This window comes from Chrysemys picta, chromosome 2, assembly GCF_011386835.1.
Source record: "Chrysemys picta bellii isolate R12L10 chromosome 2, ASM1138683v2, whole genome shotgun sequence".
Lineage (NCBI taxonomy): Eukaryota > Metazoa > Chordata > Testudines > Emydidae > Chrysemys > Chrysemys picta.
This window is the reverse complement of record NC_088792.1, coordinates 139,608,169-139,680,257: the sequence shown is the minus strand read 5'-3', so window position 1 is coordinate 139,680,257 and position 72,089 is coordinate 139,608,169. Positions and strand designations below refer to the sequence as shown.

Genomic DNA, 72,089 nt, shown 5'->3' with positions numbered 1-72,089 from the left:
CACCTCCTGGTAGGGTGACCAGATGTCCCGATTTTATAGGGACAGTCCTGATTTTTGGGTCTTTTTCAAATATAGGCTCCTATTACCCCCCACCCCCTGTCCTGATTTTTCACACTTGCTGTCTGGTCATCCTACCTCCTGGACATCCAAAGGAGAATGCATTATGTGATCTGAAGTCATGGTGAAGGTGCAGCTGTTAGTTGTGTTGACAGATATTCTAATCAGTGAGGAAATCACAGGAAATACTGACCCAAGTCACTTACTGATAGCAGAACCAACAGTGCCTAGTGAACTCTGTGAATACCACAGGTGGAGCGTGGGATTAGAATGGAAGTTAGATGATTCAGTACCAGTGTGAAACCATACTAATCTCTCAATATTGTGGTATTATTGCTCTCTCTCAGACCATAAAGATGCCCCATAGCAGCCATGGCAAAGTGAATGACAAGAGATGCTGATGTTAGCTTGTGGTGAAGTTTTGGATTACAAGTGTTCGAGAAGAGGTACCAAGTCAAGGAAAGTGTGTCGTCAGCATTGCCCACAAGGGTCTGGAGCTTTCAGCATAGGAAGGAATAAAGTCAAGGTAATAGTTTTCTAATCCTATGAAAGAAGTGAATTTGTTCAAATATTTGCAAGTAAGAGTTTGGATGTTGGAATATAGGGACTGATTGCTTAAACTAATCAAGTTAGTTTTGGCAGCCCAAAATGGCATTTTTGTCAGAGGCACTGAAACATCTGGGTAATGTGTTTGTTCTAGTCACTTACTATGTCAGTTCATTTCAATATTGTGACAAGCAGGGTCCACACACCCCAAGGGGAAAACAGGGGGTCCAAACCCCAAAGAATAAGCAATTGAATCAACTGATTGTATACAATGTATATTAAGTAAAGTCTTCTATGAAGGTTTGTAATGTTCTGAATTCAAGAGCCATTAGGAGATATGTATACAGATTATAGTTATGAATGTTTGCATGTATATATGTGCAGAAAATTGTAACTGAAGTAATCAGGCAGGGAGCATCACCTCCCAGGCTAGTTGTATACATAAAACCAGCTAAAAGCACCTAGCATTGTACAACCCAAGGTAAGACAATGGTGGACCATTAAAGTTAATGGAAAGACACTGAAACTGAAAGGAAAGCCCCCGTCTTGGAAAACTAAGGAAAGAGGGAGTTTTGCCTGCTCTGTACCAAGAATTACCATAGTCTGAGGCCTGGTCTACACTAAAAAGTTAGGCCAACCTATCTATGTTGCTCAGGGGTGTGAAAAATCCATATCCCTGAGTGATATGTAATTCTGTGGTAGAGATCATCCTCGAATTGAGGGATTGCCAGTCAACCAACCAACCCACGGTGCAGACAGTTTTAGGTTGACAGAAGAATTCTTCCATTGATGTAGTTACCGCCTCTCAAAGAGATGGATTACTAGAGTAGGTAGTGTCTACACTGAAAAGCCACAGAGACAAAGCTGCATGACTACAGCTAGGCCCCAGAAGCATTTCAAGTGTAGACAAGCCCTGTGAGAAAGGAAAAAAAACACCCCAAAACTGCAAACCCGGTTAAAAGGGAAGAGGGTTTAAAGTGATGCCTATCCAGTATCTAACTGGTTACTATTCATGAAAGACTGGATCCCCTCTAGGACAGAAGGCATGCTGGGAAACTCTTCAGAGATAATAGGTAAGACTGTGACTCTATCACTGAAGTAACATTGTGTCAAGTATCAGGGGGTAGCCGTGTTAGTGTGTATCTACAAAAACAACAAGGAGTCTGGTGGCACCTTAAATGTGGTGTCTCGGAGTGTTGGGAGTGCTGGTAGCGTAGGGTCGACACCACCGACTTCCTGAGGAAACTACATTGCATTGGTGTTCTTCCTGAAAACACCATCCTGGCCACCATGGATGTAGAAGCACTTTACACCAATATTCCACATGAGGATGGACTACAAGCTGTCAGGAACAGTATCCCTGATGAGGCCACAGCACGCCTGGTGGCTGAGCTTTGTGACTTTGTCCTCACCCACAACCACTTCAGATTTGGGGACAACTTATACCTTCAAGTCAGTGGCACTGCTATGGGTACCCGCATGGCCCCACAGTATGCCATCATTTTTATGGCTGACTTAGAACAACACTTCTTCAGCTCTCGTCCCCTAGTACCCCTCCTCTACTTGCGCTACATTGATGACATCTTCATCATATGGACCCACGGAAAGGAGGCCCTTGAAGCATTCCACCTGGACTTTAACAATTTCCACCCCACCATCAACCTCAGCCTGGACCAGTCCACACAAGAGATCCACTTCCTGGACACTACAGTGCAAATAAGTGATGGTCACATAAACACCACCCTATACCGGAAACCTACTGACCGCTATACGTACCTACATGCCTCCAGCATCCATCCAAGACACATCACACGATCCATTGTCTACAGCCAAGCCCTAAGATACAACCGAATTTGCTCCAACCCCTCAGACAGAGACAAACACCTACAAGATCTTTATCAAGCATTCGTAAAACTACAATACCCACCTGGGGAAGTGAGGAAACAGATTGACAGAGCAAGACGGGTACCCAGAAATCACCTACTACAGGACAGGCCCAACAAGGACAATAACAGAACATCACTGGCCATCACATACAGCCCCCAGCTAAAACCTCTCCAGCGCATTATCCACGATCTACAACCTATCCTGGAAAATGATCCTTCACTCTCACAGACCTTGGGAGGTAGGCCAGTCCTCGCCACCGGAGTAAGGGCCAGCTGTCAGCCCCTGGTGCCCTCCAGAGCAGCAGCATCCCGGAGTCCCCAAAACAGCGGCTCCTGGGGGCTCCCCAGAGCTGCAGTGCCCTAGGAACAGCTAAGATTTAGTCAGGGGTCTTTATAGTAAAAGTAATGGACGGGCCAGGGGCCATGAATTTTTGTCGGTGACCTGTCCATGACTCTTACTAATAATACCCGTGACTTAATCTTAGCCTTAACAATAGGTCATTTGTATTAGAAAAGGAAATTTAGCTAACATAGAAGTGTAAAGCTAGAGATTGCATCTTTGTTTATTTTCTGTGTAACTTACATGTTTGCATTTCCTTCCTATTTCATCTGTGAATCTGTGATTTTTTCTATTAAATAATTTTCTTGTTTATTTTTACCACAGGCAGGTCTCTGTTCTTCAAACTGTGTGTGTCAAAGTGACCTGATAATTGGGGGCAGGGAAAAGGTCAGAGTGTCTGGTCGTTAAGAATATTGGGAGAGGGATTTGAGGGGACATGGGAAAGAAGGGAATTGTTGAGCTCATACTGCAAGGAATAACTAGACTGGTGAAAACCACCATTGAGACCTTTAATGCTTATCGGTTGGCCAGAGTTACAAGGCAGATGGTGACAGAACCCCATACTGGTCTAGTTGATCCGCAAAACATCATAAATGTCATTAACAAAAGCTAAAGCAAATAATGCACCAACATTTCCTGAATATTCATATGAATTTTTAATTATTTGGCTTTGGACAAGTTCCTCAACCTTTTGTAGTCACTTACCATAAACATTTGTGTGATTGAGTTTTTACTCACATGATTTTTTTCTTCTGGAATTTAATTTTAAACTTGTGCACAGAGGTATTGGCACTTGCAAACTCATCCAGTCAGGCAATAAAAGCAATGCCATGTGATTTGTCTGATCAATCCAAACTTGGCAACGTAGACTGATTTGAAAATATTTATGATTGAGCCAGATGATTAAAAATTGAAAAAAAAATTGATAAATGCATTTCAATGATTAACTTTCAAAGACCTGATGGTGAATAGTCAATGAGCAGAAAATGGGACTAAATAAACTGAGTAACTTATTTATGTGAGTCTTTTTTCTCCTCTCTAATCATCAAGGGATGCCAATCCCAAAATGTCAGTGAGTAAGGAAGTAACAATTTTCTGAAAACAACTATGGGCCAGACTCGCTCTAAAGCCTTTGTGGGAGTTAAAACCAGTCAGGTTACAGCTGTGTTCAGTAGGAGGAATCTATAGATATCCTTGTGTCAGATCCAATTTAGAAAAGTGCAGAGAGTTAGCCAGCTGAGAAGTCAGTTTCTGTGCTATAGGTAAGAAGTAAATTTTATCTGGGATAAAGACCTTATTAACTACTCAGAGGTCAACACAAACCTGAATTCCTCTGGACTCTTTTTTTGTCACCATAAAATTTGAAAACGAAGGTGAAGTTTGAATTGGTTCAAAAATAATGAGTTCTCAAGGGCATCAGAGCTCAGCATAGACTAGGTCACAGCAAGTCAGAGGAAACCTATGCCATCCAGATCTTGACAGCTTTAAATGTATTGATCCTGAAAACATTAGACCCGGGTGAGGGAGCTGTACATATGAATGTAGGCAGTAATTGCTTTATGTTTGCCTGGGAGCTAAAGTTTTCTAACTCAAATCAACCATTGCTCAGTAGTTGAACTATAGTTGTGCTCAGTGGCAATTTCTCAATATGTTGCTCACAGGAATTTAGTAGTAGTAAGGAGAGAGACTTTAGCACTGTTAAAAGAAGAACAGGAGTACTTGTGGCACCTTAGAGACTAACAAATTTATTAGAGCATAAGCTTTCGTGGACTACAGCCCACTTCTTCGGATGCAAATTTAGCACTGTTGTGTCCATGGAAAGTAGGACAAGGAAGCGTGAAAATTGGCAGTGTCAGAGGATAGAAGCAGATGTTGTCTTAAGGGTATTAACAAAGATATGAAGTCTATTTGGCTCACCCACGCTATTAGCCACCAGAGTGACCTTAGCACCTACTTATTAGGTTATGGGGGATGCTGCAAGAGCACAAATGTTGCTCCATTCGGGGCAGTCCTTGGTGAATAAATACTGATCAGAAACATCTGTGACAAACGTGGGCTGAGAAAGCCCACTGTTCTGCAGGTCAGGTATAGGTGGTATAGATGGAGAGACAAGAAATTGTTAGGCAGCAATGGAAATGAGTCTAGACATAGATGAAGGTGTGGGCACGTCTGGATCTGTACCCAGAGTCTGAGCCACAGTAACACATCTGCTACCCTGAAATATGGCCTGTAACATCGGAACAGCACACACTGTCCAATTTAATATATAATCATCTGATTAAGACAGAGGAGGATTAGGGGTTTGTGGGGCCCTTGACCAGAGCAAGTCGGGGCCATGCCCCACCCCTTCTGCCTGCAGTCCGTCCCCCCCCCTGCTCCCTCCCTGGTGCTCCTGTCGGGGAGTGGGGGAAGCCCCCATGCCCTGACACCACTCCATGGCAGGAGCACCGGGGTGGGGAAGCCCTTACACCCCAACCCCATTTCCCTAGCAGGAGTGCCGGGGAAGGCAGGGGGACTGCAGGAGCACTGGGCAGGCGGAGCAGGGCAAGGCCCTGCATCCTGACCCTGCTCCCCAGCAGGAGCACCGGGCAGATGGAGTGGGTCACAGCACGGGGGCACCCATTTTTCCAGGGGCCCCCGAATTGGCTGGGGCCCCTGGGCACAGGCCATGTTGGCCCAGTGGTTAATCTGCCACTGGATTAGGATAAAACTCATTCCCACGGTTGAGGCTTTGAGATGGACAATCTATTCATTGTGAATTTAGCCCCCTTCTCTGTTCGTGAATCATTCCTGAATCACTCCTGATTTCTGCAAATGTGTTCATTATTCACAAGCATTTGGATAATTTGGATAAACAATTTTCAGCCTTTGGGCTGTACATGAACAATTCATCTTCGGTATTTGCTCTTTGTTGTTTGTGATATATGATTGGTCACCTAAATTCCATGGCATCATTTTCATTCCCTGAGTGAATAATAAACTTTTTAAGGAGGAGGATAAAAGCAGACAAAAGACAAATGGAAATAAAACACTTCCAGCCTGAATTTTCAAACAAATAATCCTTTGTGCAAAGCATGTGAATATTTGGGGATTCATGAAGATTTTGCAGGGAATTTTTCAAAAGCACCTACAAGATTTAGGAGCATAAGTCCCATTGACCTTTGACAGGAATTGTGCTCCTAACTCACTTAGGAGCTTTTGAAAATCCCCCCGCTTAAGTATACCTGATACTCATCCAGATACTTACACAAGCAACAAACAGCAGCAGAGCTGCTGTAAATATTTGTAAATATATTTGTATATCATTTTTTCATCATTTGATCAGCACCACTCAAATTAAAGCCAAACTCCCTGCAGTTTTCACCAAGTCTCTTGGTATAATTTCCAGTAGCTGAGATAATGATGCAGGCTTACTTCCAAATTCTCACTGTATATTTATCAAAACATTGTTGTGGCTAATAAAACCGGTGTATCCCTGCAGATTCTTATTTTTTCCATGCAGTTTATTATAGGATATCTTTGGTCAATGATCACTTTGATACCTATTAAAATCATCATCATCCTTTGCACTTTAGCTGATTGTCTCATAGCATATTATTTTTGATTCATTTAAATTTGAGTTGTACCATTGGGCAAAAATATTTTTCTGATCATGTTTCTTGCACACTACGTAGGACCCATTAAGAATATGAAAGGTTTTTTTAATTTACACTATACGTCTGACCCTAATCCAGAGGAGTTTAGATCAGGACCAGTGGTGTGCTGGAGCTGGTTCGCAGGAACTGGTTGTTAAATTTAGAAGCCGGTTTAGAACCGGTTGTTAAAGGGGTGGGCAAACTCCGGCCTGCAGGCCACATCTGGCCCATCAGACCGTCCTGTCTGGCCCGTCTGAGCTCCCGGCTGGAGAGGCTCCCTTGGCCCCTCCCCTGCCTTCCCCCCTCTCGCAGAGCCTCAGCATGCCGTGCCGTGCCGCCGGCGCCAGTGCTCTGGACCACTCCTGGGCAGCTCGGCAGTTCCTGCCGCTTTGAGCGACATGGTAAGGGGGTGGGGCTGCGAGCTCCAGCGGGCCGCGCGGCACCCATACACGCTGCCCTGAGCAGCATGATAAGGGGGCCGGCCCGGGGCTGGGAGGGGGGGTTGGATAAGGAGCAGGGAGCAGTGGGAGGGGTGGAGGTTCTGGGGGGGTGGTCAGGGGATGGGGGGTTGGGTAGGCATGGGAGTTCTGGGGGGTCTGTCGGGGTGGTGGTGGATGGGATTGGGGCAGTCAGGGGACAGGGAGCGGGGCGAGTTGGGTAGGGTGTGGAGCCCTGGGGGGGCAGTTAGGGTGGGGGGGTCTCGGGCTTGTACTCACCGGGTGGCACATAATAACCTACCAGGTCGGCGGCGAGTCGTTCACTCGCTCCAGGACTTCGGTGGCACTGAAGGACCCGCCACTGAAGTGCCACCGAAAACCCGGAGCGAGTGAAGGACCTGCCGCCGAAGTGCCACTGAAGACCCAGAAGGGAACCAGTTATTAACATTCTGGCAGCTCATCACTGATCAGGACCTACATTCTTTAAGGAGTAGAGCAGTGGTTCTCAACCAGGGGTATGCAGAGGTCTTCCAGGAGGTAAATCAGCTCATCTAGATACTGGCCTACATAAAAAGCACTAGCAAAGTCAGTACAAACTAAAATTTCATACAGACAATGACTTGTTCTATATACTATATACTGAAATGTAAGTACAATATTTATATTCCAATTGATTTATTTTATAATTATATGGTAAAAATGAGAAAGTAAGCAATTGTTCAGTAGTAGAGTACTGTGACACTTTGGAATTTTTATGTGTGATTTTGTAAGCAAGTAGTTTTTAAGTGAGGTGAAAGTTGGGGGGTACGCAAGACAAATCAAACTCCTGAAAAGGGTACAGTAGAGCACTCTTCCATTCTGAATCATGTTTAGCAATATTATGTCTCTAGGAGCAGTGGTGGAGTAAGTACACAATGAAAGTAAAACTAAGAGATATAATAATTAGTTCCCTATTCAGCAGTCATGTCTGGTATTGTTTGAAAGAGATCACTGAGCAAAGAACATGCCAATGTTGCATACCGTTGAAAATGTCAAGTTATTGCATCTCTAGCAGATGGAGGAATTGTAAGCCAGTTTGTAAAAATGGTGGATATGTTGCCTGCAGCCAAGTGCGCTGTTCTGATTTACTTGGTGCCAATAGAACAGGGGTTCTTAAACTGGGGGTCGAGATCCCTCGGGGGTTGTGAAGTTATTATATGGGGGGTTGCGAGCAGTTAGCCTGCACCCTAGCCCCGCTTTGCATCCAGCATTTATAATGGTGATAAATATATAAAAAAGTGTTTTTAATTTATAAGGGGGGGTTGCACTCAGAGGCTTCCTATGTGAAAGGGGTAACCAGTACAAAAGTTTGAGAACCACTGCAATAGAACAACAATAATCACTCTGCATTTTCCTCTGAAAATCTCAAAGCACTTTAAAAACAATTAATTCTCACATCTCTAGTGGGAGAGAAATGTAAAAATAATATAATATTCAATTGAGTCAACTGAGGAACATGAACATTAAGGGACTTGACCTCAGCCACACAGTGAATCAGTGGCAGAGATGAAAATACAACTCATGAATGTTCATTCCTAAGCTCTTGCTCTGACCACCAGACTATAGACCAAGTTCTCTTATGGTGTAAAAGGACAAAACTCCCCTGAATTCAATGAAGTTGCACACATTTACACCAGCAGAGAATTTGGTTCTGCATTGCCAAAATCCATTTGTTCAAGCTTTGAAATCCAGGCAATTTATAAAGTCAGGGCCAGATCATCAGCTAGCGTTGATCAGCATAGCTTCAGTGATGTCGACTGAGCTGAGGATCTGGCCTCCAATTTTAACATTTCAGTAGGACTGAATTATAAAAGATTGAGAGATTTGTGTTCCTCATTTGTTGGATCATCACATCAGATTTTACACTTAGACGTCTGAGAGTCAGTAACCATTAATATAATGTCAGATTATGGAACCAGAAAAATTTAACTGCCTGACTTCAGATGCAGCTCCAGCACCTTTGTACCTGGACAATAAAAGAAATTCAACAAAGATTATGGTAGGGCTAACAACAACAAATTAAATGCTGACACTGTTTTTTTTTAAAATGCAAATCAATTTGCAGAACATCAATATAGATGTTTAGTCTCTGATCTTTCAATTTAGTCGCTGATCCCAATTCCCAGTCTTCAATAGCAGCTCTTGAAATTCTTGATGTAAACAACCAAAAATGCACTGCAGAACCAAATATATGTTGGAATACCCTGGAAATATGAAGTCGGGAGACCAATGTCAGGCAGATAAAGGTATCCAAAGGCATAAAGGCATTTTGTAATTGGACTGGTTAAAGCACTGGGCAATATACCAAAGGGAACAATCTTGCACTGGCACCCGGGGGACTGGACTCAAAGCCCTATAAGATCCTTCTCTTTCACTGGAATTTCTCTCTTGCTCTCTCAGCTAATTCCTAATGCCTTTTTTGTAATTTTTCATTCAGCCTGTTGTCTCTTCTATTTGCCATGCACGCACACATTTTTCAATGGATTTTTCCCCTCCATGCCTTGCTCCAATTTGCACAGACCTAAGCAGACTCTGAACCCAATACTGTTTGAGTTGAATTTTCAAACCCATGAGGTTCAAGTGGGTTAGAAATTACACAAAATGAGTTCATCACCCACTAAGGTAGTGCCTTTGTCTCTTATTAATATGACCCTACATATATGACAAAAGCATTTCAGTAATCTCTAGAAGAAAGAGAGAGAGAGAGAGAGAGAGTGAGAGTGTATATACACATTCACACAGAGAGAGTGTTAACATAAATAGAAGTGATATAAATAACTTCTGTGACTTATGGGCCAGATCCTCAGCTGGTGTAAATCAGCATAGATCCATTGAAGTCAATAGAGATACAGTCATTTACACCAAGTGAAGAACTGGCTCTTGATGTGAAAAATATTCTGTTAAAAGTCCACAAGAGCAATCTGTATTTCCGATTAACAATAAATGTGGGAGTTCATTTCAGAGAGGAAATGAGGATAGTAGCTGCTGTGTTCCTATCAGATTACTCACTATGGTCCTGATCCCACATGCCCTTGGGGCATACTCAGGCACTCACATGGAATCCCCCTGACTTCAATAGGGCGCCCCTACACAGGCAGTGCTCTGCCCACATACCCCACATTGCAGGGCAATCATTACTTGGAATTATTCATTAAACATCTGCTTCCTAAAGGCAACTCACCTACTTCTAAACAAGGAAAAGCAGAGACTCTTTCACATCTCACTTTGCATCAAGTTATAGCCAGTTCAGTCACAGTGCACCATAAAACCCAGTGACCTTTCTGATACACTGCATCAATTTACATTGATCGTGGCTCTCCTGTTCAGCAACTACTTAGCTTCTCTTCTTCCCTGGTTGGCAGTCTCCACAAAATCACAGGTGTCTTAATCCTACATATCATAGGATTTATTCACCTTAAAAAACAAAACATCATCCCAGATCCCTACAATTTTCTACATCTCCAGGGAAAGAGGAGGGAAAATAAATATTTCTCTTTTGTGCACAATTGCTTTCTCATTTTCAACAGTGATGCCTAAGGGCTGGTCCACACTAATCCCCCACTTCGAACTAAGATACGCAACTTCAGCTACGTGAATAACGTAGCTGAAGTCGAAGTATCTTAGTTTGAACTTACTGCGGGTCCAGACGCGGCAGGCAGGCTCCCCCGTCGACTCCGTGTACTCCTCTTGCGGAGCAGGTGTACCGGCGTCGACGGCGAGCACTTCCGGGATCGATTGCTTACCGCCGGACCCGGAGGTAAGTATAGACCTACCCATAGTATCAATCCTCACTTTGCTGCAGTAACACCAGTAGATGCTTGCATATGTACTTCAATACAGAAACTCATGAGGCCAAATCCTGAAGTCCTTACTGAAATTTTGTGTAGTCATCATTCAAAATTTCCACTAATGCTAAGGTGAGGGAGTCAAAATTGAGTAAAATTTCAGGATTAGCCAGTAATCTCCGATGAATTTAGATGGCTCCATTTTTCCATTCTCAATCCTTCTGTCCTTATCCTCCATGCGCCTTCTAATACCTTCTCCTATGTCTTTACTTGGCCTCTTTCTACCCTTGACTGCTTGCACCCTAAACTTGGAAAAAACCTCCCTATACCAGTGCATGCCCTTTGAGATCCTACTTCTTTCACATAGCCTTCCAATGCTAATTTCCCCTCCCATACTGTCTGCACCAAGTTTTGTACCTGAGCCTTTACTGTTTGCATTGTATTCATTTGAATAATTTTTCAAAGCAGGAATTGTTTTTTACAGTGTCTATATACAGGGGCACATACATTTATGACACTATATAATTCTGTGTTTAAAAAGAGTAAATATTTTTAGAATTCATGACAAAAAATTCTCTCTGGCTTTTCAATGTCTTACCTCCTAGCATCTATTGAATCTGACATCAGTTTCCCCACTCCCACCCAAATGCTGATATGAACTATTCATTTCCAATGGAACTGAAGAAAAGGGGGACTACTGAAATGAATACAATTCTGAATTATGTTTTTGCCTTTTGGGTGATGTGAGCACAATGTTCAAAAGTGCCTAAGGGTACGTGTACACAGTGAGCAGCAGCCCATGGCAGCGAGTCTCAGAGCCCCAGTCAACAAACTCGGGCTTGTGGGCACTAAAGATAACTGTGTAGACATTTGGGCTCAGGCTCTGAAGCCTGAGGGGGGGAAGCGGGAGGGGGATCTTTGCTCCTCTCTGCAGAGGCTAGTGGATCATACTTTGCTGTATTTTCCTTGACAAACCAAGGGACGCACTCCACCCATGTACTTATTCGCTACACTGATACTGACTTGGAAACTTGGAGTCTTAATACATTCCATGGGTGGCGTACCCGAGCCCACTTATCCACTGACGCTTTAAAAACTCCCGCATCCCAATCTGGGTCTATGCTGGTTATGTGATATGTATGTATCTCGTGATCCTTGTAAGCGATACCTGTAATCCCTCATAACTCAAGCCTGACCCCAGATGTACAGTACCTTCCCTCTTAACTTGTGTATATTTAATTTTAAACATTAACTTTAATAAAATTTCTGCTTCTCCAAAGATGGGACTAGTACGTTTCTTTCCTCTTCCACATGAGGGCAAGAAGCACAGTAGATAAGTATCAGTAATGTATTCATTAAGGACCCTTCTGTAAAACTCAAAATTGCACAGACCCCAAATACCTGTAACATACCTCCATGTGCCCATCCTGTCTGTGGTATTCTGAAATATTCAATTTGGCTCCCACTTCTGGTTCCTGCCCCATATTTGGTTTGGCTCTTATTCCATATTCAATTTGGTTTCCATTCTATAGTTTGATTCTGAATATCTAGAGAGGAGACAACACCCTGGTTACCCTGTTGCCATGATAACACCAGTCTCTATCGCAAACACTTCAGTTGAGTCATACTGAGATACACATTCACTTACTCCTCTGCCAAGCTGCCTTCCTGTTCTTTGGAATCTGAACTTTTCTTTAAAAATAAGTAAAAGATTAACTGAGAGGAAGGTAAAGGAAACCTTGAACATGTGGAACAGGTGTAACTGATGCAAAAAGGTCTACCTGAGTGTGTAGAGAGCCTGAAACACTAGCTCTGAGGGTATTAATTGACTTATAGAATCATAGATTTTAAGGTCAGAAGGGACCATTATGATCATCTAGTCTGAACGCCTCCACAACGCAGGCTACAGAATCTCACCTACCCATTCCTGTATCAAACCTGTGTCTGAGCCACTGAAGTCCTCAAATCATGGTTTAAAGACTTCAAGATGCAGAGAATCTTCCGGCAAGTGACCCATGCCCCACGCTGCAGAGGAAGGTGAAAAACCCCCAGGGCCTCTGTCAATCTGCCCTGCAGGAAAATTCCTTCCCAACCCCAAATATGGCAATCAGCTAAACCCTGAGCATGTGGGCAAGACTCACCAGCCAGACACCAGGAAAGAATTCTCTGTAGTAACTCAGATCCCACCTCATCTAACATCCCATCACAAGCCATTGGGCATATTTACCACTAATAATCAAAGACCAATTAATTGCCAAAATTAGGCTATCTCATTATACCATCCCTCCATAAACTTATCAAGCTTAGTCTTGAAGCCAGATATGTCTTTTGCCCCCACTACTCCCCTTGGAAGGCTGTTCCAGAACTTCACTCCTCTGATGGTTAGAAACCTTCATCTAATTTCAAGCCTAAACTTCCTGATGGACAGTTTATATCCATGAATTATGAATTTCAATGAGTGTAAACTCGTATGCCAATGACGATATTTTAGATGTCAGTGTTAACTGTTTCACTGCTGATCAAAGCATGGCAAAAAGGAATGGAAGTATCATATTATGAAGATCTACAGTCTACTCTGCATAACAGTTTATTTTGACACTATGACAGGGTTGGCCTAGATGATCATACCAATTATATTTTTCTCCAATCTAAAAGGATCCAAGCCCAAGGAACCAGCAGGTATCTGAGCCCCACCAAGATGAAATCAGATTTGAAGAGTCCCGCATAGCCAGAGAACACTCATGATCTGCACAATCTACTGAGAACAGCATCTTATTTTGGGCTGTAAAGTGGCCAGAACTTGAAGGAATACCATTACCTTTATTTTCCCAATTCAATCAAACTCAACTGGGACTTTACCTGGCTAACTGAGAGTAGTATTTGGCTCATAACAATGGGGGGCTAGTGTGTGCAGGATGTCTTTGATGCCAGTAGACTCAATAGGGAAGATTTTCAAAGGCGCAAAGGGTTAGCTAGGTCCCCAGATACTGTTTGTACCTTTGAAGCTCTTTTGAATAGCAGGAGACAGTAATATTCATGGGATTTTTTTACATACTTGGTACAAAAATGTGAGGATTGAATCATGTAGGATCCATTGTTTTCTTGTGGAAAAAATACTCAGATTTCTAACTAGCTCCAGATCCAACAATAAAAAAAATAGTTTCCTAAATCATATGGGTGTTCATCCATCTCATAATATATTAACTCCAAAACACATTAGTCAGCACGAGAGCTAATTAAATAACTCTTTCTGAATAGCACTGGTTGGGAATTCAGGCAGCTTTTTAGGTAAATAAATTTTTCCATTACTTGACGAGTTCCAGCCAATGATGCAACTTTTCAATCGTGGCTGGCTGAAGCGAATCTGGGGCCCACTATGAAGCCACTCAATTAAGTCCCCTGGCTCTAAGACTCAAGATGGAGTGTGCACTTTGCTTTTCTCCCATACACACCCTCCCAAGCCGCTCTGGCATGTCAGCTGGGGCATAGGAGCATTTAATCCTATGGGGGTGGAGATAAGAATAGGGAATGTGTGCAGTGCTGCCAAATGTATTTGTGGGGGGAGTTAGGGAAACAGTAGGTGGAGATTTCCTGTTAAACAGGAGAGAAGAGCCTTGATACAGGGAAGAACACTCAAATTCCCCACACAGTTGAACTTACCACTCTAGAACTGTGCCAGCATGAAGCACTAAGGGAGAGGTGAACCCTGAGGCAGCTGGGTCCTAACCCAGAACATAAGAACGGCCATACTGGATCAGACCAAAGGTCCATCTAGCCCAGTATCCTGTCTTCCAACAGTAGCCAATGCCAGGTGACCCAGAGGAAATGAACAGAACAGGTAATCATCAAGTGATCCATTCTTTGTCGCCCATACCCAGCTTCTGGCAAACAGAGGCTAGGGACACCAACCCTGCCCAGGCTGGCTAATAGCCATTGATGACCTATCCTCCATGAATTTATCTAGTTCTTTTTTGAACCCTGTTATAGTCTTGGCCTTCACAAAATCCTCAGGCAAGGTGTTCCACAGGTTGACTGTGCATTGTGTGAAAAAAATACTACCTTTTATTTGTTTTAAACCTGCTGCCTATTAATTTCATTTGGTGACCCCTTGTATTATGAAAAGGAGTCAATTACACTTCCTTATTTACTTTTGCCACACCAGTCATGATTTTATAGACCTCTATCATATCCCCTGCAGTCATCTCTTTTCCAAACTGAAAAGTTTCAGTCTTATTAATCTCTCCTCATATGGAAGCTGTTCCATACCCCTAATCATTTTTGTTGCCCTTTTCTGAACCTTTTCCAATTCCAATCTATCTTTTTTTTTTTAACTGGGGCGACCACATCTGCATGCAGTATTAAAGATGTGGGCATACCATGGATTTATATAGAGGCAATATGATATTTTCTGTCTTATTATCTATCCGTTTCTTAATGATTGCCAACATTCTGTTCGGTTTTTTGACTGCCACTGCACATTGAGTGGATGTTTTCAGAGAATGATCCATAATGACGCCAAGTTCTCCTTCTTGAGTGGTAACAGCTAATCTAGACCCCATCATTTTATATAAACCATTTGAATTTCAGCTGGGAGCTTACTGGTAGCCAGTGCAGAGCGTGGAGCACTAGTGTGATATGCTCTGTTTAGTTTGCCCCACTCAAATGATGGACAGTTAAAGTTAGCAAGTTAGTCCCAGCTGAAGTGTGTTGCACATGTCCAGTCTAGAAGTAATAATGACAAGGATGACCAATGCCCACCTGTAGCAAAGTGAGACTCACTGGCATGGCGCCTCCTGCTGGTTATCCTGGGCATTAGCTCTTGTCCAGCCCGGAGCACCCTCTGCAGGCCGGTGTCTCACCTGCCTTAGGGCCCCCGTGTCCCTCCCAGACCCTGGTGCTCCTTTTCCTCCGGGTTCTGCCACCAGCAGTAACCCACAGTTTGGGTCTCCCCTCCAAGGAGAACCCCCAACCCTCTATCCCCACTTTGCCTCAGTGGCTACTGCCAGTCATCATCTAGCCCCCACTCACTGGGGCAAACTGCAGTCTGTAAAAGGCCACTCATCATCGGCAAGGGGGGTCAGATCAGCTGCCTCTGCCTATCCCCAGCTGCAGCCTCTGCAACCCCAGTACCTAGTTTGGTTTTACCAGGCTGGAGCTCCCCAGCTCCCCTTGCCTTTCCCCAGACTTGCTCCAGTCCCCATACCCTGAGCTCCCAGGCAGCCAGATCCTTCTCTCTCCAGAGCAAGAGAGAAACTGACTCAGCTCCTGGCTCACAACCCTTTTATAGGGCCAGCTGTGACCTGACTGGGGCATGGTCCCAGCTGTGGCTGCTTCCCGAATCAGCCTAGGCTCTTTTCAGGAGCGGGGCAACCGCTATACCTCCTCATAGACACCAGAGTCAGAGACCTCCTGGATTACGACCGGGGAGACTGGCTGGATCCCCTGATGCTCGCTCGGTGTATGGGGCTCTCCAGGCCTTGTACTCCCCAGCGCATACTTCAGGACAGGGCCAGCTCCAGGCAACAGCGGAGGAAGCACGTGCCTGGGGCAGCACATGCTAAGGGGTGGCATTCCATCCATTCTTGGGGCGTCACAGTCCGAGCGGCTTTTTTTTTTTTTGCTTCGGCAGTTCAAGTGGCATTTTTTTTTTTTTTGATTGGGGCCTACCTTGACCGGGTCCTGCACAAGGGCAAGCCCTGCCCACCCTCCACCCTGGGCCCTCCCGACCTTTTCATCGGGCCCCTGCCCTGTGGACCCAATCACCCCCCCCCCTTCTCCGTGAGCTGGCTGCACGATCTGCAGCCGGTCTGCTTCCAAACTGCACCAAGAAAACACCTATACACGCTCGTGCTCCACACCCTTCACTTTCTCACCCTCGTGTCCCGCCCTGACACAAAGTGGTGGGACCTCCTGCCACCTGTAGAGGGTGAGAAGCCCCGGTGGGCCAGCCTATACTCACCCTGGTCCCGAGGCCCGCCGGGGATATCAGCTGGCAGCTCCTTCATGGGGCCGTGAGCACGGCCATGTATTTGGTGCGGTTTACTCCTGTCCCAGACACCTGCCCCTTCTGCGGTGTGAGGGAGACCCTGGCTCACGTTTACTGGGAGTGTGCCAGGTTGCAGCCCCTACACCGGCTCCTCACTGACATTATGTTGCACTTTTGGTTACACTTTTCCCCTCACCTTCTCATTTACGCACTCCCTATCCATGGCCCCACAAAGTCACGGGACCTCCTGGTCAACCTCCTCCTGGCCCTGGCTAAAACGGCCATCTATAAAACCAGGGAGAGGAGGTTGGCCAATGGAGACTCCTGTGACTGTGGGGTCTGTTTCCGATCCTCTGTCCGTTCACGTATCCGGGCAGAGTTCCTCTGGGCAGGGTCCACTGGCTCCCTTGACACCTTTGAGGAGCAGTGGGCGCTGTCTGGGGTTCTCTGCTTGGTGTCCCCGTCAGGTTCCTTTCTTTTGACCTTCGGACCACACTCCTGTCCCTATTATTCATTAGTTGTCCCCCGGGATCAGTTGGGTTTCAGGTTCTATAGATCCTCCCCTTAGGCTAGGGGTGGGGAATCCTTTAGCAGTGGGCGGGCTTCCGCCCGCCCACTTCATGGAATCCAATAGGTACACCACCCCATAGACAATAGTGTACTGGTTTGGGGGCTATTCAGAGATGGAAAAGGGCATTTCTGGCCACAGCTGCTACTTGGCATTCCAGGCTGGCACTTTGTGTGTTTCAATCACAGTAAACTGTACTCAAGCTTTATAAACTAAATCTTTTTGCATTCACATTCTGATCATAAGAACTATCAAAATTATATTGGAAAAGGTGCTTCTTAGGTATACATTGACTAGGGGGTGCAGTACATTTCTATTAACTCTAAATTTGGCAGATCTTATATCATATGACCTGATAGATTTGAAACCTTTACTCACATTTGTAAACCTATAATTTAATTTCCTATTATTTAACCACTATTCGACAATTGCTATTTTATAAAATATTGTAACCTGCATACTAGTGGTATATTTAGTTGTTATTTATTATTCATTTGCTTTACGTAGCACCTAGGAGCCCTAGTCATGGACCAGAGCCCCATTGGGCTAGGCACTGTACAAACACAAAGCAAAAAGACTGTCCTTGCCTGTCACTAGGGTTCCTGCCCCAGAGTGCCCCTAGACCCTGGGCTGGGCCCCTGCTCTGTGATGTCCAGGTGTATTTCTATGCCAGTTGCAGACAGAAGAGGCTCAGCCCTCTGGCTGAGTCCCAGATAGTCCTCCGCTTCTAATGTTCCGGCAATGAACAGAAAAATAAAAGAAATTAACACAAATTAATTATTGCACAACAGTGGTAAAGCTTTCTTCCTTCAGATAGCCCTTATCGGGCTGTGGCCCCCAACTAAGTTCACAGACATACATAGAGGAATAGAACCCTCAAAAGGTGAGTCAGCATCAGGCCCTCCTTTCCTTTATGGAGGGTGTACCAGACAACATAGTCCATCAGCTAACTCCTAAAAAACAGCACATTGGTACTATTTGGATGGGCAAAATCTCTTTATGCATTTTGAATAGCTCCTTGTCAATAGATGATAAAAGTTATGGTGGACCTGCCTTCATAATAGTTTAGTGGTAGCTGTCAATTTTGGTGGGGAGGGAAAGGATTTTTGTTATATAATGACTTAAATGAAAGGAAACACATTTTGAGTATATTTGTTCAAACATTGTTCATTAGTAAGCAAAAGGGAGTGTTTTCCTATCATGCTAAGGATCTTAAAATTTCAAATCTAAATCTATAAAATCTATGATTAAACCACTCCCACCATCTAAATACTACATAATATAATAGAAATGTCTTTCTCCATGTTTTTGAAGCTTTTTCAATGTTACTGTTATTGTATGTTTTGCCATAACTACATTGATGAGTGACCTACCAAGCTCACAATGATATAAAATGGATAATCCACTAACAATCCAGTATTCATTGTCTGACTGGAATATCATCTCCATGTGTATTGACATCTTCATCATCCAAACTGTCTCTCATACTAACTATCACCTTATCCTCATTCATTTCTCACACATTTGCAGCCTACATGCTGAAGAACATTTGAGTCTGTTTGCAAGGTCTTGGCAATCAGGTAGTTTACATTCTTTGATGCATTTACAAGCCATCAATTGCAAGACTACCTCAGGGGCAGGCAGCCTTTCATCCATTTTGTTGTCATCTCAACATTCTCCATGATCCAGCCATTCCCTGCTTCAGGGCTGTAAGACAGGATACTTCTCCCAGCTCCTATGCCAGACAGCAGCGTGGTTAATGGACATAGAGCATGCATGAGGAGGCAGTCTTTGCATGGAGGCAGCTGGCCAGATTCTCCTTTCTTACTTAGAGCAGAACAGCTAGAATCTTGGCTCATTTACCTCTGTAACATTTGGCTGCATACATTCTACTGGGAAATTCTGGAAGAAGATGATAGAAATCTGCAGACAAGACCCAGTGTTGCCCTAGCTCTGCCAGTGCTCTCCAAAGATACTCTTCTCTGATGATCAACTTTAGGCCATTCACTTTCACACATCTTGGCAATCACACACAGTGAATGTGAGCATTCCTAACAGGGCTGTCCAGACTCCCTTGCCTATTGATGTGCCAAGTTTGCTTACATTGCTTCATTTGATTTTTGGTACCAGATCTTACATAGATTTTGCCTGTGTGCCTGAAGAAAACAAGGATAAGAATTAGCACATCAGTGTCCTGAGATGCAATAAGTTCAGAAAGTTTGATGCCCTTTGTAAGCTTGTTACAGTATTCCTGGCATGTCTCACACATGGTTTTCTCTCCCAGTTTCTCCAGGAAATAGGGCCTTTTCCATAAGAACTTGATGAGAGCAGTCTTGCTGGTAGAACATACAAGAATGGACCTCTATTGTTGGATCTTGTGGCCAAATACTATTGTGCTCAATAGCCCTCCAGGGCCTGATCTATTTTCCCTCTATGGATTTTTAATGGAGATTTAATTGTACACATCAAAGATCACATCTATCGTGTCACTGTCAGATCCAATCTTCAAGGCTGACATAAAGATGCTCTCTGACAGATCACCATATGTTTTATTTTCAACCTTTATTTTGAATACAAGAGCCATTCCATCTATGATGCAGGCAGACGAACTAGGTATTATGTCAGCCGCTGTTATTCTTTTCTCAAGATTCCTTGCCAGGGCTTCTTAATTTGTCTTCCCTCATGGTGCCATCAATGTTGGTGAGAGCCTAGCGCAGTGGTCCTAAGAAGTGCTGCAATACTTCCCTCATGTCCAGATGCCTGCTTGCTGCTACCAAAAGCATTTGCCAAAAACCTTGTGATCTGCCTTTAATATAATCTCCTTGTTTGAGGCTTTTGTTTTCCTGAATTTCTTTACATCACTGAATGTCTTCAGTTTTTGCTTTGGCAGCCTACCATAGAAATCCTGGGTTGGCTGCTCTGTTTCCAGCCTGTTATATGTGAATGATGCATATGCACCTTCTCTTTTTTCTGATGATTTGAATAGATATTTAAACAGGGATTTGAACAGACATTCAAGAGGACCTGTTACAGGATTTTTTCCAAATGGATTTGATGACCCTGTCTGTACAGAGAAGCGTCTTTTTTGAAATGCTCAAACACCTCAGGATGTTCTGTTTCCAACAGTGTGTAGTACACAGACAGATATCTTGGATAATTCTGCTTGTCATAAGCAAAACACCAGGTTATCAAGACTCAAATCATGAATAGGTGTGGCCAATTAGCTTCTCTGGATGCTCAAATAAGACCAAGAACCGCATCAATGATATCAGTGAAATGTATCCAGAATGCTGATAGGTTGCCATGTTCATGCCTCGAGTAGCTCAGGTTTGAAAAGCTAACAGATCAAAACACAGGATGGATGGTTGAGGACATCGTATAGCTTTTCCATCTGGATGACTGTGTCCTTGAGGCCTCTTGCACTGATTTATGTAGTCTAACAGCTCAGTTGTACTTCCATCCCTCCAGTATGTCGCAGATGGAACCTTCAGCAAAAATACCAGACACAACTGCAAAATCTCTCAGACCAGCATCCTGCAATCTTTTCCTAAATGATCAATATCATATTACATATTTTGTTCCTATTACCATTCTGATAACTATGGATTGGAATTTTTGTCATTCTTCCCCAGAATTTCTGCAGCCTTGGCATACAGTGCCTGGTCAAAGATACACATCTCTTTCAAAATGAGTTTTTCCAATATTTTTAGAATCTGATTAAGGATTTTGTAGACTGTGGACATCTCAGTTGCTGGCACATTCATGGCTGACAAATACCCAACACTGTCCTGAGTCACACTGACCTTGTTGCATGTCTGGATGTTGAAGCCAGGCCAGGAGCTGATAATCTGGTTATTTACTTCTGTTCGTCTGACCAGAGACCATACTTGATTCTTAACTTGAGCATTGTGAATGTCCTCTTCATAGTCTATCTCCATGGGTTCCATCACAGGAGGGCCAATTTGGTTACCAGCATTATAAGGAGGAAGCAGTAATGGTGGAGGAGTGATGCTGCATTTTGGGGAGTTTTTTTAAACTTTCTCTGCATGTAGAGGCCTCTTGGGTTGTCCAGGGGTTGATACCTGTGGCTGCACTGCACTACCATGTACTCTATGAGATGTCCCTGCACCACTGAGTGTCTGTAGATGTTATCATATGCCAAAGTTGTGGGGATGCAGGCAGAATGTTGGATGGTATTGGCACATCTAACTCATCCTCATCTGCCAACTTCTGTAGACAGATGGCAGTGTCCATTTCCTCCAGTTGACTATAGGATATCCCGTGATCTTACCAGTTGAGTATCTTAATCAACTCCACATTGCCTGTGAGGGTTTTCACAGTCCATGGTAGCAGGATGTGCTTGTCAGGTTTCTGCACACCTCCACTAATGGCATATATATAATCTTGGGGAAAGAATTGTCTGAATCTTTGCATTTGTGAGGATGGTGTAGTCTCTGTGTCCCCTGTAAACACCATTATGAGGAAGTCTATGAGAGGTTTTGGCATTGCAGTGTAATCATTATCAAGACTCTCTTGGTTTGGTCAGTTTTGTGAAAGGAGCCTCCACATCACATATCACAGGTGTGTTTTTCGGCATTTGCTCTGTTCATGGATGCTTTTTGGGAATCTCTGTATAAGATTCCATTGTTCATTCAGGAAGCACAACTACAACATAGTCAAATCTGAAGCAAACAGAGGAAAAAAACACAAACATCTTAGGTCACAGTATCTTATTGTATACAACAACTACCTAAAAGTTGATTTTAAGTCAAAAAAATAATGATATTAATGCTTGTAGAATCAAAATATTTGTTCACATGAAGCATAACCCCTATTGTTAGGTTGTTGGCAGTTGCCATGGCAACAGTTATACAAATAAGACAAATTTGCCTAGTCCTCATTATTTAATGAAAAACATAATTACCCAAAATTGGATGAAGATGTAATCATTTGTAGTTAAAATATACCACATACCTGTTTTCACCTAATGCCTACCCTTACACATATAGTTTCCATGGAAACAGGCCTAACTCCACTTATAAGCTACCATGTAGAAAGGTCCACTGGATATTTCTCTAAAATGTATGGATCTTTCAAAAAAAGAGAGAGAGAGAGAGAGAGAGAGAGAGAGAGAACGAGAGAAGGAGAGATGGGAATTTGCCTACCCAGAAGACACCAAAAAGTTTTCTGGTTCATGGACTAGCAGCTATCTGAAGAGCTCCAGCCTTCAATCAGCCTGCCCTCCAGGAGTTGAGGACTGGAAGCCTGCTCTCCTCCCTAATCTACCACCAAATGTAATGGTCTTCCCCCTTTTATGATCCTCCCTTCAAGTCTGACATCTCTCACAGGTGGGGCAGGGCAAGGCCACCTGAGTCCAAATCAGAGCATTAATCCTCTGTTGCTCAGTGTGGGATTTGTATACCCGATCACACTGCCCCAGCGGGCTTACAAGCAAAGATTTTTTTTTTCATAATATTATTAAAAAATGTTTAAATGTGGTAGCACCCAGAATTTCCAGTGAAGAGTAGGACTCCACTGTCCTAGCTACTGTCAAAACACAGATAAATAAACAGCTCCTGCATGAAGCATGAAGGTCCATACAAGATCCACCCCACCACTAAAGCTCCATGAGTGGGCTGAACAGGGAAATGCAGGCAATCTGGTTACACTTATCCTAAGGGCTTTTCTACAGAGGCAAATTGACCAGAACAGTTATTCTGAAATAGCTCCCTGTGTGGATACACTATTTAAGAATAAAAATGATTTTTATTCTGGCATAGAGCATCCACACAGGGAACTATTCCGGAATAGTTGTTTTTTTTCAGTCAAGTTTCCTTGTGTAGACAAGCCCTGAGTATATCAACACAATGATTGCCATTGGGGGTGAGCATGGAGATGTCCCACATGATCGACACTGATATGAATATGCTACCCCCAAAAATCCATCCCTGGTGGTGCTGTGTTTTTTTATTACAACCCAGAGGCTGGAAGGAGATCTTTGGAAGGGGCTTCACTGAAGCTCCATGACCTCTGTGAGTTGAACAGGAAGGATTCTGTCCTCACAACTTTCATGGAGCCCCCCACCCAAAGCCCAATTTTGACCTTACGTGAATTTTTATAAAAATCAGACAGAGCTGCCAGAGTTGTTCAAAAGCTGTTCCAGGCATGAAGGGCCCATTCTGATCTCGTATGCTATGTAAACGCTTTTATAAATGTACCTGGGGAAAAAATTACATCATTTTTAACAGCAGCAAATATTACTATATACATTTAGGTCACTTAACAGTATGCAGGAAAACTTTCAAAACCCACATTAAAATATAGCTAGCTTTGCATTGCTAATTCTCTATGCTATTTTTAAGGGCTAGATCCACCACCGTCATATAACGACACAGTGATTTCACAATGAGACTAACGTCAGCACCTACCCTATCATTTAATTTAAAAAGAAACCACATTTGCTTAAAAGAATGTGGGTATATTACTATAGACTAAAAATATTCATCTACAATCATTGCCATACTTACAATATACCCTGTTCATAATTCATTATTATTATTATAAACTTATAGATATATAGCAGAAAAATCCTGTGTCTTTATAAATATTTTCACCATAAACCTGAATTCTTTTTGTGGGAAAACCTATATTACTGTCAACAGGCCAGATTCTTAGCTTATGAAAATTGGTGTAGACTCAGTGTAATTGAATGGAGCATGTCAATTTACATCAGATGAGGATGTGATCCAGCTATTATAAGAAGCTAATGTTTTTTTACAAAAATATAAGTAAAGTGATGGGTTTGGTTCCACAACTTTTTTTAATTGTCTTTGTTTCCTTAATAAATAAAATCATTGAACATTCTGCATCTATTTTAGAAATAGAGCAAAAATGGCTATTTTGTTGCATAATGGCTGCATAAAAAAGAAATTGCTTACACACTGGGTCATTTCAGGCCCTCAGTATATTTTATGCATCAGTTGAAGCACAAAGTTTACAAGAAGTCCACATGGAAAAAAATACATTTATGTAGGTGTGACATTATCTGATTAAAATATGACCATATAGATCATTGTTGCAACCACTGTTGTATATTTGCAGCAAATAATGTACAAAGGGTGTCGAGTGAGGTGCTATGAAAAGGTTATGATTTGCTGGTTATGATTATGCTATCTGTATGCATACATCATTTTTGTATTTGAAGTTATAAGTATTGGCTCTATACTTGGATTTCAAATGTCTGCTCCTGGGGTAACACCCACAAGGTAATGCCCAGCACATCTTGGAGGGACCATTCAAATTAAGTGCTTCATTAAGGAACATTTGGTTGACAGTGGACCATGGGAGATGCCCGGCTGCACTGAGTGGACTGTCATGTAAACGTGCTGCCTGGAGTGTAGGTAATGGCTTCCTGCAATAACTGGGGTAAACTGGACATGAACATGTGACTTTTCAGCTTGGAAAAGAGGAGACTAAGGGGGGATATGATAGAGGTATATAAAATCATGAGTGATGTAGAAAAAGTAAATAAGGAAAAGTTATTTACTTGTTCCCATAATACAAAAACTATGGGCCACCAAATGAAATTAATGGGCAGCAGGTTTAAAACAAATAAAAGGAAGTTCTTCTTCACACAGCGCACAGTCAACTTGTGGAACTCCTTGCCTGAAGAGGTTGTGAAGGCTAGGACTATAACAGCGTTTAAAAGAGAACTAGATAAATTCATAGAGGTTAAGTCCATTAATGGATATTAGCCAGGATGGGTAAGGAAGGGTGTCCCTAGCCTCTGTTTGTCAGAGGGTGGAGATGGATGGCAGGAGAGAGATCACTTGATCATTGCCTGTTGGGTTCACTCCCTCTGGGGCACCTGGCATTGGCCACTGTCGGTAGACAGGATACTGGGCTAGATGGACCTTTGGTAGTATCTTTGATAGGATAACAAGTCTTGTGGATAAGGGAGAAGCGATGGATGTGGTATACCTAGACTTTAGTAAAGCATTTGATATGGTCTCACATGATATTCTTATCAATAAACTAGGCAAATACAACTTAGATGGGGCTACTATTAGGTGAGTGCATAACTGGCTGGATAACCATACTCAGAGAGTAGTTATTAATGGTTCCCAATCCTGGAAAGGTATAACAAGTGGGGTTCTGCAGGAGTCTGTTTTGAGTCCGGCTCTGTTCAATATCTTCATCAACGACTTAGATATTGGCATAGAAAGTACGCTTATTAAGTTTGCAGATGATACCAAACTGGGAGGGATTGCAACTGCTTTGGAGGATAGGGTCATAATTCAAAATGATCCGGACAAATTGGAGAAATGGCCTGAGGTAAACAGGATGAAGTTTAACAAAGACAAATGCAAAATGCTCCACTTAGGAAGGAACAATCAGTTTTACACATACAGAATGGGAAGAGACTGTCTAGGAAGGAGTACGGCAGAAAGGGATCTAGGGGTTATAGTGGACCACAAGCTAAATGTGAGTCAACAGTGTGATGCTGTTGCCAAAAAAGAAAACATGATTCTGGGATGCATTAACAGGTGTGTTGTGAGCAAGACACGAGAAGTCATTCTTCCGCTCTACTCTGCGCTGGTTAGGCCTCAACTGGAGTATTGTGTCCAGTTCTGGGCACCGCATTTCAAGAAAGATGTGGAGAAATTGGAGAGGGTCCAGAGAAGAGCAACAAGAATGATTAAAGGTCTTCAGAACATGACCTATGAAGGAAGGCTGAAAGAATTGGGTTTGTTGGGTTTGGAAAACAGAAGACTGAGAGGGGACATGATAGTAGTTTTCAGGTATCTAAAAGGGTGTCATAAGGAGGAGGGAGAAAACTTGTTCACCTTAGCCTCTAAGGATAGAACAAGAATCAATGAGCTTAAACTGCAGCAAGGGAGGTTTAAGTTGGACTTTAGGAAAAAGTTCCTAACTGTCAGGGTGGTTAAACACTGGAATAAATTGCCTAGAGAGGTTGTGGAATCTCCATCTCTGGAGATATTTAAGAGTAGGTTAGATAAATGTCTATCAGGGATGGTCTAGACAGTATTTGGTCCTGCCATGAGGGCAGGGGACTAGACTCGATGACCTCTAGAGGTCCCTTCCAGTCCTAGAATCTATGAATTCTTATGTTCTTATGACTTGCTCATTGACTCCAAACTCCATTTTGTTGCTGTAATTTTCCACAGTAAGAACAATCGGATGCCCTCCACATGGCAAAAGCTATAAAAGGCCATGGAAACATCTCCATTTTGTCTTCAATCCTGCTTCTTACCTCTGGAGGAACTTTGCTACAAACTGAAGCTCTGAACAAAGAACTAAATGACCCATCCAAGTCTCTAAGGTGCCACAAGTACTCCTGTTCTTCTTTTTGCGGATACAGACTAACACGGCTGCTACTCTGAAACCATCCAAGCTGTGGATGTACTCCAGAGACTTGACTTAAGCTAGCAGTTTATTCCACCACTACAAGCCTGAACCAAGAACTTTGCAATTACTGTATGTAATTGATTCTTTTCACCAATTTTAACTCTCATGTTTCTTTATAAAAACAAACCTTTAGATTTTAGATACTAAAGGATTGGCATCAGCGTGATTTTGGGGTAAGATCTAAGTTATATATTGTCCTGGGTATGTGGCTGGTCTTTTGGGATCAGAAAAACCTATTATTTGATTAGACTGGTTGTAAAGAACCACTCATCTCTGAATCCAGTGTTTTTGGTGGTGATATAAGAACTGGAATGCCTAAGGAAACTGCTTTTATGTTTTCTTGTTAGCCAGTCTGGTGAAACAGGAGTTTACTTTTGTGGCTGGTTTGGTATATCTTATAAAAGAATAACCACTAGTTTGGGCTTGTGTTTGCCCTATTTCTCAGCAGATAGTCCTGAATTTGGCATCCTCAGTTGTGACCCACTAAGGCACGGTTACAGGCACATCCTGTTGTACAGACAATGTTTAAGTAAGTTTTCCTGCCTAGAAATCAAATATGCGCACAGGATATACCCCTGTTTGCTCATAGGTAACACCATCTACATCAGAAGTGTTGCCAAAGGACAAGGGATTATTTATTTAAAATTGTAGCTCTGTTTTAGCCTCCTCTAAAACACAGTATGCATCACTTAAAATAATAAAATCCTCTTACCCACAGAAGTTCAAATGATCTGTGTTTCTCTGAAGAAGGAGCACTATGCCCCAGAGCAGACAATAGCAATAGCACAGTGTTGTAGCCCTACAATTCCACTTGTCCTGAATGGGATTTCCTGCCCTGTTGGCTGAGTTCCACTCAATAACACTGAGTTCCTGTTGAGACATATTACTAATTTTCTGCAGGACAGGAATAATTCTAAAGTTCTGGGATATTATATGGGATATGCCACTTTCTGCAATGAATAAATAAGTGTGCAAAAGTGGGATCAATTTAAATGTTATTCCTCCAGCTACTTCTAACCTAAAGTTATGGATAGGTGTGCCCCAAAGTCACTTTTGGGGATGAACTAAGCAAGAATGTAGGTGCTCAACATATCTGAAAATCAACACCTATAAAAGGTGCCTAAGGATGGACACCCTGACTAGGTGCCCACATATGAAAATTTTGCCCCAAGGCCCAGTCTGCTCTGTATGGATAGTGAAGATTCAACTTTACAAAAAATTACAGTTCCCAGACAAAATTTCTCCTCTCCCCACATTGGGCACCAGGGGCTGTCACCATTGACCCCAGGTTGGTAGATGGCTGCATTTTAGCATTGTCATATATGTATAAATCGTTTATGAAATATTTCAAGACAATTCAGGGTGAAAGACACTATATCAATGTCTTTTTTTTTTAGCAATGACAGAATTTCACCCTTGTCCAAATTCAGTAATTCTCTTGGATGTTATATATTTTGTCCACTAAGCTTTGCAACGTGAGGTTATTTTCATGCAGCTTGGCATGACAACAGAAACTTGCTAAGGGCTTCTGAAGTGTTGAGTATAATGCTCGTGTAGATTTTCAGGTGGCCTCAGCACCTCTCAAGATCAGGCATAAATTCATAGTCTCATTGCCGAAATATCACCAAAAAACATAACCTGTGTTTCAGTTTACTAATCTCCAAAGTAATGGCACAAAATCTCCTACCTACTTCAGAGAAATCTGGCCTAATTTCAATAATGTATGCTGACAAAGCACTTTGAGATCCCCAGATGAAAGACAAAGTATTGTGATGCTTGATGGTGTTGGTAGTTGCCAGCAAGCATGTCTTTGATTATTAGGCAATCGCAGACCTCACTGAAACTGATAATTAGCCACCTTTCATTCCGGGTAAACCGAAGAAGAAATTAAGCTCTTTTATGGAGAGCTTTTTTTATGGGGTAAAATGGTAAAACACTAGAAGCCATTGCTCAAAGCACTGGCCATATGCAAGGCCTGGGCAGAGATTGAGCCATGAGGGGTTTCCCTAGGAAATGATTGCAAATATAGCAGAGGGCTTGCAAACACAGCACTGTTTTGGAGGGCAGTGGCTATATGTGAGAAGCAGAACACCAGAGAAGCATGGGTAGAGACCCTGAGAAGAAGCCAAGAGAAAGAGCTTCTTTTGGGCAGAGTGCTGACTGGAAAGGCTTGAAATTATGAGCAAGGAAACTGCGTCCTGCTGTTTGTTCCTACTGTTTTGAGGGAAATAGGACTGTATATTCTTTGTAAATAAACAGGATTGCACCAAAGAATTACCCATCTCTATCATCATCATCTTCTCCTAACAGGAGCAACCTGGCAAAGCTATGGTTCCCTTGGGTCAAAAGGGACATGAGGAGCATTGCTTGGTGTCAAGTACTGTGAGTCTCAAGTACTGCTTCTCAGGGGTGTTAGGAGCCAGTAAGTTCAAAACTGCCAACCAGAGACCTGCTAACAGTCCCCAGAACTAGAAAGTCAACTCTGACAGAGGACTCCAGACCTTGAATCAGACTGGAGAAACTCCTTGAACCTTGGTTGGTTTAAATAGAAGCAGGGAACCAAACACAGGAAGTTGTCCATGCAAATAGGTTTTGGCTGCTAAGGACTGATTCCCCTGCAGTCCTAATCCCCTGATACCCTGCCCCTGCATGCCTCCTGACACATGAATCTCAGTTTGCCCTCTAGCTTGTTTTGGACTCTGCTCTCCTGGTAACTGACCCAGCCTGACTCCCGCGCCAACCATTAGGTCAGATGGCCAACATCCCAGTTGTGACACTTTATTGCCCATATATTTAGCAGACAGCCCATGGTGATATATGCAGGCCTGATATAGGACTTAGTCCTGCAGTCCAACTAGGCAAAACACCCATTGAGGATCCTATTGATTGCAGCATCAGACCCATACTTGAAATCCTGCCTGCACTCCAGAGACAAGGCCCCATCTTGGCCCTTTTGGGGTCAGTGGAGCAGGCATGGGCACAAGCTGTGCTTTCCATGAATTATGATAAAGTTTTCCTGCCAATGCCAGGACAAATATTTTCTGAAAGAAGAAAACGCAGCAACATGCTATATTTCTTTGGGTTTGTTTGGTTTTTTGTTTTGTTTGTTTTTTTAAATGAAAAGAGGCCCTAATACAAGAATTAAGGTCTATTATCATATTTAACACATAGCAAGATCAGAGTTGGAATAAACATAAAATGCTTCCCATCCCAATTCCAAGTATACACAGTAATATTGTAAACACTGCATTTATATTTCTTCTTTGTATATCAAAGTGTAAGCTCAGAACTGCCAAACAATAGTTGTTTTGCCCGTCATTTCCTTATGATATTATTTCTCATTCAAATTATCCAATTTATTTTCTATCCCAACTGTAACATATTATGATTAAGATTCTCTGGTGCCTGTATTTTATGCACACTTTGCACAGGTAAAAACAAATGCACATGTTACAAGACACTGTAAAGCCAAGTATGTATAACTGTAAACACTTCAGAATTCAATACATGAGGCAGTATGGTCCAGTGAACTAAGCTGGAAATCAGAAGACCTAGGTTCTAATCCTGGCTATGCCGCTGGCCTTCTGGGTGACCTTGGGCAAGTGGCTTCATTTTTCTGTGCCTCAATATCCCCATCGGTAAAATGGGGATAATGATACTGACCTCCTTTGTAAAGTACTTTGACATCAATAGAGGAAAAGACCCAACTACAATTTTTATATTTAGTGCATTTTGTTTTGGGAGAGACATTTGAATGTAAATTCTGTCCTTTAGTGCTACCCTTGGATAGATTTTCCACCACCAGGGTTCTGTACTCAACCCAGGACTTCCCAAAGTTATTTGGTTCACTTATCTAGTGAGGAAAATTTCTTCACCTGCAGGAATTACTGGATGAAACTTCATGTCCTCTGTTATGTGGATAGTAGGGCTGGTTTAGAACTAGAATTTCTGTTCCACAGGAAATTCCAGCATTGGGGGGAAGGGGATCATTCCAAATTGGAACAAAAGCTGCAATTTGAAAAAAAAAATTGATGTGGCACCATCAAATCATTTCATTTTGTTTTTTACATTTTATTCAAGTGTGTGTGTGTGTGAGAGAGAGAGACATGCACACAGAGATGTGAAAAGTAAATAAATTGAAATGTTTGATCATTGTAAAAATGAAATGTTTTAACCTTTTCCTGGCAAAAATGTCATTGAAATTGACTCGTTCCCTCAAAACATTTGACCAGCTCCAGTGAATGGATAAGGTCAGTAGCATAATGTAGTCTGACCTAACATCCATCAGACTTTGCAATCTGTATCCAAATATCTTTTAACAACACTCTCTACCATCAGGGCCAGCTCCAGGCACCAGCCCACCAAGCATGTGCTTGGGGCGGCACCTGGAGGGGGGCGGCGCGGCGCTCCGGCCCAAGATCAGGGCCACAACTGGGCTCGCCACCCTCCCCCAGCGCTCTGGCCGCCGGGATGAGCGGATCCGCGGCGGGCTTGCCGCCCTCCCCCCGGCGTTATGGCCACCGGGGAGAGCGGAGCCCCAGCCGGGCTCTCTGCCCTCCTCCCGGCGCTCTGGCCAGTCGGGGAGAGCGGGCCCGCGGCCGGGCTCGGCACCCTCCCCTGCAGCGCTCCCCACGGGGGGAGGGGGGCGGGGCGGCGGGAGGCTTTTTTGCCTGGGGTGGCAAAAAAGCCAGAGCCAGCCCTGTCTACCATTATTCCATTTCAGATGAGTACCTGCAATCCTCCTTGCCTTCTCATCAGACAGAAGAACAGCATTGTCCCAGAGTGCTGCATGTCAGTTTCCATTGATAAATGGGGGAACTAAATAGAGTTTTTTGTCTTAACGCAATTCTTGATTCTTGCTGAAACAAGCTACTTAGCTTCCCATAAATTCATCACCACACAGTTGGGCTTTTCCTAGTGTCCATCATCCAAGACATTATTATTTATGGTGGTGGTGAAACTCAACATGTGTGCAGTCATGGAATAAAAAGACACAAAAAGGAACATTCTGGTTTTGCTGTGTCATCTAATAGTCCTTTCTTAAGCTGCTGCAATGATTAAAATCACATGCTCCAGGGTTGATGTTGCAACACAAGAATGATGCTCAAATATTACTCAACCAAATAGCTTCAGTAGTGACCCTGAAGGTCCACCCTGGCCTTACTGATTTTTGTTGTCACTGCTGAAAGGACACATTAGGCAAGAAAGATAGCAAATGAAGAAGAAAAAGGAAAAACAAACCGAGTTCCCTTTTGAAATACAAGAAGCACAGAAAGTTTAATAGAGAAAACATTGTTACGCAATGTCCCTTTCAAAAGCTCCCTAAAGCAAAGTACTATCCAATTACATTTTATCAACCGGGGTGTTCATTTGAAATTCCAGAGCCATCTAGACAGGATTAAATGGGATAACAGATAATAAACACTAAATCCAGTGTGTGCGCACGATGGCCTCCATAGACTTAGACGACTCACTGTCCTTTTTGGCAGTGCCGTTTATTCACACTCACTCACACACATTCAGTATTTAACATGGGGGAGCAGTTGTGCTGTTTGTTTGGAATGCTGGTAATGATCATGTCCAAGCAGCTCCCTAATAAAGAGCAGATGCTTTCAAAATGGAATGGGAGCACTGGGACTCTGACACACACACCCAAATGCAACACACAATGTGGATTCCTATATTCACCCACTATTGATTGTTACCAGATGTGAGAGGAAAGAGATAGCTGACAGAGTAACCACATGGATCTGCTTTATTTTACACTGAGTTATAGGTTTCCAATTCTCCCTCCTCCCTTTTTGGCTAGGAATCTTGCGATTTGCTAAGGAGGAAAAAATGTAAATGTACTGTAAGGAACTCTCTTCTCTTACAAACCTTGCCAGGCAGCTCTCAAGATCTTTTTTAGGGAGCTGCAGTTCCGGCACCACTTCCTAAAGCAGAAGCCAGTGCCATAAACAGCAGATTTCACTGCAGCTAGATGAACAAAAAAATTATTGTAATTATCAGCTTCGCAGACAATAGCAATACCATAAGTGAATTTTGCTTTTAAAAATTACTTCATGCAGCCTCATACACCTACTGACAAGGAGCCTAGAGACTGATCCTATGAGTCACTGAGCCTCATCAACTCCTATTGAGCAGGATTGAGAGCTCTCAGCACCTCACCGCTTCAAAGCCTTGGTACTGGAGATTCTTCCTACAAGATTCAGGCAAATATGAGCAGGGCTATAAACTCTGCTAATGCAACAAAGGAAATACATTCTCCCCAGGCAGTTGTGACCTTCGGAGAGACCTGTGCATAATGCATTAGAAGCTAAGAGGGTAAATGGATACTTCAGAGAGGCTTCACAGAAAAAAGTTCTAATTAACAAAAAAAGCTCTTTAGTGTCCCTGTTAAAAGTGGATTTGAAACAATGTGTGTTCCATACTACTTAACCCTTAATTTGGCTTTAAGATTTACAGCCATCCCCATACAATTTCCAAGGGGAAAATAAAATCCATCCTTTTTTTGCCTGTAGGTTTATATATGTATTTGTGGCTCAGTAGTTACTTAACCTCAATGCCTTTCAAATCCAACACCCTAACCCATTTCCAAGTGAGTTACTGGAGATTTTTCAGCATTCAGCACTCTGTGGCGCCATAATGCGAAGTAGTTTGTAAGAAAAGGTTGCACTGGAGCTCAAAGCAGAAAAATGTAGATTCAAGATCAGGAGGAAGCAATAAAAAAACCCCAAATAAGCACCCAAAAGAAATTAAAACTATGCCTTATCCTTGTCAGCATGGCCTAACACAAACAATTTAAGGTCTAGGTTCAGATTTCAGTTTTCCCAGGGGTTGTAGGAGTGAATCTCTCTTGTAATAGCTTCCGAGGAAGGGAGAAATGTGTGGTGGAAGGCAAGAGTTTGAGCTTCTTTTCATGGCTTTGCCACTGACTCTGTGTAACCTTGAACAAGTGGCTTAACCCATACGTACCTCAGTTTCAACATCTGTAAAATGGAATAATCATTACTTGAACAAAACTGAATTGTGAGGGAGTTTGGTAAAACCCTGCAAGACCCTCAGATGAAAGTCATTACCATCTATAGTGACACAAGGGCCTGGTTTTAAGGCCACAAAAAAATGTCTTCCCACAGAGTTGAGAAGGTCGGGCCCAAACCTGCAAGTACTCCTCGGGTGAAATCCTAATCCTATTGAAATTAATGGCAAAAATCTCACTGACATCAATAGAGTCTGGATTTCATCCTCATGTAAAATGCCTCGCCTCTCAACTTCAATGAGAATCCTAAAATCAGAGCACTTATAGGATCAGGCCCATTATTTATATTTTATTTTATTTTCAGTTTCAGACAGGCATTTTGTAATTTGTGTATGGTTGGTGCACTACAATGCAATATTCAACAAAATCCCAGTGTGTAGAGATCTGTACAAATCACTGTGGCATTAAACACACATTCTTTCTCAGTCACAAAAACATATTCAGATTGAATGGCTGTAAGGATAGACATTTGTTTTCCACTGTCAGCTTGTGGCAAAAGCCTAGAAGCATAATGGTCTACAGCAGAAATAATCAATGGTCAATGTGGGGAATGTAACACCTGTTGTATTTTTATAATATTTTTCCCCTGCAGTGCAACTTCCCAGCTGATTATAAACATAAAAGGCCCAGTTCACCACTGTTCTGCTTCTGGTTAATAGCTCCTATATAGCAGTTTTCATCAGTAAGTCTGCAAAGTGCTTCACAAAGGAGGTCAGTATCCTTATCCCATTCTACAGGTGGGGGAACTTAGGCACAGAAATGCAAACTGACTTGGCCAGGGTCACACAGTAGACCAGTATTCCCTGTGTCAATGGGAGCTGCACACACAAAGCACGCACAGAATCAGGATCATTCTTTACAACTCTGTGCAGAGAGATGACCAGATCCTCAGCTACAGTAAATCAGCATCGTTCTATTGACTTCCATGGAGCTACACCAGTATACGCTAGCTGAAGGGCTGGCCCTTATTTTTAAGTGGCCTGACAGTGGAGTTGTGCTGGGATACACCTGGAGAGAGAGACCGGTGAATTAGGACCTGTAAGTTTTGTTCGTTGCACAACACATTTGTACATTGGCCTCTGGTTTATAGAATAAGGACTCAGCTGTGCAGGTACACATGGCAAAGTATTTAGATTTTCATTCACTTTATTATGAATTCATGTTGGTAAACAACAGACCCAATTAATACATAAATAACACACACTTTGAAAGCCAGGACTAAAATGCTTGCCTTTCAGCTCCAAAATCACTATCCTGTCCCACTGAACTCCTTTAGCTAACAGTAAGAGCAGCTTTCTTAGCCTGTCTGGGGTCCATCTACAGAGAGCTTGCCTTCACTACAGTGAGATCCACACTGCTGCAATCGATGCAGCAGGGGTCTATTTAGCGGATCTAGTGAAGACCCACTAATTCCACGGCAGAGCGCTCTCTGGTCGACTCCAGTACTCCAGCTCCCTGAGAAGAGTAAGGGAAGTCGACTAGAGAGCATCTCCCATTGACACAGCGCAGTGAAGACACCGGGGTAAGTCAACCTTAGCTACATCGAATAGCGTAGCTGGAGTAGCATAACTTAGGTCGACTTACCCCAGTAGTGAAGACAAGCCCTCAGAAGGATTGTATACACAAAGCCAAGACAACAGGGAATAGCCAGCATGGATTTGTAAAGAACAAATTGTGTCAAACCAATCTGATAGCTTTCTTTGATAGGATAACGAGCCTTGTGGATAAGGGAGAAGCTGTGGATGTGGTATACCTAGACTTTAGTAAGGCATTTGATACGGTCTTGCATGATATTCTTATCAATAAACTAGGCAAATACAATTTAGATGGGGCTACTATAAGGTGGGTGCATAACTGGCTGGATAACCGTACTCAGAGAGTTGTTATTAATGGTTCCCAATCCTGCTGGAAAGGCATAACAAGTGGGGTGCCACAGGGGTCTGTTTGGGGACCAGCTCTGTTCAATATCTTCATTAACGACTTAGATATTGGCATAGAAAGTACGCTTATTAAGTTTGCAGATGATACCAAACTGGGAGGGATTGCAACTGCTTTGGAGGATAGGGTCATAATTCAAAATGATCTGGACAAATTGGAGAAATCGTCTGAGGTAAACAGGATGAAGTTTAACAAAGACAAATGCAAAGTGCTCCACTTAGGAAGGAACAATCAGTTTCACACATACAGAACTGGAAGAGACTGTCTAGGAAGGAGTACGGTAGAAAGGGATCTAGGGGTTATAGTGGACCACAAGCTAAATATGAGTCAACAGTGTGATGCTGTTGCCAAAAAAGCAAACATGATTCTGGGATGTATTAACAGGTGTGTTGTGAGCAAGACATGAGAAGTCATTCTTCCGCTCTACTCTGCACTGGTTAGGCCTCAACTGGAGTATTGTGTCCAGTTCTGGGCATCACATTCCAAAAAAGATGTGGAGAAATTGGAGAGGGTCCAGAGAAGAGCAACAAGAATGATTAAAGGTCTTCAGAACATGACCTATGAAAGAAGGCTGAAAGAATTGGGTTTGTTTAGTTTGGAAAACAGAAGACTGAGAGGAGACATGATAGCAGTTTTCAGGTATCTAAAAGAGTGTCATAAGGAGGAGGGAGAAAACTTGTTCACCTTAGCCTCTAAGGATAGAACAAGAAGCAATGGGCTTAAACTGCAGCAAGGGAGGTTTAGATTGGACATTAGGAAAAAGTTCCTAACTGTCAGGGTGGTTAAACACTGGAATAAATTGCCTAGGGAGGTTGTGGAATCTCCATCTCTGGAGATATTTAAGAGTAGGTTAGATAAATGTCTATCAGGGATGTTCTAGACAGTATTTGGTCCTGCCATGAGGGCAGGGGACTGGACTTGATGACCTCTCGAGGTCCCTTCCAGTCCTAGAATCTATGAATTTATAACACAACCACAACCCAGGTCTATTGCTCTCAGTTGCATATATGAACAAATCCAAATGTTTGAAGTGAAAAAATCAGCCCAGAATTCTAAGTTTCAAACTGCCTCCACCCAAAGCCATAAATCACATACCCATGGAGATGGAAGGGATTCAGTAGAGTCACTCCAACTCTATTCTAAAGTTTCACAAACACCATTGAGTTGCTACTTGTTAACAACCAACATTTTGGATAGACCTAATAGAAAACACTCTATGCCCAGAAGCCCTGGACAGAGGGCGGAATTCTCCCAAGCTCCATGCACAAAATAAACTGAGCCCATGTGAACTGCCAACATGTCTGAGACACCACTCACAGTAAACTGCACAGATGTTCAAAATATGGTTGTGTGCGCTCTCTGATTCTCCGACACTGAGTTCCAGCAGACTCCTTGAGCTTACCTCCCCTTGGTGTGGCTTGAACATGCCCATAAGTTTTCCTAAACTCCTTGGACTTGTCTCCTCCTTGACTGGGAAAGACACATAAGTCATGGTATTTTCCAAATGCCACACATTTGTGGTACCAAAATGATACATCACTCATGGTTAATTTTGCAGATCCTGTCTGTCTCCTTTCTTAGACGAGGTCTACATTAGAAACTTTGACGAGCATAGCTATGTCAATTAAGGGAGTGATTTTTTTTCATGACATAGGTGTGTCAGCAAAAGCACTAGCATAGATGCTGTTAGACTGGCAAAACAGTGCTTTTACTACTGTAGCTTATTTCACTCACTTAACCGCTATATAAGCTACACCAGAAAAAGCACTTTTTTATAACTGCATCTACGCTAGGGGTATGTCTTCACTGCAACTGGGAATGTGCCTCCCAGCCCAGTTAGCCTCACACTAGCATTGCTCAAGCTAGTGTGCTAAAAATAGCAGTGTAGATGGTGCGGCATGGGTGGCAGCTAAGGTTAGCCATCCAAACTCACACTCTTGGGGGGTCGCGTGGGCTTGGACTCAGGTGGCTAGCCCACACCACTGCCCATGTAGCAACATCCACACTGATATTTTTAGCATGCTAGCTTGAGCAAAGCTAGTGTGAGCCTGTCTACCCATGTACCCTCAGAGGCTTTGCTGGTAGAACTATACCATTAAAGCAATATCAGCAAAGATGTTAAGTGTAGACAAAGCGTTACATAAGAAATGAAATAGTTACATTAGACATTTAAATGATTATCTCTGGCCATATGCGTTAACACCTCACTGAAATGAATGGGGCAGGTCACACCAGTCTGAGCTATTGTGCCAGGTTCACTGCAGACTCAGATAGACATCTCTGCATTGATTACACTATTTCTGAGATTTTCTTCAGAACCATAACAGCTAGAAATTTATTATAAAAAACCTGAAATTCTGGAAAATGAGACAGTAGCTTCAGAGAGCTGCTGGTATACTGTAACTGCATACCAGCCCATTCCAAGCCCTGGCCTTGGAAATCCTTTACATAAAGGTTGTTACAATAAATATTTAAAACAGCCTGCTCAGCTCCTTACTCAGGAAAACCCTCAGTTACTTCACTGGGAGGAAGGATGATCTTGTGGTTAATGCTCTGGAGTAGGAATCAGGCAATTTTGATTCTCCTGCAGACTTCCTGTATGACCTTAGGCAAACACTTTAACTGCTGTGCCTCAGATTTCCTCTCTGTAAAATGGGGACAGAAGTATTTCCCTGCCTTACATGGCATGCTGTGAGCCACTCACACACTCTAGTATGTGATGAGGCCCAGAATTTATTTATGTTATTTATGTCAAAAATGAAATTCTGAAATAAAGTAACAAAAATAATGATAAATAACATCCTGCAGACAGAAGAGCTACGAAGTAAATAATTACTAGTACTCATGCTGAACTCTGCTACACCCGCCTTCTGAAGCCTTGCTGAAAGAGTCCGGCTGTTAGCAGCATAACTTGAAATCGGTAGTGCGCTTTCAGCTGAAGTTCTAATACTAATGCTGACTAGGGTCCAGCAAGACTTTAACTGAGATGTGCTCTCATGGAGTTCCACACCAGACTAGCCATGTTGTACATAAAAATGCAGGTGAAAAGCCCTGAGCTTTATTCAGGTTTTAATCAAATCCCTGGCATCCTTCGACTTATTTCTTAAGAGACATATGACTATGGTTATGCGGGAAAGCTATTTCCAGATGTTGAATAGATATTGTTAATATTGTTGCGCTTTTTATATTGGAGAATCAATAAATAAATGGGCAGAAGAGAGGCCACCTTAGTTTCTGGTTTCTATCAGCTGAACAAAAAGTAGACTGAGGAGGCCTGCTTCTATTTACTGGCTCCATCTTGCTCTTGAGAAGATAGGACCAAATACAAACACAAATGCCACCCACTTGCCTCAATGGGTGGGGGAAGTTGATGGGGCTGACAGTGAAAGAGGACAGTCCCAGCAGCAAGGGAGAAAGACACCAGCTGAGGAACATCAGTTCGTTCCTCTGCCTACTTGGGCTCTCTGGCATCCAATGGCCAACTGGGGTTGTGGAGGGTGCTGAATGCTTGGCCTTCCCCAGTTCCCAGGATTTAACTTGGTACTGAGCCACGTGGAGCCTCTTTTGGCTTCGGTACAGCAGCAAAATTTTCCAACAGCAGCAGCACTACAGCAGTCCTCCTCGGGACATAGAGGATTACAAGTAAGTGCTCTGGAGACCCCCTCCCCAGGGACAGAGTATCCGCCATGGCGTGTGGGTCTGTGCATTGCCAGGGCATGTGGGGGTCTGCCCTGCCGGGAGGTGTCTTACCCTTATCCAGAAAGGGGGAATGGGTGACAGGGAATGGAGCACTTGATGATTACCTGTTCTGTTCATTCCCTCTGAAGCACCTGGCATTGGCCACTTTTGGAAGACAGGATACTGGGCTAGATGGACCTTTGGTCTTACCCAGTATGGCTGTTCTTATGTTCTAAATGCCATATATTTGTATGTTTGCTAAAATAATACCACTCTACTTCATTATTATGCCATCTTTGAAAATTAAAACCAAGCATTTTTGAGAGGTACAGAAAAAGAAGCAGCAGCGTTTTATCAGGGTGTCTCATACAAAACTATGTTTTCTAGGGTATGACCATTAGAGCTTTTAGAAACTTTCATAATAAGAAATGAAACCAGGCAGACTATGTGCAGACCCATTTGCTAAAAGGTTCCAAGTGAGCAGAGAGACAAGTAATGATTTTATGCAGAACCCAATATAACAATTCAGCTGTTTGGTTTGGTTTCAACCTGGCAATATTTGGTTTCACTTTGAGATTCTGGCTACATTCAAAGTCACAGCAAAATGGAGTGAAATTCAGGACACAATTCAGTAATGGAGGCTGTCTCAATACGCGGAGGGGGCTCCTGATATATCTGGCCAGAGAAGAGAAGAATTGGGTCAAGGCAGTATAAACCCATAGGAACCAGATCCAGGGGGGAATAGTTATCTTGAATCTTTCTCTTGCAAATTTAAACTGCTATGTTTTGTACTCTGCACACATTTGACTGACTTAAGTGTCTTACAAAGAAGGTACCATTCATCTAAACAAGACATTTGTGCTTAACTCTCAGTTTAAAATTCTTTACTCAAAAATGTATCTCTCTATTCCTTATCCATTTTTATTTCACACACAGATTTCCATTCAACCAGAATTCCACAGGTGAAGCATGTGGAGAATCCAGTTCTTATTGTGTATATTGGTAACAAGAATCTTAGGGCTTGTCTACATGCCCATGGGTGGCAGCCCGGGAGGGGAAGTGCCCGGCTGGGGGCGCAGGGTCCGGAGGCATAGGGGCTGCCCAAAGCCCAAGCGCTACCGGCTTCACGGTTTGCTGGGCAGCCTCCAGACACTGCGCCCCCGGCTGGGCGCTTCCCCCCCCCGGGCTCCAGCTGCGCTGGGGAAGCGCTGGCTGGGGGCGCAGGGTCTGGGGGCTGCCCGGCAAACCCTGAAGCCGGTAGCACTGGGGCAGCCCTTTCCCCCTGGCTGGGAGTGGAAGGGAGGAGGAGGCGGATTTAGGGTGGGGAAGGGGCGGAGTTGGGACGGGGCTAGGGGTAGGGAAATGGGCGGGGCCAGGGCCCGTGGAGGGTCCCCTTTTTTTATTTATGAGATATGGTAACCCTAGACTTGCCATTAGTGAATGGGGGGCACTAGGACCCTGGGGCAGCAGACAGCAGTTGCTGCCTGGAGCAGGGCTCCACCTAGGAATGTGCTACGCCAGCACAAGCAGGCATGGGAGAGGCACGCGCTGCTTTCTTTCAGGCAGGGACGCGGGGGGGGGGGGGTACACGCAGAGGGGGTGTGGCAGGTGGAGGCCGGGACCCACTCCAGGCAGGGACGCTGCAGGGCAGGGGGGAGTGACGCGGGGGCCAGGGCCCGCTCCAGGCAGGGCCGGGGGAGAGACCCAGCTCCAAATATCAGGGCCCCCAGCCCTGAGCAGGGCCAGCTTTAAGCCGATTCAGCCAATTCGGCTGAATTGGGCCCCGCGCCTAAGAGGGCCCCGCAGCTCTCCACTCCGCCCCCAGCTCACTTCCCGCTCCTCCCCTCCCCTGAATGCTCCGCCCCCTGTTCCTCCCGCTCCCCTGCTTCCCGCGAATCAGATGTTTGCGGGAAGTCTGAAAAGGGGCAGTCGGCGGCAGCAACAGGTAAGGGGGGGGCGCGAGGAGGGCTCCTGGGAGGCACGGCGCGGCCCTGGCGGCTCTGGCTCCAGCCCGGCACGGGCCCCGGGACAGCGGCCCCAGTTCCGGCCGAGCACCCCCAGCACGGCCCCAGCAGCTCCGGCCCGGACCCAAACCCCGCGACCCCAGCCGCCGGCAAGCCCCGCCCCCAGGAATCGGGCCCCGCTCTTGCTAAGGCCGGCCCTGGCCCTGAATATTGCTGGAGCTCAAGCACTACAAAAGAATATAACCCGCCGCCTATGTACATACCATGGCACCAGAAGACTGATTTGTAAAGCACACCAATGTCCTGAGGTCTAACTGCCCCATGTAGACCCTGCTGGCACACTCTAAAAGGTACTTAGTTCACGGTAATGAAGTTGGACAACATTTTAGCGCATGTCAACAGGGTCTACACAGGGCAGTTAGAATGCAAAACATTAGAAAGCTTTACAACTCATACCCCTCTACTGCGCTTTGCCAATAACATGTAGACAAGCCCATATTTTTTTAAGCAAACAAGAAAAAAATACTATGTAAAAGTTTGCTATTTATATCACAAGGCAGACTCAAAAGATCCAGCTCATTTTGGCAGCTGCAGTGAGAAACAACCGCAAATAGGCTTGCCTCAACCATCTCTCTCTCTCTGTTTTCCTCAGTAAGCATAGGTGCAAACTACAAAACCTAGGTGAGGAAAATTCTGTGTTGCTGCAGTCTACTCACCACTTTAGCTGCTAAAATTGGCTGGTTTTGGAGGGTTACTGCGGTAATAATAGCCCTGCATAATGTCAGAAATGTTTCCATCTAAGCCTCAAAACATGTATTATTTAACTTAGTTCCTATAAAAATACTTGTTCATGATGTGGCACTTTCAAACAAAAGAAAAATAGGGCACTCCTTTCCAGCTTTTTTATTTTAATACCAAATATGATATTACAATCTATTTACTATATTAAACTTAGGGCACAAATCATATTTTGGTTTTGTTTGCTTAGTTTTTATAGATTTGTATAAATATTGTGGTTGAATGTTCATATTGATTTTCTTGCTTATTGCATGAGAAAGCCAGCATTTTATAAATAATCTATAATGAATTTGTTTGATGGTGAAACATGCACACAGTGAAGTTCAAATGAATGATCATCAAATTAAGAGAGTTTCAATCCTCATTCAAAATAAATTACTGCATTTATGCAAGGATGAGAATTACAACAGTTAGGAATGGATATAAAACTCTGACAAAATTATGAGTATGACTTAAACCAAAAAAGCAAGGGATGCTCAGAGCTTATTCCTGCCAGTAGCTTCATATAATGTTTTTTCTTCAAAATGCTTTATAAACATCAGTGGCCAGATCCTGAGAGGTGCCAAGGACTCTTCATTTCCGAAATAATTAATCATCCCAACTCCTAGAGTAGGTGTTTTATTGTTATATCCACTTTATAAGCACTATATGCATTCTCAGATGGCTGAGAAGAGAACTTGCCAAAGGATACAGAAGTCAGTTTCAAAGCCAGGTATAAACTAGGGCTGTCAATTAATCACAGTTAACTCACACGATTAACTCAAACAAATTGATCGCGATTACAAAAATTGATCACAAATAATCGCACTGATAACAATAAACTACCAATTGAAATTTATTAATATTTTTGGATGTTTTTCTATATTTTCAATATTGATTTCAATTACAATACAAAGTGCACAGTGCTCACTTTATATTATTATTTTAATTACATATATATGCACTGTAAAAATGAAAATCAAAAGAAATAGTGTTTTTCAATTCACCTCATACAAGTACTAAAGTGCAATCGCTTTATTGTAAAAGTGTAACTTACAAATGCAGATTTTTTTTTGGTTACATAAGTGCACTCAAAAACAAAACAGTGTAAAACTTTAGAGCCTACAAGTCAACTCAGTCCTACTTCTTATTCTGCCAATCACTAAGAGAAACAAGTTTGTTTACATTGACGGGAGATACTGCTGCCTGCTTCTTATTTACAATGTTACCTGAAAGTGAAAACAGACGTTCACATGGCACTTTTGTAGCCGGAGTTGCAAGGTATTTACATGCCAGATATGCTAAACATTCGTATGCCCCTTCCATGCTTTGGCCACCATTCCATAGGACATGCTTCCATGCTGATGATGCTCGTTAAAAAAATAATGTGTCAATTAAATTTGTGACTGTACTCCTTGTGGGGAGAATTGTATGTCTCCTGCTCTGTTTAACCCGCATTCTGCATATATTTCATGTTATAGCAGTCTCGGATGATGGCCCAGCAGCACGTGTTCATTTTAAGAACACTTTCACAGCAGATTTGACAAAATGCAAAGAAGGTACCAATGTGAGATTTATAAAAATAGCTACAGCACTCAACCCAAGGTTTAAGAATCTGAAGTGCCGTCCAAAATCTGAGAGGGACGAGGTGTGGAGCATGCTTTTAAAAGTCTTAAAATAGCAACAGTCTGATGCGGAAACTACAGAACCCAAACCACCAAAAAAGAAAATCAACCTTCTGCTGGTGGCATCAGACTCAGATGATGAAAATGAACATGCGTCAGTCTGAACTGCTTTGGATCGTTATCAAACGGAACCCATCATCAGCATGGAAGCATGTCCACGCATCTGGCATGTATCTCGCGACACCGGCTACAACAGTGCCATGCAAACGCCTGTTCTCACTTTCAGGTGACACTGTAAACAAGAAGCAGGCAGCATTATCTCCTGCAAATTGTAACCAACCTTGTTTGTGTGAGTGATTGGCTGACCAAGAAGTAGGACCAAGAAGTAGGACTTGTAGACTCTAAAGTTTTACATTGTTTTGGTTTTGAGTGCAGTTATGTAACCAAAAAAAATGCAGGTTTTTTTGTACATAATTCTACATTTGTAAGTTCAACTTTCATGATAAAGAGATTTCACTACAGTACTTGTATGAGATGAATTGAAAAATATTTTTTGTTGTTTTTTACAGTGCAAATATTTGTAATAAAAAATAAATATGAAGTGAGCACTGTACACTTTGTATTCTGTGTTGTAATTGAAATTAATACATTTGAAAATGTAGTAAACATCCAAAAATATTTAAAATAAATGTTATTCTATTAAGTATCGGAGGGGTAGCCGTGTTAGTCTGAATCTGTAAAAAGCAACAGAGGGTCCTGTGGCACCTTCTTGTTAGTCTCAAAGGTGCCACAGGACCCTCTGTTGTTATTCTATTGTTGTTTAACAGCGCGATTAATCGCGGGATTATTCACGATTAATTTTTTAATCACATGATTAATGGCGATTAATTTTTTTAATCACTTGACAGCCCTAGTATAAACACATTGTTCCTGAGAAACAGATCTCTGAGGACAGACCAGGTCCTGAAGGAGGAACTGACCCTCCAGATAGCCTAGGCCCAATTCACTGAGGGCTTTCACAGACCTTTTAACTTGCCCAACATTCAAAGAAGAGCCAGTAGGAACTCAGTCCACATTTGCAACAGTTTAAACACTTCAGCTGAACCTGGAGGCAGTTTTGAACAACCAAGGATGTAAGTTCTTACTTTAATTGTAAACTCTTTGAGACAGTGTGACAATGTGTATAAACCCTGCATCAGTCAGGAAGAGGTTAAGGATTTGCTCTGGGCTGGAGTGACCCTGCCCCACCCTACCTGCAAGTCAAGTCAAGAGTAGAGGAGTTGTTCAAGAGGGAGGGAACTCAGCTCCAAGAGAACAGAGTTCTGAGGTTTCCAGCTCCCAGGAAGAGACCTGGCAGAGAGCGGAGACTATGCCCTTGCTTAAAAGAACACCAAAGTCCCCTGAGAGGAAGAGGGCTGGTGAACAAGGAGGCCTTGAGCCTGTCCAAGGCCCCACTGAAAGAAGAGAGGCCAGTGGTCCAGCTGAGATTGACTGTATACTTCTTTTTCCTTCATTTATTTTCCTGCTCCTAATTAGTTTGTGTGTTCCCTCAGAACCCCAGAAGGGTTAAGAGTCCAAAGGTATTTGGCTGGAGGGCTGAGACTTCATCCCCTTTAGGGTGCTACTGAGTGTCACACTCGAGTAACCAGGCCTGGTGTGAGTATACAACCCGATTTATGGAGTGGTTATGGGTTCTTGGTCCTTCACAGTCACCAGAGAGGACGGGTTGTGTTGCAGAGGGGAGCTTCATAAAAATGGCCAAAACTGAAGGAATTTTGAAAATGGGATGCTGAAGTAAAAATTCAGCAGCAACAAAACTTCAGTGTTCAGCACAGAACAAAAACAATATCTGAACTGAGACAAGGGAACAAAGTTTGGTTCAAAAGCTCCCAGCCATTTGGAACTGTTTGGAACTTGGCAGAAACTCCCAGATCCTACTAGAGACTCCAAAAGGGCTTCTCCGAAGGAATGAGGTTCATTTACAATATTTCCCAATACGACAGTGAGAGGATCAGGGATCTGCAGGTCCTCTGTCAGGAAGTGAGCCACTCCACCAGGAACTCCACACACAAACTCAACAGAAGTGAGAACATGGTCTGGAAGACTAATCAGCCCCTCACAAAGACTTGCTCTTTAGAGTACTGCTCATGACTATTTAAATACAATTGATAAAGGGCCATAGTAATGTAAATAGTTTTAAGGAATGTTAAGTTTATTCTGAATTGCTGTGTATATATACACATACTGATTTGAAATTTAAGTTTTAATCATTCATTGTAAAGAAAAGGAGATGTGATGTGGTTATAGAGTTCCTAGTCCTCCAAAGTTACCAGAGAGGACCAGGATATGTTACAGTTAATAAATGTTGTGACTTCCTGGTTAGGAATTTCTCTCGCTGCTGTTGCTTAAGGCATGGTTCTTTGTGTTTATGTCCTCACACTACAACCCAAAGAGGCACTGTTGAAGGACCAGAACACTAACAGGCTGGGACCATCTTTTCATTAGGAATGTGTATAAAGCCTAGCATAATGGGGCCCCAGTCCCTGATCAGGGTTTAAGTACTACCACAACACAATGGGTAATTACAATTTATGCTTGGACATCAAAACCATACCAAATTCATGGTTTCACATACATCCAATGAGAAACCAAGTTGGGTAGTTTTGTATTTCATTCTGAAAGTCACTGGAACCTAAAACCAAGCAGATCTCAAGGGGGGCAAACCTAGGCAGATCAAACAAAACCATTTGCAAATTGTAACAGCAGGGTCTCACACAGATAGATCTATATACAGGTTCTCTCTTAGGAACAAAAATGACAAGCTATCTCCCCTTTCCATTTTCTCCTTTGATGTTAGTTCTTGAAATAACTTTTCCTTCCCACATGCTCCCTAACTTCTTATAAACACAATAAAAAAGGAACTGTGTGTGTAATTTGCCGAAGTCACATTTAGCACAGAATACAAACAAATAAATTAAAAGGTGACAGGCAATTTTTGACTAATTTTAGCTACATTGACTTATATTTATTTTGGTTTTTCTTTTTAAATGCACATACTGCCACTTTTCCTCTCCAAATTCTAGGCCCGCATCAGCACTTTCAAAAAGCAAAGCTTACAATCAAACTAAAACCATGCCATACAGCAAGCTGAACTGAGGCAATAAGTCAGATCTTCAGCTCATGGAAATCTGCATAGTTCTGTCTAAGTCAATAGATCTACATCAATTTACGCCATCTGAAGAAACAACCCTATGACTTTTAGTTTCCCCCTTACCACCCTCTCCAGCCTCCTTTTAACATGCAATTTGTGGCTTTGCTAAAGCCAGAAACATTTTCAGGAGGGTTTGACATAGGTTATAGACTGCAAAGCAAAGGAAAAGAAACTAATTGTTTAGCTATCCGTTCAAAGAGTAGCATCTGAGGAGAAACCAGCCAGACCTATGTACAGCTAAAGAGTGTGACTGTGTGACCATACCAGGAAATGTGGTTTTCCCACTCCTCAAGGTACTGTAGGTTTACAGTATAATATTATAGGGTGTTCATTTTGAGCTCTCCATTTGCAATTGTGGCAGCTTTTGAAAATTTTAGTTTTTGGTTTTCTATGTCCTTTTGTAAACTCATCATAGTTTGCCATTGATATTTTTCCTTCCCTTCCCCCTGCCCAATACAATGTAGAAAAAAGTTAGTTTAAAATCAAGCACATTTGTAATAATTAATTAGCTTTTCACCTCCAGTAGAAAACTAGGTTTAAACCACAACTGAGAACAAAAATAAGAGTGCCTGCTCCTGTTGAAGTGAATGGCAAAACTTGCATTGATTCCAGTGGGAGCAATATCATACCTCAGGATGAATTAGTTGTTTTTCATCCTCCGCCTCTTCCCCCAATGTGTCCACAGTACAAAGACACCACCCCAGTTTGGCCCATTTGACAGTTTATACTGAAAGTGTTTTAGGGCTGTAACAGCACTCTAAATGGGCAGAAATGTTTTGATGCAGCTCAGGTGAAAAATAATGTGAAGAGTAGCTGCTAGAATTATGTCTAGCCATTAGCAGGTGCTATCCATCCATCATTTTCATAAGTACCGATCTCTAAGCAATTGATTCTGGCCCTCACCCCTGTCCAGCACTTTGGTGACCACTCCACAGGTCTCAGAGCCCAAGCGCCCTCTCAAGCCTGACCAACAAGGACATAGTTATTCTTAACACTGTAGCACAAGCCCTAATCTGTGGATTTAGACTCCGAGATGTGCTGCCATGGCTGCAGCTTGCTCTGTAGACTTAGCTAGGGGGTCACTATGGGTCAGGAGAGTGTTGCCCCAGCACAACAGCAGTGTAGGAATAATGTTAGCAGTCCTGTGCTGTCCCCCTTCTTTCAATCCCATGCACAGGGAGTGGGGGCTGCCGTGAGGAAAGGGGATGGATGATAGCACTCAGTGGGATGGTGGGCTACAGAGTAGCCTGAGGCAGCCCAAATATAGCAGTCAAAAGTTAGCCACCTTTGTTTCTCTCCCCTGGGCATTGTGCCATCTAAATTTTTGTATTCTAAATTTGCTTTATTCTCCAGGAAGGCAGTGTAGTCTAATGGCTAAAGCAGGGGTCTGGGAGTCAGGCCTCAGATACTATTTCTGTCGGCCATTCTTGTTCCATAGGATTCTGGGGTACATTACACAACTACTCTTTGCCTCAGTTTTTCTTCATGTAAAATGTGTAAGGGTGTGTGTGTGTGTATTATAATGCATACAAACACACATATATAATTAGCTACTTATAGTGCATATACATAATTCACAAGTGTATTCTAAAACTAAATTAATTTTGAAGGTCTTTGAAATCAGAAGATGAAAGGCACAGCGCAAAATATTCATTATTAATTCTTATGATACAAACTTAAAACCACATTTGAAAAAGGGGGAAAGTGCAGGGAAATTACTGGATAAAACTCAGACACAGACTCAGAGCACAGGAAGGGGAAAGAAAATCCAACAAAAATAAGGATCCTTTTCTACTAAAACAATCACTGAAACTATGATGTAATTCACTTATGAAATGGCAAGGTTGACAGTGGAGATCAGGTGTCTCCTTAAGTATAACCATACCATGTAATTAATATCAGCAGTCGTAGAACCTGGTGTTTATGGTTGAGTTGCCTTTCTTACTGCTGTCAGTCAGTTGTGCTGTAATCTCAAGGCTGAGTGACACAGGCCAAGAGGGTGCACAGAGCTGTTATTGTACAGAATGCGTTGTATGCAGAAGCAGACTGTGCTTTCTGGTAAGGGAGGGGGTAACATGGAGATTGTGGGAGGGTGGGCTGGGCAAAAAAATAGTGCAGGAATAGCACTGCTTATTATTACAGCTTGGCTCTGCAAACAGAGAACTTTCTGGGACCATTTCCAGTCTATGCAGGAGACAGTCTTCTCTCCTGCTTAATTTGGAATGGCTGGGACTTCATCATGCCCTGTCATATTAGTCACATCACTTTCCCTATGTTATTCCATACTTTCCCATCAAAAATCAAAAAAAGAAAAGAAAGAAACAATGTGGCTCAAACAACTGTTTCAAAATATAAAAAACAACCACCACCAAATCAGCAAATATAATTAAACCTAAATCCAGCTTAAAACATTTTTTGGAAGTCGTACAACTGCTGCCTACCAAGAGCTGCTATTTTCTGGGGGAGGAGGGGAGGGAAAAGCATATATTTGAACAAACAACAACAACAAAAATTGTTTTGATCTTCTGGTTCCTCCTGTTTTATTTTAATAAACTTTCCAAGTACTGATTTAATGTCAATCCAGCTTTATTAAAGGTTCATTAGGGGATTAAGAGAGATTTGAAACTGAGCCCAATGTAGTCAGCATAGTCAAGTTCCAAATGGCCACTCAGCAAATAAAAACTGTACCATGCTGGCAGTATTTTGAGAAATCAGCCAATAAAATTGGGTTATGTTTCTAAGCACGTTTTTTTCTAGCAATAAATTGAAATTCTGCTTTCAGACAACAATATGTAACTCCTGGTTAATAGGCCCTACCAGCCCTTGTGAAACTTGTTCCTTTTTTGTGATAATTTTTCTAGAGATCATTATTTCAATATATCTACGATTACTATTATGAATTACCCTATATATATACACATACAACAAATGCACCAGTATAATATGGGTTCAATATATTATGGACCCAGAAACATCTTCATTGTGCTCTAGATCATACCTAAACTTGCTGTTTGGGGAGGGATTAACTTTTCACTGTAGATTTTACAGGTCGCAGAACACTGGGGCTCCAATCCTTGATTGATTGGGGCCATTAGGCCCTACTGCAATACAAATCATAACTGTGTTATGTAACCTGTCTACCTGTGATTCATTGACTGACTGTACATGTCAAGTCTTTGGACCACAAAAGATCCATTTCTGAGTCTTGATTCTAACTAGGTACTTATACAGCCTCTATCATTGTAGTATAGGGGCACCTGCTGTCTGTGCAGGACACACAGAGCAAGTCCTGCAAATGGAGGATGACTGCTAATTTTTTCATCTCACATTTGAACTTCTCACCACTAGGAGTTGTTTTCCTTTCTAATGGTGCTCCCAGTCAAGTAATATCCACCTGGCAGCCCTCTTCAGTGGTATAAGCAGAATACTGTTGCCAGGGGGTGATTATGTATGATACAGATTAATAAGCCACCAATATCTCTGATATCATATCAACTACACTGGTGCTTAGGGACTAAGGCCACCTCAGTGCCACCAGACTTGTGCTCCCCTGAGTCCCACCTCAGATGCCCCACCAGGTGGTGAGCCATGCAAGGAGCTTCACTGTAGGCCAAGGTAGAGTGCACACCATATTGACGGTTCTGTCCTTTTCCTTCCTGAAAGAATTTCCTTCATTGGAACAAGACTTTAAGGGCCACAGAGAGATTTCCAAAAGCCAGCTCGACATAACTATCTGTTATGTTCATAGCATACATACAGAGAATTAGATCAAAACATAAATGTTCTTGCAGGAAGGTTGCAACATCGCACTACTTTATTTCTTAGAGTCCAGAACAATAACACCCGAGAACCCAAGCTGCTCCCTAAGGCTCCTTAAGGCAGCGAGGCACAACTCATCCTACCTTGCTTTAAGCTGGCTCCTTGCAGATTGGCTGTCTGCTGACTGACTCAGATGATCCAGATCACATGACTTCTCTCAGAGCTCCAAAACCTGCAAGCAAGACCAGGAATTCCCTCACTTTTAAAGAGATAGCATGTCATTTTTAACACAGTTTCCAGTACACTACAGTACCTAACCCACACATCCTTTGGCCCCCTAGTTCATGGTCATCCCACTGTCTTTATGTTATGCATTTAGGCCTGTAGATTTTAGAGGGCAACAACTCTCCATACCATCAGTAGCCTTAGGACTCCACAAATTTCCAAATAAAATTTCACGTGAAATCTAACGCTTCTGAAAGTAGTATTGTCTCTCACAGAAACCCTTCTGAAAGGGGGAAGGGGAAGCAAAAGAGATCCTGAGGGAGCTATGTTACCAGAGGGAAGGGTTGGGGAGCGGGGCATTGTGGAGGTGCATGCTTTCGGTGCAGAGGTTCCAAGCCAGGCAAGGATGGCTCCTAATTTCCCTGCCTCATTCTGAAAAATCGGTCATCCTCTGCTCCCAAGGGAAAATAGCTCCAGCTTTCTAGGGTTTCAAAGCCATTGCGATTTTAACTTAATTCTGCCCCTGATCTGGGTTTTTCTGCAAGACGGTTATCATGGGGTTTCCTAGGTGTTCTTAATAATTAAGATAGTAACTCCTGAAATGGATTTGAGTTATTACAAATCTTGTATTTTGTTTAGTCTTGCAACCTCTCATTCATGTAATCAAAAGAACAACATACCTCACCTGCTATAAGCTGGTATAGCTACATTCAGGTCAAGAAAGCTATGCTGATTTACAGCAGCTGAGGATCAGGCATGTACTGAGACCTCTTGCAGAGAACAGGCTAGAAGGGTCCAGAGATGCCTCCATTTATCCACCTTTTCCACATTTCGGACAGCTTTAGCAAAATGTTACAAGTAGCTGGGCACCCTTTTCAAAGCCATATTTAACTCTCTGAAGTCATAATAGGTTGAAGACTACAGAATTTGCTGCCTAGAAAACAGATCAATATACTGTACAGTTTTAATCTCATAACATAACTGTCATGGGGGAAGATGCTTCTGTCCCTGAGAGAAGAAAAGCATCACATTAGGCAGTCTCCAGGTTGCAGAAATTGAGGCAATCATAGATTAGAAGTAATTATTTATTGTTTATCATTTTCTATGTACTGTCTGGGTCAAATTCATCCCATCAATAAAGATTTTGACTTCAGTGGAGTTACACCAATGGTGAATTTGGCTCTGTATGCATATGAGCAAAACCACATTCTGAGGGTTTAGAGAATTGTGAAAAACAAGTGAGGAAATTATGGGTTGCAGTTGTTTTAGGATATTGCCTTCAATGGTCAGAACTACTGTGACAGTTCCATGTGATTATAGCAACAGGGAACTGCATGAGTTTGGATTAGACTGTTATCAGCTTATATAAACTGTGTTTGAATAATCCCCTGTGCTAGACTTTTCTTTCTCTTTTTTTTATTACAAAAAATTGTGAATGTCAAAGTAATGAAGAACAATCACCACAGAATATTGTTAATGCTGGTCGAGGGAGAAAGAAATCAGTTAAACATGAATTGAAGTTTGTGTTTCCTCGCTTTATCCAAGTAACAGACATTTCTGTTGACTGGATTTGGTGCCACAAAAATCTAATTAACTATAATTGCAACACATGTTGAGACACAGTATCATAAATTGCAATGGGTAATGTCCTCAAACAGTACTATTTATTTCAGTTGGGCTACTTGAAGTGTATGGGAATATACAATATGATTAAGTGGAGCAGAATCTGGTACATAATATTAAGTATCTTAAAAGTGGAATCCGTGACCCTAAACTAAGAAACTGTCTCTCTCCCTGCCAGATACTGCTGCTGTGATCTATGGCGGTACCTGAGCTGAAGCCATGTTGGTATAAAGGGGCGGGGGGGGGGGTGCCAACAAGGCATGCTCAGAAAAGTCTGATCTGTTGGAATGCATCCCTCCCTTGATCCATAATATCTGGAGTTTCTTAAGCTTCGGTACACTGCATCTTTACTCCTTGGTTTATGAGGTACAGGAGGATGGCTAAGGGGAGGGACTCAGAAGGTATAAGATCCTAATATTTTTGCTATAACTGGGGTATTGCATTCCTGGAAATGTTAGGGGAAGCCTGTGCATTTACTATGTAATAACTACATTTTAAAAGCGTGTGAAGAGCACTCAGATTTTTGGATTGGCTTGTTCTTCCCCAGCCGCTTAATTGTAATAAGAAACTTGACCCTTTCATCATCAAGATGCAGAGTTCTATATTCACACCTGAAGTTATAAATCACATTCTGCTTTGATTTCTGATGGATCAAACCATGTAAAGCTGCAGTTGAGAAGTCTGACAGGTCTTGGGCTACAGTCAAGGAATTTTCTCTTCACCTACTAAAAATTGGAGATTGTGTTCTCCGTTTTCTTCACCTTGGACCTTTAAAGTGAAACCACCCACAATGAAATGAAATGAAGAAAGATGTGTCAATAATGCACAGAAACAATGCCATCACACAAACCAACAGTTAATTCCTTCTCCTTCCTTCCTCAGATCACTTTATGCTTTGTGTTGCCTAATTTATATTGTAAAATCTTCATAGCTGTCTTTTCTAATCTGAAAATTATGGCACTGTAAAACATGATTAATAAATAACAGCAAAGATGGACCTACACCACAGAGTTCAGATCCAGTTATGAACTTTCCCATAGCTCAAGAGAATTCAGATCCAGGGGTTTCAGGCCCATCTATAGAAACAAACAAGAGAAAACAACGTATTTTCATGAAAGGGTTTGAGTTTCTCAATCAAAAGTGGTCACGCTTATATTTCTCTTCAAGGAAGGAACAAAGACCCTTTTGAAACACAGCCAGTAACAATTTTATCTAGCTGTTGTAGGTATATTGTACCAAAGAATAACTGTCCCTAAGAGTACATCTACACTGCACCCTTTTTTCAGTGGCATGTAGCATACATACACATGTAGTCCCCCTAGCATGGGTATGAATAGCAGTGTAGCCGGTGAGGCATGGCATAGATAAATAAAGACATGTGAGAAGGATGTGGGTAGGTACTTGCATATATACTCTACATGGCTATCTACTCGCCCATGCTGTGCCTCTCCGACTACACTCCTATTTTTAGCCAGGTAGTGTCCTGCTGCTTCCCCACTGCTGGAGCCTTTCCCCACAGGAGAGACTCCAGGAGGGGGAAATTTTCTGGCAGGAGGGAGGTCATTGGGAAAGCCCTTCCCCACCACAGTGAAGACTCTGGCAGTGAGGAAAGGCTCAGCCTTGGCTCCTGCCAGCCTTTCCTCACCTCAGTGAAAGACTCTGGCACTAAGGAGCCGCTGAAGCTTTCCACATGGAACTAGAGAGATCCACACAGAGGATCCACACCATTAAAATGGAGGCATGAATCTAGCCCTTTTATTCTTTACCTTTGTAACTCATGATGGAGAAACATCAAGAACTTTAGGCCTTCAGTTTGGAGAAGCTTCCAAACATGAGGATGCTTCTTTGAGCCCCTTTAGTGTGGAAACTGTGGTAAAAAGCTGGAGACATCAGGCTTTTGCATGACATTTCCAGTACTTCCGGGTTTGGGCTAGGTAAACAATACCATGAAAGCCACCTCTCTTGGTATTCTGGTATTTTCTCTTTCAGCCAAATCTAGAGACTACATGAAAATTAATGCCTTTTAAAAAATAAACCTCATAATTAACCAAACTTTTTAAACCTCGGCAGGGATTTGGGTTCAAGTAATGGAGGGAAATTGCAAATCAATTCATATTTTATCCAACAAATAGCTGACAACCTGTCCCCGAGTCCCGGCCAGCGGTGCAGCAGGGCTCAAGCATGCAGGCTGCCTGCATGCCGTGGCCGGTGTCCCCACACCGTTCCGGAAGCAGCCAGCTGCTAGCACCTCTCTGCGTGCCCCTGGCGGGGGAGGGGGAGGTGGCTCCATGCGCTGCCCCCACCCCAGGCAGCGCACAGAGACCCGCTGCTCCCCTCCCCCCAGGGGGCGCACGGAGACGTGCCAGCAGCAGGGCTAAGGTGGCTCCCTGCTCGCTCTGCCACCCTCCCTCCATGCCGCTTTGCTCCCAGAAGCAGCTGGCCAGTCCCTGCAGCTCCTGGGTGGGAGGTGTCTCTCAGGCTGACCCTGCCCTGAGCGCCGACTCCGCAGCTCCCGTTGGCCGGGAACTGAGGCCAAGGGGAGCTGCGGGGGCAGCGCGTGTGGGCAGCAGTGCGCAGAGAGCCCCTGCTTCCTCTCCCCCCGCCTAGGAGCCACTGCCGGAGGGGTGTGTGTGCCGGTTGCTTTGGGAGCCACGCCGCCTGAGGTAAGCGCCGCTCTCCTGCCCCCTCCCAGACCCCAACTCCCTGCCCCAGCCCAGAGCCTGCATCTTGCACCCAAACGTCCTCCCAGAGCCCACCCCCTGAACCCTCTCTTGCACCCCAACCCCCACCCCAATCAAAGTACCTCTCTTTATTTTCATTTACTTCCCATTACTTACAATATAGGAGGAGGATGAAGAAAAAAAGAATGAAAAACGGGGGTGGGGGAGATAAGAGAATGTTCTTTTTCTTGGCTGGGTCCTGAGGGGTGGGGGGCCAAGAATGTAGCTGCACATAGGGCCCTACTAACTCTAAATCCTCCACTGGCCCTGTTTTATGGTAGCTCAGGATTTCTGCCTTACTATCTGAGCCAATGTAGGTTTTATGACACTTTGCATCAAACAGACTAGCGATGCCAAAATTGCAAAGAATCTAAACCTGTGTCCTAAGTCTGAAGAGCACTTCAATAAAGCATGAACTTGAAGAGCCAAGGAAGCCCAAGATGACTAATGTTTTAAAAGGAAAAAAAATCCTAGTAAACCATAGTAATTCAGAATATTTTCCTTTATATAGAGGTTTCTGCTATAAAAGCCATGGTGTAATCCAACCATTTCCATCTGTAGCAGGGAGAACTTGCAGAAGACAACAATGGAAACATGAATTAGAATGTATAGAATATAAACCTCTTAATCACAGGAGACTTTAGTCCAAAACTGAATAGGGAGAAGAAGGGGCCAAGACATTGGCCATTCTGTTCCTTCCACTTGTTTTTTGCAGAATAGTCTGATTGCCCATTCCTATCTCACACTTAGGGTTTGTCTACCCGGTGGAGAAATATGCTCTGTGGAGGTGTGATCTCTAAAGCACACTAGGGTGTTGCTCTTTAACTTGTCCATGTAGATCCTGCTGGTATGCTTTAACATAATGCTGTTTTAAATAGTAATATACTAAAGCCAACTAGGGAATCCTTAGTGCACACCAGCAGGGTCTACACAGACCAGTTAAAGTGCAATACATTAGTATACTTTAGAAATCACACCCCTATGGAGTGCATTACCCCACTGTGGAGACAAGCCTTAAAAAATAACTCATGCTGATTGCACTTGGTACATAGATGACAGTGGTGATACAGCAAAGTGCAAATGCAAAACCTCTTAAAGTCAGAAATAAAACCTGTTTTGCAGTTTTTCTGGTAGTTTGTGTTTCTTGGATAATTTCAAGCAAGATCACAATGAGTTGCTAATCTTTACTGTCAAGTTTTTAAACTCCTAAAGGAAACTAAAAGACACACATAACCTTGTGGTCTGCTCTAAACAAGCAGCAATCTGTTCCCTATCATTAAATGAAGTAAATATAGGAAGAATTTTAATGATTTAATTCAAAAATATTACTGTATGATCCAGCAGACACACCTCATGCCATTTGCAGGACTTTCCAAAGCAATTTAAGATGATCTACACACATTTTCGCTCTGTTTCCTTATTGTAAGTTACTGAGCAATAGTGTATACATAACTGAAACACGGTTAAAATAAAGCAAATCGAACAATGTTTAGTCAAACTAGAGTAAAATAAAGACAGATTCTCGCTTGCACCAAAATATACTCAGCATACTTCACCTCCCTCATTTAGTTAATTGTATGGGCTCCTGATGGTAAACAATTCACACTACACCTCTATCCCAATATAATTCGGTCCTCGGGAGCCAAAAATCCCTACCGCATTATAGGTGAAACCCGTTATATCGGGGTAGTTGCGGCAGGGCTCCAGCGGTGATTTAAAGAGCCCGGGGCTCCAGCTACAGGGATCCCCGGGCCCTTTAAATCGCCACCCGAGCCCTGCTGCCGGAGTCCCGGGGTAGTGGCAGCAGGGCTCCAGCGGTGATTTAAAGAGCTCTGGGATCTGGCCGCTGCGGGGAGCCCGGGCCCTTTAAATCGCCGGCCGAGCCCCACTGCTGCAGTCCCGGGGTTACCACGCTGTATGCGAACCCGTGTTATATCGGGTCGCGTTATATCGGGGTAGAGGTGTATTACCTCACTAGTGCTTATTGTGATTATGCACAGAATGGATGAAATACCATTTACTTTTTTAAAACTAGGGCCCTGGCCCAATCCTCTCCCACTGAAGTTAGTGTAGGTTTTGCTATTGACTTCAGTAGGAGCAGGATTGGGCCCCTTGACTCTTTAATATTAAAGTTGTTGTCTGTGTGGACTGTGGCAGTAAGTCAAAGGGTAAGGCATTCAAACAGTTTTCCCACCTAGAGTCAACCAATCTGATGTTGTAATTCAAAATGAAAGTTCAAGAGTATGTATTATACAAGAAAATGCTTAAAATAAAAAGAGAAAAAATAAATGCTTTCCACTCAGCTCAAAGAGGGACCAAGCAGTCTGCTAGCAGCTGAACAGCATGTAGATCAAAAGCTGTGATTTGCATGGGATTCAGCAAAGGGTATTTTTGATATCAGTTCCCAGGGATTTGCAGCGAGAGTTTCAGATAAAACTAAAGACTTTGAATAAAACCAAGATAAATAGACAAATTTCCCCTAATTTTGGTAGAAACCATGAGAAACCACTGGGTTTTACATCAGCCAGCATCATTCTCCTTTAGGCTTTAGTGAGGAGGGAAAGAACCACCCAGACCCTCAGAAAGGCCAGCAGGGGGGAAATTCAGGACTGGAGCTTCTTTCCCTCAGGCCACATTTTGAACAGATACATAATAGTTTAGTCTCCTGTGATCTGTAATACTTTGGTCTACTTTTGGTTGTTGGGTTTAATTTGTGAATGCTAGGTAGCATTGGAGGCCTGTGATATACAGGAGGCCAGACTAGATGATGTGGTGGGCCCTTCATGCCTTAAATTCTATGACAAGCTTCCCCACCCTTACCTTTCCTATCTCCTTGGGGAAGATCCCATCATCTCCAGTGACTTTTGTCTTCCTCCTTCATCCTGCTTCTTGGGTAACTGGACCCACTCTTTTCAGCTCCCAGTCCCTGGGAGGTACTTAGTGAGTGGGGCTACCTCAATAGTTCTTATGTCAAAAAGAAGCGGGATGGAGGAAGTCAGGTATCCTACCATCCAGTTAAAATGCTAGGAGTTGTGAGTCTCCTCCCCCAATAGCCTCCTTCTGAACCCACAAATTAAAAAGACTGAAGAATTCTTTCTATAGAACGCCCAAAGCACATTAGCTGACTTATGACTTTGTACCACATGACATGTTGATTAAAAAATTAGAATATGAAATTAGCCTCCGTTGGTGAAAGAGGCAAGCTTTCAAGCTATACAGAGCTCTTCTTCAGGTCTGGGAAAGGTACTCCTAGCATCACAGCAAAATCTGTTGTGGAACAGATTGTTTAGCATAAGTAGTTAAAACATATTTAAGGGACCATTCAAGAGTGGCCCGTTAACACCTCTGCAGTCATAGGACAAAAAGAGGGGATTAGTGGGTTACAGATTGTTGGAATAACCCATAAATCCAAGTCAGGGCTATATTACAGACATATATCGATATAACTACACCACTCAGGAGTGTGAAAAATCCACATCCCTGAATGACTTAGTTATACCGACCTAACCTCTGGTGTAGACAGTGGTATGTCAACAGGAGAGCTTCTCACATCAATATAGCTCCACCTCTCTGGCAGGTGGATTAACTATGCCAACGGGAGAAGCTCTTCCGCCGGCATAGTAGCGTCTTCACTAAAGCACTACAGTGGTGCAGCTGCACCACTTTAGCACTGTATGTGAGGACAAGCCCCCAGGGTCTATCGGCTTATTTACACTTACAGTGCTGTAGTGGCGCAGCTGCGCCACTACAGAGCTTAATGAAGATACTATCTGCGCCAACGGAAGAGCTTCTCCCATCAGCATAGGTCCTCCACCTCGCCCGAGAGGCTGTAGCTATATTGATGGGAGAAGCCCTTCTGTGAATATAGCACTGTCTACACCAGTAGTTAGGTCCCTCAGTGACTTAGTTATACCGACATACGTTTGTAGTGTCAATCAGGGTTATTTCCTATGATTGCAGAGGTGTGAACAGGCCACTGTACCTTGAATGGTCCCTTAAAATATGTGCTAACTACTTATGCTAAACAATCCGTTCCACCTTGCATTTTTCTGTGACACTGGGAGTACCCTTCCCAGACCTGAGGCAGAGTTTTGTATAGCTTTAAAGCTTGTCTCTCTTGCCAACAGAAGTTGGTCCAATAAAAGATATTATCTCACCCACCTTGTCTCTCTAATATCCTTGGACCAACGCAGCTATAACTACATTGCATACATAAAATTAGCATGGCAAACATTACATGGATTAAAAGCTGGCTAACAGATAGATCTCAAAATGTAATTGCAAATGGGGAATCATCATCAAATGGGAATATTTCTAGTGGGGTCCTGTAAGGATCTGTTTTAGGCCCTAAGTTATTTAGCATTTTTATTAATGACCTGGAAAGAAACATACAATCATCATTGATAAAGTTTGCAGATGACACAAAAATTGGAGGAGTGGTAAATATTAAAGAGGACAGGTCACTATTTCAGAGCATTCTGGATCACTTGGTAAACTGGGTAAAAGAAAACAATGTGCTTTTTTTAATATTGCTAAATGTAAGTGCATTACATCTAGGAACAAAGAATGTAGGCCATATGTACAGATGGGGGGACTCTATCCTGGGAAGCAATATGTCTGAAAAAGATTTGGGGACCATGGCAGATAATAAGCTGAACCTGAGCCCCCAGAACAATGCTGTGCCCAAAATGGCTAATGTGATCCTTGGATACATAAAAAGGGCAGTCTTGAGCAGGAGCAGAGAGGTCTTTTATCTCTATATTTGCCACTGATGTAACCACTGCTGGAGTACTGTGTCCAGTTCTGGTGTTGAGAATTCAAGAAGGATGTTAATAAATTGGAAAGGGTTCAGAGAAGAACCACAAGAATTGTTAAAGGATTAGAAAATCTGCCTTATAGTGATAAACTAAATAAATTCAGCTCCTGGAGTCTAACAAAGAGAAGGTTATGGGGTGGCTTGATTACAGTCTATAAGTATCTACGTAGGGAACAAATATTTAATAATGGGCTCTTCAGTTTAGCTGAGAAAGGTATAACATGATCCAATGGCAGGAAGTTGAAGCTAGACAAATTCAGAGTGGAAATAAGGTGTACATTTTTAACACTGAGAGTAATTGACCATTGGAACAATTTACGAAATGTCACGATGGATTCTTCCTCTTTGACAATTTTTAAATCAAGATTGATTGTTTTTCTAATAGGAATGCTCTAGGAAATATTTTGGAGAAGTTCTATGGCCTGTGTTATATTGGAGGTCAGACTAGATCAGTGGTGGGCAACCTGTAGCCCATGGGCCACACGTGGCCTGTCAGGGTAATCCTGAGGCCTGCGCCACTTCCCGCAGCTCCCTTTGGCTGGGAATGGCAAACCCCGGCCACTGAGAGCTGCGGGCAGCCGTGTAAATGTAAACAAACTGTCTGGCGGCCCACCAGCAGATTACCCTGATGGGCCATGTGTGGCCCCCAGGCCGCAGGTTGCCCACCACTGGACTAGATTATCACAATTGTCCATTATGGCCTTGGAATCTATGAAATTATGAATTTATGATGGGGCTGCTTTCCTCACTGATTCGTAACAGAGAAAACTTAAATGCTTCCCAACGGCCAAGCTTCTAAAGGATCCAAAGTAATTGCCTCCAAGTTCAAATTTGCTTGGGGATTCTGGGACCTATTAGGAGGGATTGTTTTTGTATACTTTTCCTTGAACCTCTTTCACTGCACTTTCTCACAGTTCTTCATAATTTAAGGCCCTGATTGTTTAGATTAAATTAGAACATTGTGTTTATGTCCATACAGTGCAGTACTAAACAAAAGCAAAGTCACATGAAAGCTTTTGGAATAAGAAAAGAAAAAATTAGACCCCTGATTTAACTTTGCTGTGCCACAGAGTGAATTTATCTTAAATCTCCAAAATAGCAACGCTACTTCAAACTAACCAAGTTATTATATCAAAGAACAGACATTCAGAACATATATGGAATGGATATATTCATTCTACTGAGTATTTACACTTCTCATTGTCTGACAATATGGTCAGTGCTAACCCCAAAGCTGAGCTCCTTACTAAGGTCTTCTTCAGACATCCAAACATATTCAGCTAACTGAAATGAGAGTGTCTACCCAAACACGCACTGGTTTAACCAAAACAGTTTAAAACACACCATGTTAAAGTGGTGCAAGTTCATGTCTGTACAAGGCCTTAGATGTTGAAATTGGGGTTCCCAATTATAATAACTGATCAATATACTGGTTGTTCCCTATCTATTAATTACACCTTTCAACAACTCCCATCTGTAAGCACCGGGCTTAGAGGAAAATAGTATTCAAATAACCATTAGCTGTACAGTCATGTTTTTGTATTAGCAGGGCTCTATTCTAAAGATTCAGAAACCTGTGTGGTGGCAGGACAAGGAAGTGATGGTTGAAAAATGAAAATCTATTTTCACAAAAAAAATTACATTTGTTTTCACATCGCAGTGTTTACTATGGAACTGTTTATCATTTTTGTGGACTTAATTTTTTTTTTTTAAAGTGCAAGTTTTGTTGACCGAAAATCAGGTTTTCTGTAAACAAAAAAATTTGATAGCCATTTCCAAAAATCTTTACATTATTTTCCACAAAATACATTTATTTTGTAAAAAGGGCATTTCTGATGAAAAACCTTTCATCCAAATAAAAAAATTCAGCTAGCTGTATGCAGAAGGTGTGATGAGTAAACTGATAATAAAACAGAAAATAAAATTATTACCTTTTCTCTTTCTCTTTCCCCATAAGCTTCTCCTCTAAGTTCCTTTAACCAGGGCAGTTTTTTCCCCAAACTATGGTCTGTACACCACCAATGGTGCACAGAACAGTTGCTGGTGATCAGCAGAGATAGATGATCACACACAGCTGGCTTTCTTCCTCATCATGCCCAGCTGCTAACCTGCATTAAAGACAGCTCATAAATACTAAAGCTGGTAAAAAAAAAATCCATCCAAAAGGGGTGTTTGCCCAACAGAAAATGTAGTTTCTGCAAAAAATAAGACTTTCTAAGGGAAAGCATCAACTTTGCCAAAATGTATTAATTTTCCTTTGAGAAAATCAAAACAAAATGTTTAGTTTCAGGCTGGTTCAGCATTAATCTGTGCCCCCAGGCGCTGCTGCAGTGTGGAGCTGTAGTTCAGGTGCATTTATACTCTGACTTTTTGTCCTAATTCAGGCTAAAAAGAAATGTCAAACTATCAGATTTTCTCACAGGAAGAAAATTCTGATTTTCGATCAGGTGTAATAAATATTTTCCTGATATTACTTTTGCATGGAAGCCATTGCTGTAGTTGCCACAGGGATGTTATATGAGCACCAATACAAGGCCTAGTGGCCCACAAAAGAGTTTCTTGATTAAGATGTGGTTCAAATTTTTAAGCTCCAGCACTAGGGGTTCACATTTCATATATTCTAACTTATTCATTGAATTCTTACAGCACTGTATAAACTATACTTTGTATATTCAACCTTCTTTTAGCCATAGGGTGTCATCCATTGTGTACATGTCTACATGAGAATTGGAGGCACCATACAGCATCACCACTAACCAGGCTCACTTGCCAACCTACAGACAATGCTACAAAAGAAGTTAATGCAAACCCCAGCATCATGATCTAAGTGTCTCATACAGATTGGCTCACACCACCTAGTCACCTGAAACAGGCTAGAAAAATCTAATACTATAATAGTATTGAAATTCAACCAGAATCCATATAATGGTCTAACATAATTGTGTGAGAAATATCAAGATCAGAGGATTTGGCAATATGGGATAAGAAGCTTTTCACCTGTTAGCACTAAGGTCAGTGGTGAATAAGAACTTTCACTACCTGAACATTCTTTCATGGCCTAGTGGAAGTGAGCAGGCAGTATCTGTCCAGTCCCTAATAGGTATCCAAATCACTGAAATCTCAGCTGTTGGCAATTTCAACAGCATCCAGGACTGAATGGGCATATGGCCTTTCCTACCCTCCCACTCCAAATGGTCATCCAAAAGACAAGTGAGTCACATTGATGGGATAGCAGAAACCTTCATGTGTCACTATCTGCACTATATCGGTTTCATGGATAAAGAGAGAACTTTGGTTTTCAGGGCTGTTGGTCTAGCCGCCAGGAACTTTCCAATTCTGTACCCACTGGATGGTTCTAATGGCAGACAGCTTATGGCACTGCTATGTTCCCTTCAAAACTATGCTGCTTAGTTGTGCAAGGTCAGGTTTCAGGTTTTTTGAGGTCAGTTCTGTTGTGCTCAGAAAACAAATAGATAGAAATCAAAATAATCTAGAGTGGCATTGTAAGTGACCATTCCAATCCTCCCTTTTATTTGCTTTAGTTTTATTAGAATTATTTATCTACATTCCATGACTGCATTTATATTCTAGTTTTACAATGTTATGTTATAAATCAGAGGCTGGTTCCTTGAATCCTGCAGTAGTATTCAGAGCCCAATTCATAAGCATGCCTTGCATAATCATTTCTGGACATGGTTCAAGTTAGCTATGCCATCTATCACGTTTCTTAACCAACTTGCTAAAAAGCTCATGAGTGACCATTTTATTAGCCATTCTGTATGTGCTCTATTTGTGCAATCATACAATATACATATGTATATTTGAACTGCTTTATTGCGGAAGCAAAAATCTTGTAATTTTTTCAAAAGAATTGTTTGGGTTTCCCCCCACATCTGATGCAGTAGTATGTATTGTGCAGTATCTGGCCTAATATTTTAGTATTTAGAACAGGGGTAGGCAACCTATTGCATGCGTGCCAAAGGCGGCACGCAAGCTGATTTTCAGTGGCACTCACCCTGCCCAGGTCCTGGCCACCAGTCCGGGGGCTCTTCATTTTAATTTAATTTTAAATGAAGCTTCTTAAACATTTTTAAAACCTTATTTACTTTACATACAACAATAGTTTAGTCATATATTATAGACTTATAGAAAGAGACCTTCTAAAAACGTTAAAATGTATTACTGGCACACAAAACCTTAAATTAGAGTGAATAAATGAAGACTCGGCACACCACTTCTGAAAGGTTGCTGACCCCTGATTTAGAACTTGGTAAAGTTATAATGCAAACAAACAATTACAGTGCTCACCCTTAAAGTCTTATCAACTGGTTTCAAAATTAAATATGTTTACAGTAGTCAAGGTATTTCCTGTAGGAGGTATGGGAAGTACAGGGAAATAATATAGATTCTGAGATAGCTTTATCCATTCATCCAAGGTAAAACTGGCAAAGTTTTAGGGGTGACCACTGTATATTAATGCCAGTGAAGCTGCTTGGTCAGCATCAGAGACTATAAGCCCAGTCAATGGGAAGACTCAGTGGGCATTGAGGGCATCATCAGGCCCTATGAGAACAGCCAACAGTTGCCTCTTATGAATCACTCCTACACTAGGAAACAAAGAAAAAAAGCTTGACAACTTTGATTAAACATGCTTAAAATAACCATTGTGGGGTTATTAAGGCAACTGTTATAAGCTAGTTGAATATCAATCCAATGAAAAAGAACATTTATTGAGAGTATAAAAATGTAAATCATTGTACAGTCTAGATCAGGGGTAGGCGACCTATGGCACGTGTGCCAAAGGCAACACACAAGCTGATTTTCAGTGGCACTCACACTGCCCAGTCCTGGCCACCTGTCCAGGGGGCTCTGCATTTTAATTTAATTTTAAATGAAGCTTCTTAAACATTTTAAAAACCTTATTTACTTCATATACAACAATAGTTGAGTTATATTATAGACTTATAGAAAGAAACCTTCTAAAGACGTTCAAATGTATTACTGGCACGCGAAACTTTAAATTAGAGTGAATAAATGAAGACTCAACACACCACCTCTGAAAGGTTGCCGACCCCTGGTCTAGATAATGGACTTATTCTAATGAATGAACCCTATATTTTCAAAGCATTGCACTGGGGTTTAGCCAGTCAGTTGTCATGGAAATTCATGGGATCGACATGTCTAAAACCCCATCTGTCTCTTTGAAAACATGCCCCAACGTGCCTAAGCATGCCTCCAACTTAATGAACATTCCCAGAACACCGAAAATGTAAGTGGTAGTGCATAGGGTTGTTCCTGTTATGGACATTTGGATACATGCATGCACCGTAGTGATTGTTTTAGACTTTAGCTTACCTTGGAAACAGGAAAATAGTGTAGACTGTAAAATGCAAAAGCTAAAATATAATATATGAAGTCTGTCAAATCAGGTAAAACACTAGATATAGTAATTGTCCTACAATAGAGTACAGTGCATACAGGGCCCAGTCTTCTGGTCCAGATGAGCTGCATTCAGCACAAGGACACAAGAAGAGGGAGGGCAAAGGTGACTGTCAGCCCCCAATCTCTAGGGCTACTGGGGGTTTAGTTGGGACCCCAATAAATATTAGAACATTCCTGAAGTATCCTCTTCTGCCCAACATGCTGACTATGCTGGTGAAAGAGGTGGCACAGGCCTGGCTACATTGGTTCTGCACCATTTGAGAATTCCTCTTACCCTAATGGACCCCTCAGCTGGCTTCTTAGGCTAGATGCGAGTCTGCTTGGCAGCCCTCAAATGACTCAAAGCAGACTTTATATGAATCAGGACTGAGTCCACAAGTTATAGACAAAACATCTAAGTTGTTTTTAAATATATGGGGAAAGTTTAAGGTAGAGGACACTGAACTGATAAAGGCAAATATATAGAGGCATACAAAACTAAAGGAGGGGAAAGTCATAGATGAAATTAGCAGATTGGTGGGACTACACAGAGAGGAAATTGCATAGACAAATGAAACAGATAACATAAGGCCTAAAATGGGGGAGTGGAAGGAAATGTTAATAGAATTTGTTTTACTTCAAGAAATACAGCTGATTTCATCTCCCTTCTTCTCTATCCTTCACCCCAAGTAATAAAGTAAGCCATTTGAAGTTCCCATAGTGCCAACACACACAAAGAAAACCCCTGTGAAAATAAGGAAAGTACAAGTGTATGGTATAGATACAAAGGGAAACCGAAATGTGAGACAAACACTAAAGGCACGGTTGTTTAGAACAGTGTTTCTCAAACTGGGGTCCACGAGGGTACTCCTGGGGATCTGCTGGCCCCACTGATCAAATCCCCTCCCTCACTCCCAGTGTCAGCAACTTCAGCGCCGGCTGAAACACTCATCAGCCCGGGGAGTGCAGCGTGCAGGTGCAAAAGGGACTGGGTGTTGCAGGGCATGCTGGAGTTGTAGTTTGCATGCTGCTGTGTTCCACTGGGGCCCTGGGACCTGCGCTGCCAGCTGCACTACTAGTCCCAGTTGAAGTGGGCAGAGCAGACCAAAAAAAAATCCTAAGCAAGGAAATGGTCTGGTGCAGGTACAGGGTTCCTGGTGCTGATCCCGCTGTGCTCCCCCCTTGGGGCACAGGGTGGGGGCTCCTGGCTCACCCCTCCCCCCCCAAGTCTCCCCCACTTTCCTGGGGTGGTGGGGAGCTGGGGGCGGCCACGGTGCAGGCGGTTTGCAGTCCCTCATGACCATGACGCCCAGAAACTGCCCTCCCCTGCACTCCGGGGAGGGGAGGGTAATAGTGTAGTTTGGGGAAAAGGGGCAGTTGTGGGGCACGTCCAGGTGTGATGCAGGAGCTGGTGGTGACTCCGTGGAGTGGGGGAATAAGAAAAGCAGGGTGTTCAGGTGGGGGGTGGGGGTGGTGGATGGAGGGAGGGACGATCTGGGTTGCAGGTGGGGGGGGAGGGAGGGAAGGGAGAGTCTGGGTTGGAGGTGGGATTTGGTTCTGTGTTGGGGGGGCAGTGTGAGGGAGGTGACAGCCCTGGAATGAAAGATGGGGTGCACTCAGGGGAGGGGTCGGAAAGAGGCGGGGAAGAGGAGGGGAAGGAGTGGAGCAGGGGCGGAGCAGGGGCGGGAAGAGATGGAGTGGGGGTGGGGCCTGGGGCTGAGCGGAAGGCTTGGGGGAGTCTGCGAAAAATTTTAATTCAAAATGGGGGTCCTTAGGTTGCTTGAGTTTGAGAACCGCTGGGTTAGAACACACTGGAAAGAACAGCAGGGAACAAAAATGGAAGAATCGTATATTTGGAATTATGTTTTCAAACTACAAATAGAGGGCAAGATTCTATCATCCTTGTTTACATTGAGTAGCAACTCCATTAATAGTGTCACTGAAATCATTGAGGCTACCTGCAGAGGAAGATGCTATTCAACGTAGAGGTTGCAGAATGTGTCCCAGAGAAACATTGGTTGTTATCAAACACCTAATCAGAAGGACCCTGGTATAAGAAAATAATAAAGGTTCTTGGAGAGATTCAACAATAAGCCGGTACTAGCAGGAGATTTCAACTAACCACCCAGCAATTGAGACACCCACTTGGAAGGAATAAGTTGAGAGAGACGTTTAGTACAGGCCACAGGAAGGCTGCCTTGCACAACACACAGAAGAAGAACAGTGACAGGAAACAATCATAAGGAATAGTTTTGAGTAATACGCAAAATAGAGTTACAGTGTGTGTCAAGACAGAGTGGTGGGGAGGGAGGGAAAAGGGTGTAAATATAATGTCCAAATATCAGTCCCCGAATCTCACAATATAAGGAAAGCAAAACAGAGAGGAAGGGCCAAGTGCTCTAAACAATTCTTTTATTCCCAAAGGGGTTGCTTACCATCTAACAAAATATAACCCAGAGTATTAATAAAGGCCAATGAGGATGAATAAAAAGCTTCAAAAACTAACTAAATGGAAAATAGAGAAATGTGAGGTATGTAATATCAGGAATGGGAAGAAGCGGGAAGAAGAAAATTTAAAGGGTAACAAGTAAAAAAGAAGACAATGAAGTGATGATTGCACGAATTGGGACAATATGTAGTAAACAGATGTAGGTATGTAACAGATGGGTATGAATATTACTGAGCGTTGGATCAGCTTGGATCAGAAATTATGGATGGAATGCATTACTATGAAGGGCTAAACAAAAAACCCAGATCCAACGTACACTCCCTTCTCCCAAATTTAGAGAAAATTCAGATATTGAGCCAAAATTTGCAGCTCAGACCCATCTCTAGGATTTAAGGAGGATGTACTAATAGAGACTTCCAAAGATGGTATGGAAAATTCAATGGCAGTGCTGTCATTTTAAAAGTGATGCTCTCCAGTCATTCAGTACAGCTGACATTTAGCCCTGCATTCATGGCAGCAGTGGGGATGGTGGCAATTTATGCCATGTCCACTTGCCAATTTAAAACAAGAGTGTCACTTCAGGAAACATGGATTTTGAAAGTGGAACATTCAGCCCTTTCCATCAGAGCAATTAGAGGTATTTAGGCCTCAGCTAAGTAAAGGTACTTAAGCCCATGAGTATTGCTGTGAAGTCAATACAGTATGCCCATTGAAATCTTCATGGTCACAGACTTCAAGTTAGGCATGTGCTTCAGTACTTTACTGAATCCAGGCCTGTTGTGGAGAGAATGACAAAAAAAAACACAAACACATTGTAAGCACAGGAACTACATTGAAAACAAGATTTCACCCCTCCCCAACCCCCCACCTCCCCCCCCCCCCACACACACACACACAAAATTAATAATACACCTGCAGTCAGGGAACATTGAAATGGGTGGATGGTCAAATTTTGCAGCTACATTATACTTTGACTAGGAATGCACTCTACATATTGCTGAAAATTCAATGACTCTTTACCTTAAATGTTCACAGATAAAGAAGGAGGACAGATAGTTGGAAAATACATGTTTTCCAGGAAAAAGAAGGTGAGAAAAAATGCTTAATGTAAGTCATACCAAAGATAGTAGTAATCAAGAACTGGGAACATCTAAGGACTGTCCAATGCAGCAATTTGAGCAAGTGAAAGAAATATTTTAAAGGAATTCAAATAATATTTGAAGGAAAAAGAAACTAGAAATGCATGATTCGTGCATGAAATGCATGAAATGGCTGTTGATTCGTAAGGTGTGATAGACTGATGGGATATGTAGTTTCCCATCCATTATTATATTTCCATTTTCTTTCTCTCACTATACACAGTGTTACTATAATGCTTGATTGGCTACTGCCCTATCCAGCAATCCTCTGGCATGTGCAACTAGCCAGATACTTCAAAGAGAGATATGCATGGAGAACAATGACACAATCAAATTATCAGAAAACAAGAAGATGCCAGTAAGGCAAGTCAGTATTTGTTTCTATGATTACATGAATACAGCCTATTGTGAGATCTCAAAGGATAATATAATGATCACACAATGAACGTGGTTATCTTGTCATTATAGCTCTGGTATCTTGCTCAATAACAAATTGTTATCTAGAAATTAGGCTTTTTTCTCACATGAGTTCAGATTTCATGTAAATTGCACAGAAATTTCATAGAGTGATCCTTCCATCTAGCTTGCATGTGGGGTGCTATACCTCAGTATGTAAGCAGAACTCACGGCCAACAACCAGGTGTTGATATCGGGGAAGCAAAAGTTAAAAATAGAGAAGACAAGTGGAGGAAGAAGTAATGTGAATGAAACAAATTAGAAAGATAGGAACAGAGGATTTCCCATACTAGATCAAACCATTCGGCCATTCAGTCTGCTATTTGGTTTCCCTCCCAGACTCCTTCACCCCCTCACCTCACCCTTCTACCAACAACATCTGGAAATTAGATTGAGTACCCATTACCTTAGCTAGCATAATTATTGATGGTATCAAGAGTTATCCAGCCCCTTTCAAAGTCCAGCTAGAATAATGATCATGATGATTTCTGTTAATGAATGCTATGGGATGACAACGAATATTTTTCTATTGACTTCAGTGGGGCCAAGGTTTTATCCTCTGTGTGAGCACCTGTAGCTTTTTTATTTCTTCTATTTTACTCCCTTTTCATTACACCACATGATCCTTGATTTTCATATGATAAAAAAGGTAAAAAAGGTGACAATTATCCATTTTCACTCTACTTTTTAGAAATGAGCAAAGCAGGTTGTTGGACTGATGTACACGTCAAAGCAGCTCCACTGCTAGTCTAATTTTAGCAGTTCTTAATATCTATGAAGTTTTAGTGTAATCTTTCAAAGCACTGCACTAGGTTTCATTGAAAAGACTCTCATTGATTTTCATAGGAAGTCACATGGATATATACTTGGCTCAGTGCTTTACAAATTTAGGGTAAGTGTTTTATGAGAACCAGACAAACACTGAAATTGAGTTTTGTGGTATGCAAAATAGAAATCACAAAGAGAATAATTGAGTTTGTTTTCTGAAATTATTGTACCTGGAGTGAAGAAAAACTAACTGATTTTAAAAAGACACCCAGCTTGTATGCCTTTTCAATCAACACAGCATTATTAAAATCAAACTCTTTCATACTTTGACCAGATATCTCTGTGATATTCCCCAGGGGGCAACTTGAACTGCTGAACTGCTGTGTCCCCTTAACTCTCTAGCCTGGGATGCCTTTTACACTTGTAACAGGGTGCGGGCCAGGAGGACCTGAGCCAGGCCCCTGTTAGCCCAGCTCCAATTAAGAGGACTTAATTAGTTGGCGCTGACTGGGTGTGGCTCGCCTAAGAGCTTGAGAAGAAACACCTGCGGGCCTTATTAGCAAAAGGGCTATATAAAGCTGGCGGGGGGGGGAGAAAGAAGAGGAAAGGGAGGAGCCTGTGGCTGTAGATCCCTGCTGCCTGAGGAAGCTGGCTGCCCCCCCCCGGTGCTGGGTTGAACAGACTGTATATAGATGGTGGTGGGAAGTGACACTGCGAATAAAAGGGCACTGGTGCTTGCACTCTAAGCGGTCTCCGGCTGATTTGTGGCATGAGCAGCGCAAGGCACCATTACACACTTCTTCACTAGTGAACAGCAAGCCCCTCCAGACTCTGTTCACTCACAGCCACCAGCATGTAATCCATGCAAAAATGGTGAACTTGGGGCACAGGGTGTCACATGGGGTACAGAGTGTCACAATCTCACTTTGTGATTTCAATTAAAGAATCTAGGTGTTCACTGGTATGCACAATTGTGATGCTGTATGATTGAAATATGACCATTTATATCATTAATATTGCCACGGTTAGACAATAGCAATAAATCTTATAGAAAGTATATCATATAAGGTATCAATGGAAAAGTTAGTCTATCAAAAATGATTATCTTGTGTGTATGCATGTATCATCTTTGTATCTAAAGTTATGAATATTGACTATGTAAAGTGTTTGCTTCTAGGGTAAAACCCACAAGATAGTTTACATCCAGTCTCGCCAGCACATTGTGAATTTACTCTCACAATGGGTCATAGAAGAAGCTTGTCCCCACCTGGTGAGCCTACCTGTGGACGCCTTAGCCAGAATACAGGTAATGTCTGCTTCTATGAGTCACCAAAGCATGTAAGAGCATTTGCCCTGTTCAGGTGATCCTGGACTCCATCTTGTGCCTGTAATTTTCCATAAACGAAGACTGAGAACACTCCTTCCACATGGGAGAAGGTATAAAGGATCCTGGAAGCATCTCCATTTTGCCTCTTTCCTGCTCTGATGTCTGGACTATGGACTTATGCTAAAAGGAGCATATTGACTAAGGTCCTTCCAATCGTTTGGAAGTTACCAGAGACTTTACAAGCCAGCAATCCGTAATATCACTGCTACAAACCTGATATGTATATGATTTCTTTGACCATTTTAACTCTCCTTCTTTTCTCTTATAAATGAACCTTTAGATATTAGATACTGAAGACTGGCAACAGCATGATTATTGGGTACAATCTGAATTATATATTGACCTGGGTATGTGACTGATCTTTTGAGATCAGACAAACTCTCTTT

At 42.6% G+C, this 72,089-nt stretch overlaps 1 long non-coding RNA gene across 3 annotated transcripts; it reads right to left on the bottom strand.

Annotated features, from left to right (window-relative positions):
• Positions 1 to 21,706: 21,706 nt before the first annotated feature.
• LOC135981506 (uncharacterized) lies at positions 21,707 to 62,164 on the bottom strand. Of its 3 annotated transcripts, XR_010598561.1 has the most exons (5): positions 62,015 to 62,164; positions 53,550 to 53,623; positions 50,843 to 50,931; positions 30,584 to 30,716; positions 21,707 to 21,961 (listed from the first exon to the last, which is right to left on the bottom strand). It is a non-coding gene; the product is annotated as an uncharacterized LOC135981506 (long non-coding RNA). The 3 variants fall into 3 exon arrangements; XR_010598559.1 differs by lacking the exon at positions 30,584 to 30,716; XR_010598560.1 differs by lacking the exons at positions 30,584 to 30,716; positions 53,550 to 53,623.
• Between the last annotated feature and the right edge of the window lie 9,925 nt (positions 62,165 to 72,089).